General features: G+C 46.3%; 4 protein-coding genes across 4 annotated transcripts; 3 read left to right on the top strand and 1 right to left on the bottom strand.

Moving 5' to 3' along the window:
• Positions 1-25,565: 25,565 nt before the first annotated feature.
• On the bottom strand, positions 25,566-35,033 carry LOC115904478 (potassium channel subfamily K member 16-like). The gene is made up of 5 exons (XM_030949905.1): positions 34,814-35,033; positions 32,600-32,720; positions 30,727-30,893; positions 29,009-29,177; positions 25,566-25,964 (listed from the first exon to the last, which is right to left on the bottom strand). The coding sequence occupies exons 1-5, from the start codon at positions 35,006-35,008 to the stop codon at positions 25,621-25,623; spliced, it is 996 nt and encodes a 331-aa protein (XP_030805765.1). The 5' UTR covers positions 35,009-35,033; the 3' UTR covers positions 25,566-25,620.
• A 6,209-nt stretch (positions 35,034-41,242) lies between these two features.
• LOC115904568 (inositol 1,4,5-trisphosphate receptor-interacting protein-like 1) lies at positions 41,243-42,610 on the top strand. Its single transcript, XM_030950062.1, has one exon. It carries the CDS (start codon positions 41,243-41,245, stop codon positions 42,608-42,610), a length of 1,368 nt encoding a protein of 455 aa, XP_030805922.1.
• A 4,597-nt stretch (positions 42,611-47,207) lies between these two features.
• Positions 47,208-48,581, top strand: LOC115904567 (inositol 1,4,5-trisphosphate receptor-interacting protein-like 1). Its single transcript, XM_030950061.1, has one exon. The coding sequence runs from the start codon at positions 47,208-47,210 to the stop codon at positions 48,579-48,581; it is 1,374 nt and encodes a 457-aa protein (XP_030805921.1).
• A 3,013-nt stretch (positions 48,582-51,594) lies between these two features.
• Positions 51,595-53,142, top strand: LOC115904566 (inositol 1,4,5-trisphosphate receptor-interacting protein-like 1). The gene has a single exon (XM_030950060.1). It carries the CDS (start codon positions 51,595-51,597, stop codon positions 53,140-53,142), a length of 1,548 nt encoding a protein of 515 aa, XP_030805920.1.
• The last annotated feature ends 17,587 nt before the right edge of the window (positions 53,143-70,729 follow it).

The following is a 70,729-nucleotide window of genomic DNA, read 5'->3' as shown; positions in this document are numbered from 1 at the left end:
AGTCCCAGCCCCTTTTTGCTGCTGGAAGTGCTGGGCTTGGTGTAACAGCCTGTGACCAGTGCTGGGGCTTACCTGGTCATATAGTTGCAGTTCACAGGGTTGCAACTTCTCCCTGGAAGATTTTAAAAATCCAGTGTAAAATATAATGAAAATACAAAGAGGCTTGCTTGGCACATAGCATCAATTTCTGTCCCCACAGCTGGCTTCATGCAATAGTCTGAAATATGACTTGTAATATTATGAGATCCAGAGTGATCTTCAAATTGATGATGTCCCTTTAAAATGACTTTCAAAAAATCCTTTTAAAGTAGATGACAGATTTTTAATACCACCCGCAGAGTTCAGCATGTATCAGTGTCACTGTTCTTACACAGCTGTAGCAAACCCTCTCCATCTGGACTTTAAAAGATTTGACTTTAAAAAGGAAAAAACAGCAAACGCCCAATCATTAACCAGGACCTATTTGCCAGAGATCGATGAAATTAAAGAGCACTCATGTTAAATTACTTCCATCCAGCATGTATGACACATTGAATTTGTTACACTTGGGAAATCGTGATATTCCTTCTGCTATTACGAGGCAGAAATACAAAAATTCCTAATAAAAGGACACACACACTCACACATGAAAAATCAGCTTCTTATGGCATTTCTCTTTGAAGTTGCTGTGGCTCAGTGCCAGTGAGAAGTCCCAGACACATCTGCAGCTGCTTTGCTGGACCCTTTGTGCTAACAGAGACACTGGACTTGCTGCCAAAATTTGAATCTGTGCCCTCCTTTGTCTCAGACTGCTATGACCAGCATAGTGCTTTGCAGACCCAAAAGGGATCCTCCTTTTATTTCTTTTTAAAATTCTGTTTCTTGATTTTCAGAAGATGCAAACTGTTGCTGTCTCAAGTGCAACAGGCGACCGCATGGAGAGATCTGTCACAGACATCTTTTATGAAAAATCCTTTCCTTAGGATTGTTCCTCCTGAGAAGCTGAGAGGCCTCAGGAACAAAATGTAAACAATGGTTATCTGCTGCTGTGGAATGCAACAGGTGGGTCTGTGATTGGTCTCATGTGGTTGTTTCTAATTAATGGCCAATCACAGCCCAGCTGGTTTGGACTCTCTGTCGGAACCACAAGCTTTTGTTTTTCATTCTTTCCTTTGCTATTCTTAGCTAGCCCTCTGATGAAATCCTTTCTTCTATGCTTTTAGTATAGTTTTAATATAATATATATCATAAAATAATAAATCAAGCCTTCTGAAACATGAAGTCAGATCCTCATCTCTTCCCTCATCCTGAGACCCCTGTGAACACTGTCACAGAGATCTGCACTTCAGCACCCAGGGACGTTGTCTGTGAGGGGAATTCACCTTCAGGCAGCATCAAATTCACCTTCTACAGCAGCATCTTATCCTCAGAGTCTGCCCTCTTTAGCTGATTGTTTGTCCTGGTTCTGATGGCCATCTGTCCCTTATTTTGTGCAGGTTATCCAAGGATACAGAGCTGGAGGATCATCCAAAGTGCTGGTGGCACCAGGATGTGTGGGCTACCTGAGGTGTGAGCTGTGAGCATCAGAAATGAACCATCTCAATCCAACGTGCAGAGCTGTTGGGAAGCAGGACAAGCCCCTGTGAAGCTTTGCCTCCTCCTCATCCTCCCACATCCCAGCATGGGCAGACCCTGCTTCCATTGGGAAATGTACAAAGAGCCAGGAATCCAGCTGGTGTGAGGGAGGGGAGAGGGTGAGGCTGCAAGAACATGGAGAAGAAAATGAGGAGGAGGAGGAGTTGATTTTTCTTGACGTCTTCCACAGGCTGACCTTTGTCATTGTCTTCCATGGAGAAATTATCTTTCTTATCAACTCCTTGCAAATTCCTTGTGAGATGCACACAAAGATGATTGCCCAAGACTCTGATGGATGGAGGGATGGACACGGATGGATGTAAGCACACAAGCAGAAACACAACTTCTCCTCTCCTGCTCCTCCACTTTTCCTACACAAATATGCCTGTCCCATCAGTTATCACTTCCTTCACTCTTGACAACTGATGAGAAAGTGTTTAGGACTCAAGGTCTTTATTTAGTTTTCTAATCAAATAATTTAAATGTATGAGTTGACACAATAGGCAAAGAGCCATAAGTCCCACTGCTTGCTATTATGTGTGATTCTTCTTTGAGCAAATATATAATCACAGCCCTAAGTTATAATAATTATGTAATATTTCTTGATAGAAGCAATTGGAATCCATTGTGTAGGGAAGTAATTACAGCCTACTTTGGTGCCTTTGTTTCTGAGTGGGTGGCATTTATGGGCAAAAAAAATTATGCATGCTCAAAAATCTTTATAAAATGTTGGGTTCTCAGAAAATCTTGGACCTCCTCAGATGCACGGGATTTTTTAAGGGATAATAAATTTTATTTTTTATTTTCTGCAGAGCAAAAATGTATATTAAGTTAACCAAGAAACATCTAGTTCCAAGGATGAAAGAACATCAAGGCAAATGTTTTCCTTACAAACAAAAGAGGAGTTTATAAATTTACACATTCCAATAAGCTTGATGGGTGTGTGCACATGTTCCCTCTCTCTCTCACACACACAGAAGGTATGAGCTGCTTTTAAGATGACACCTTAAATATGGATTTTTATCCTGTAGCAGTTTCATGTTGTAGGATTCTTATTTGTAATTAAATTTCTGAGAAAACCTTCACAGTAGTGACAGAGCAAAAATTGGCTAAAAGGAATAAATTAACAGTAATAGCACAAAAGAAGAAATGTCAGGCAGACTGCTACAACACTCTCTAATTTGCTTTTTTGATCACATCAGCGGAGGTCTGGAAATAACCAGATGCATTAACATTTATCTAGGAATGATAAAAGTTGCCATCCTGCCAGATATTCAGTTGGTTTATTAATTACCAGCAGAAACCTGAGATGAGATGTGTGTTGGTTTAACTTCTTAACTGCTCACTGGAGAATGTTTTTAAAGGGATTTCCTGCAGAGAAATAAGAGATGTTTGGGAAATATTTTTGAAGCTTGAAAACAAAAATGTTAAGTTTCAGTTCCTGCCATGATCTCGGCAAGTCTTTCATCAAGTGTATGGGGAACTGGTAAAGGATGCAGGAAGTGGGCTGAAGAGGAGAAAAGATCATAGGAACACAAATATTTATCCTGGAGGTATGGGGTGGCCTTTTCTACAGAGCAAGTGAAGGGGCTCTTCCAATAACATCTCAATGTTCTCAGTCAGTCCTGCACCCATTGCTGTCGTGCTGGGTGCCAAATTTGCTGCTGAAGAAGCTGAAATTGGTGTTTTCCATGTCAGAGCCCTCTGCAGTCCTGCCAGTGCCTTTTCTCACTGAAACTCATTGCTGACTGGAGATTAGATGAGACATCTCCCAGTCTGGGGAGGGATGTCTGCTGCACTAAGCATTTCTCCACTCAGATCTGCCTATTTTATCTGCCTGCTTCCCATGGAAAGCTCTGCAAGTGGCTTCCTCAGATGAAAAGAAAATGTGTTATTTTCCACACTCTGCACAAAAGCCCAGATATTTTTGTTCCTTTTGACTGCTTCCTGATCAATAGGCCAATTTTAGCTAGTGACCCTTTTCAGAATGTTCTCTTGGCCACTAGAGATTCTCTAATTTGCTGAAAAAATTGCCCTGGTGAGAGCAGAAATATGCAGCATGACCCCAGCCCTGTGCAGTGCATATGCATGGGCTATATATATAATTCCCTGTTTCTTCTGGCTATAGATCTACATTCAGTCCCCCATTGGAAGCCTTTTCTCTGTGGCTGAGTAGCACTTAGGATGAATTTTTTTTATGTGCATTTTCAAGATACACTTCTTCATGTGTCAATTTTTATTCTGGATGCCTGCTGCCTAAAAAAGTGATGGCAAGATAGCAAAGCCCACCCTCTTCCACATATTTTGACTAATTGCCTCAAAACATCCTGTGTTAGATCCAGGCTGTGTTCTCCACCCACGTCACCACCATTTTTTCATACATTTTATTTTTTTTTTCCCCCACTGGTTTTCTGAAGCAAGGCTGCCAAAGCTGTCCAAATCCTCAGAGATACATCAGAGGTCAGAGCTGGCTGCTCCTGAGTGGAGGAAGCCACAACTGTTCCCTGTCCTACAGGGCAGCTCCTATAGCTGTGAAAAACTTCATTTTTCAAGAGGATAAAGGATAAATTCATATTGAATTAGGTGGGAAGCATGGACAGGGTTTGAGGAGGTGGATGGCTGCTGCCCTGCTCATCCCTGGCCATGGAGCCTGGTTTTCCTCCAGACCTGAAGGGAGACTTCCAGGAACACACACTTCAGGGATGTGCCAACTCCAGAGCTGCTGCTCACCCTATTGATGCTTGGCATTGAGATTCAAATTCTTTTCTGAAAGATTGCAATTTACACATCAGTGTTATTGTAGCAGCAGAGATTTCTTAATGACTTCCTGTCAAGTACAAAATGCAAGCTAATTTCTGATCCTAGAGAAGTGCTGTGACAAAAGACATTTTCAATGGCAGTGTTTGGTACAACCAAGCCACTGTGCTTCTCCAGGTCAGTATGTGCAGCTCATCCTCCTGATGTCCTTCACCCCCTAAAAGTAGCCCACCTCGACTGGGAAAAGTCAAGCCAAATTAAAAAATAATTTGTTTTCACGTGAATTCTTAGAGTGATTAATTTATCCTATTGGTTTCAGAACATGAAAATGTGACCCACCCCAGATAAAAGCTTTTTTTTTGGAATATGCCTGATAACTCCATAGTATTACTTCCTTCAGCACCCAGTAGTAATAAATAGCACCTCTTATTAATAAAATATAACAAGAGAAAAAGACATCCCAGAAGCCAAACATCTCTTATAATTCATGAAAGAGTTAACAGGCAATCCTACACCTCGCAGGGAGACCTTTGCTACACATTTTTAATGGCCTGGGCTCTTGGTAGGTGAAAGGAAAGTTCCAAGCAATAATTCAGGTTTAAAACACTGTCTCGGTGCCAAGTAATCAAACTAGTTTTAAGTGAAGCAATTAGCAAGCATTAGAAAGGCAGCTATTTCCTGCTTGAAGGTGGTAAACTCTGTGTCTCTTATTATGATTTCTCTGGGGATGTGAGTAATGGGCTACAGAGCTTTTTTGGGGGGGTAGAGGGTTTTTTTTTTTGCATATGTGGAAATACTGGCAATGTCCTAAATCCCTGCCAATTTACTGGATACGGACGACGATGAGGGTGGAACAAAGTCCTTGCTCTTTTCTGGTGGTTTGAGCAATATGTGTGCCAAAATCTGTAAGGTGGTTTTCTCATTAGGTCCTTAAAAACAGGTTTTTCTTCCCGGTTCTGCCTCACCAGATCCTCATTTCTGGGACCAGGCTGGTGCTGGAATGAGCAGATGAAGCAAAAACTGGTCATTCTACTGCTTTTGCTGGATTTTGTTGAGGGGGTTGATGAAACACAGGTGGGGACCACATCTCCCTGAAGGGGAGTTTTCTCCTTGAAACCACTTGGTTTTTTGCCAAGGGGAGCTCTCAGAGCAGCATTTCCAAGGGGAGGTGGTTCCTGATGGGTGCAGCTGCATCAACAGTCTGTTTTGACCTAAATGGGTGCTTTTGGAGCCAATCTGTCACTTGTCCTAATTTCCTACACTTTGTGAGCACAGTTTACCTGAACTTAACCCTGGAGTGCCAGAGCAGATTTCTCCCTCTGTGCCCCTCTCCTCTACCACAGCTTTATAAACTGGCATCCACACCTGAGGCTCCTTGGATTCTTGAGAAGTCCCTCTGTTGGCTCTGCTGGGCTTTGAGAAAGGTTGTAGGGGCTCAAAGTGAATGGACATGCAGCCAAATGAAGGTGAGATGAAAGGCTGACACCCTGCCAAAATTCAGGATATGTCCCTGAAGTCTCAGCAGCACACAGGGCAAACCCCTGCCCAAAAGGGGAACCTCTATATAAGGCCCAGAAACAGAAATTTCATTAGTTTTTCACTGCATTTTATTCTTTTTGTTTTGAACATTTGGGAACCCCCCCCCCCCATTATCTAAATTAAAAGGGTGAATCTTAGAGAGTATTAGAACTAATTTGCTTTCTATCACTTTTATTCCTTCCCTGGCAAATTCAGAAATAGGTTGGACAGCACAAAAACCAAATTCTTCAACAGCATTTCACATTTTGGCCAGTACATGCCCTTGTCTTGTACTGAGCCTGATGAAACTAGTTTTATTTTAAAAAAACCTGGCTCATAAATGTGATCAGGTGGAATTTCATGTAAGCACCAGCTGAAACCTGTGCTGGTACAGTTATTGCTGTGCATAAACAAAAAAGGAAAGCACACACAAAAAGCCATGGAATCTTACCTCAGGTTAAAGAAACAATGGGAAGTTTGGCAGAAAATGGGGAATTACATACTTTTATTAAAAGACTTGAATTTGTGTAACCACAGGAGGCACAGGGAGAAGGTCCCCCTCCCAATCCCTTGGATTTTCAACCCATTTGTTCTTTTTTTCTGAACATGTAGGACAGCCTGGGTTTTTCTGACAGGTAACCACAATGGTGCTTAAATTATCAGATTTTGTGGCTCTACTGGGAAAAAAAAAAAAAGGCAAAAAGGAAGAAGCAGCATCCCCAACATGATGGATCTCAACCCAAACAGGTACAGGCAAAAGAACCTCCTGTTCTGTAAAAAAGGGAATACCTGTTTTCCAGCTGACAACTCAGCTGATGAGTCTACCAGCTCATTGAAAAGCCTCTTGCCTGCTCTTTATTTCTTATCATCGTGGCATCTGTGCAAAATTTGGTGGTTTTCACAGCTTTGATTTTCACACCCAGGTTTTTCCAGTGGAGGCATGAATGCCTTCACAGCAATCTAAGCACCTTCCCGGCAGGCTTGAATTCACAGAGAAACAAGCCACAAGTTGGAACCTATGCAGCCACAGCTGAGAGATGTCATATTTTCCATCAGAAGATGCAGTGTTTGTTTTTTAAGAGCTTTGCCAGCCCAGCCTGCTTCAGATGGGAATTTTGCTGTGTGTCTCTGGTTGGGTCAGACCCCTCAGAGATGGGCACTAATTACAAGCTGCTGCTGCTGGTGGCTTTGGTCCCCAGCTTGTGACCCCACTGTGCCAGACACCAGGGTGAAGCTCTCACTATTGCAGACACAGTCAAAGGCCACCTGTGCTGTGACCAAGTAAAGTGCTGTGGAAAAAAAGCACTCTGAAAAATCCTGCCTTGTGCTTTCTCAAATTAGCAGATGCTTTTAATGCTGTTGACCTTCCTATCTCTGCAGCTCTGCTCCCCATCTCCAAGAACGGGGATAATGGTATCATTTGGTGGCACGGGGCTCTGCTGAAGGCGCACCCATTAGTGCTGGTGGGGTTTTCAGTCTCAAAGAGAGAGCACTTCACAGGAATGCTGAGCCCAGGGTCAGAAAGGTGTGCAGAGGGAACGAGGATAGAGGCTGTGTGATGAACAGGGAGAGAAAAACCCAGCAAGCACCCAGTGTGGGCATCTGGATCATTATGGATGGAGCAAAGCAAGGGCTGATGGAGGGCAGACAAACAGGTCTGTGGTCACATCTTTCAAGACTGTGCTCTAATAATGTATGCAGAGGAGACTAAACCAAAGTGGATGGCACTCTGTGTGTGTGTGTGTGCATATATAGGCACAGGATCTAATTTTAAATTAACAGCTAGGGTGAAGCAGTCATTTTGAATGCTGAGATTCACAGGCATTGCGTGTGTGAAGTTGAGGGTGGCTGTGAAATGCATACTTATCAAAATAAAATAAAAAATATGAAATAATAAAATAAAATAAAATATATAAAGATAAAAATAAAATAATAAAATAAAAATATAAAATAATATAAAATAGAATATATAAAAATAAAAAATAAAATAATAAAATAAAAATATAAAATAATAAAATAAAATAAAATATATAAAGATAAAAATAAAATAATAAAATAAAAATATAAAATACTGAAATAATATAAAATAAAAATAAAATAAAGTAAAATAAAATTAAAATACAAAATAATAAAATAAAATAAAATAAAATAAAATAAAATAAAATAAAATAAAATAGTACAAATAAAATAAAATAAAATAAAATAAAATAAAATAAAATAAAATAAAACCAGAGACATTTCCAGTCCTGCTATGGATTGATATCTGCTGACATCAAAATCAACAGAACGGTAAACCTGTGGTAGCAAAGACATTTCAGGGCATCCTCCCAGGAATTTCAGGATGACAATAACCAGGGCTGCTAAGGCTGACCTCAGAGGCTCAGGACTTCACCAGAAACCAGGATCCCTCCAGGGTGCCCACCCACCCAGATATGGGCCAGGAGACTCCCCCGCTGTCTGGGGTCCCCACTGCTTCCTGCCTCATCTGCCCCTACCTCATCCATCTCCTCCTGGCTGCCTTTAGCTGAGACCTGCTCCATGTTAGGGTGATATTTGTTGGTCCTGCAGCCCCATTTCTTCAGGGCTGGGGTTGGAAAGGCAGAGAAATGGCTGTGCTGCACATCTGGTGGGGTGGTAACCTCTGGTCAGCTGGGGCTGCCTGAGGGTTGTAAACCTCTGATCCAGGGGGATGGTCCCTGTAGGAGTTGGGATGTGAAACGTGGCCACTCCTGAAATCTTTAATTGCTTCTGCATCGGCATTTGGAAGCAGAACAGCAAGATTTGCATCTTACAGCTTACACTTGCTAGCAACATTCTCCAAACTCTCCTTACCACCTCTCCCCCACCCCAAATGTAAATGTCTTTTTTTAGGTATTTTATTTCCAATCTGAGTGTCTAAACTTCGTTTACTGAGCTGCTCAAGTCTGAAGATTGAATCCTCTATATCCTCTACTCACTCCATTTTCTTTCAGGCAGGTCTGATCACTGCTTGAAATATTCCCATTCCATGCAGCTGCTGGAGATTTTTCACAGTGGAGCACAGAGCATCTCCACCTGAGCACAGCAGTGCTGCATTATTAGCTTGGGAAGCTATGACCTTGAAGGCTTTATATTTAATTTATTTCAGCATTCCAGCCATAGAGATGTTTGCTCTGATTAGACCCAGTAAATTACCCTCCACAGATGAATTATCAGGGGATTTTCTTCTATTTTTTTTTCCTGCCCATTCTCAAACAACCCAGAATGAGTCTGGATATTTAGGTCTGTGTGTCTGGAAATCTTAAATGACTTCTTTTCCACAGCACAGGTCTCCAAGCAGTTTATAGTGAGTCCTGAACAATTTCCCATCATGTATGTGCCATTTATGCTGTCACCCACTGGTTAATCTGATCATCAAAACTTTTCAACAATGAAATAAATCACAAATTATCTGCAGTTTTGACCAGTGATTAGCAAATAGGTAGTGGATCCATGGGGATATCCATTTCTGCACCCCCAATAAGGCTTCATCCCTGGAGGTGTTCCAAGCCAGCTTGGATGGGGCTCTGAGTAACCTGAACTAGTGGAAGGTGTCCCTGCCCATGGCAGGGGTTGGAATGAGAAGATCTTTGAGGTCCCTTCCAACCCAAACCATTCCATGATTCTGTGACTCCCTGATAAGTCATTCTCTTGGCATTCTGGGAAGGAGGTGATAACAATTTAGGATAGGAGACAGAAACAATGGAAAAAAACCAAAACCAAGCAGAAAGTCTTAATGAAACTCAACAAATTGTCATTTTGTGGAGTTAAGTACCTTAATTCATATAATCTGCTATGGCAGTGACCATGCCTTCTCTAGATGAAAAATGTCCTTGCAGAAATATTTCTTATTCTGGTAATAGAAAAGTGGGAATTTCTTCTTGGTGTGTGAACTTCATGCACACCAAGCAGAGAGGAGGAGAGCTGAACCAAATCTTTAACATTTTCTGGTTGCATATGAGGAAAAGTCATGTTTTTTTCTGCAACATTTTTTCCACCAGAGATATAGCAAATACTTGCAAGCAGCTGAGTAATAGGAGCTTAATTCTTTATCACTTTTGCCCCAGCAAGAAGCCTCTGTGTGACTCTGAGCCAAATGCAAATGTAAAGCAAAGCACATTAGCTCCAGTCACCCTGCAGGGACATTTTGTTTTGCATTTGCAGGAGCTCTAAAATCTGCACATGGGCAGTCCCTGTGGCTTATTTTGTTAACAGGAACTTTTTCTGAGCTTCCCTAATTCAGTCACCTGCAGCTACACGAATATTTCCCTAGGGAACAGAGGGTTATGTCAGCATTTAGAAAAGGGCTTTTCCCAGAATGACTCAAGGAGTGAAAATAAAGATAGATGCACACTTCTGGAGGCGCTTTTCTCCTTGGGGGATATCTTTTCTCCGAGCAGAATCTGTGGAGGTTTAAGCCAGTGTGCTCATGGCTCCCAGCAAAGCACTCAAAAAGCCTGTCAGGACAAGAGCTCACCCTGTGAGACCCAGGGCTGTGCTACCTCCCCTCTCACCTGCTGGGTTTCCTGCAGGCTCCTCAGCTCCACCTCACTTGTGGAGCAGTGATGAATTTTGCCTGCTCTCTCCTCTCTCTGTCCTGGCATGCTTCCAGCCCTGGGCTTGGGGACTCCATCAGGAATTTATTGCATTTGCAGAACAAGCTATCATTCCAAAAAGCATTATTTGCTAATTCCTCTGCAGCTCCCTGAGAAAGTTTTCCCCCACAAAGTCATTTTCTAGCTTAGGTGAGGATGGAAATGGTGGAAGGTGGTGGCTCCAGGTACCCTGACGTTTATTTCCTAGCAGTGATTTGGATAATGTTTCCCAATTCTGGGGGGAAGGAAGGCTGGATTTGTTTGTTTGTTTGTTTGTTTGTTTGTTCTTATACCAAATGCTGGGAATTGTGATTTAATCCTTGAACTGTGTAAATTAAATCCTAAATGCAGAATGACTGGAAAAGTCACGGCGGTCACTTCAGCCAGGAAATAACCCCATCAAATGGGTTTTTTGGATCAAAACTGCTCCAAGTGTATTTTGCAATTTTCATACCCAAAGAAGAAGTGTTGCAATAAATGAGGACACTGGTTTAAAGTCTAGCATAAAATACTGACATAAAATTCTCTTGCACATTAGCCGTGTTTCTTTGGGGTCTGTATAGCTACAGGCAAGCCAGAGCCTTGGCAGGTCAGGGGAACATGTTTAAGCCTGGGCTCCAGTGACCTCACTAACCAAACAGATGAAGCTAAAAATAAATGCAAGATGTTGTAGACATACAGGAGCCCCTGTTCCCTGAACTGTTTGCAAAAGGAAGAGACTGATTCTCCTGCTTTCAGTTTGTTGTTGGAGATAAGAGCTCACATCAGACAGTTTGGGTGGGGGGGTCCTTGGGGCTCATTTTCCCAGACAGCAAATACTGCATAGAGATCCTCCAGAAATCCCTCCTGCTCTCTGCATTCCTATTCCCTAAATACTTCAGGCACTTACATTTTTATGGCTAGATAATGAGGCCAGACCAAATCTGTCATCTGATCTCTCTGCTAATGTAGCAGACACAGCTTTCCAATCCCAGCTTAAGCCGATTTTACTTAACTGTGACCTCTGTAGCTGATGGGAGCTGAAACAAAACTCCTTCAGTTTGGGTCCTGGGGTTTGGACAATGTGTGATTAAAGCTCTCTACAAGTCCATTTGAAAATCCATAAATGACTACCTAGCCAACATGCTGAGTTTAGAGTAACCATAAATTATCTTAAGCAAGTAATTCGCCTCGATCACAGAAGTGGAATTTCATATTCACAAACAATTTGAGAATCAAAGGGGACTGGCACAGAAAGATTACAATAGACAGCAGACCATTTTCAGCTTTCCCATGTAACAAGGACTCAAAATGATTTCAGCAAAGGCTGGATGTGCGGGGCTATGGGACTTGAAGATGGACCTCCATGGGTCCTGAGGAATCTGATTTTTCAGAGTCTACAAAAGCAGAATTGAGTGATGGCAACAGGTCATGAAGGTGAGAAACCTTTGTGTTGACATGGCTGTGATTGCCAGAGTAGACTCCGTGTGTCTTCACCCCAAGATGAGTGTGGAAAGCACATTTCTGTGGGTGACTGGAGCACTGGGAGAATTTACACTGATTGGGGCAGGCAGAGCCAGGCACCAGAGGTGTAACTGGGACAACCAAGCAGGCTGAATTTCCCCTAAGAAAGTATCACATCAAACAGCCCCACTGTGACAGCTGATGCTGGCAGGGTCTCCACAGATGTGGCAATCTCTGCACCATGCCCTGTGGAAGGAATAGGATGTTCCCATTGTTCCTTCCCCTCCTAATTAGCCATGGTCTGTTAATAGCAAAGCTGTCAGGTGCAAAGGGAACTCCCATGGGCTGGACAGGGAGATTTGCCATCCCCACCACAGCATTGCTCCCCACACTGAGGCAATTTCCTCCTTTGTGTATTTGGAAGGGAGTACAGAGGAACAGGGCTCTTTAGGTGATATTTTAGAATATTTTTCCTGCTGGCAGAAGGAAAAAAGTCTTCCAGAAGGAGAGCTGACCTTTTGCATGCTGTGGTGCTGATTCCCAGAGAGGCCCATTGAATTCCTCCCTAATGAGAAAGGACTTTGTTTCTGCACCACAGAGGAGTTCTCTGAGAATAACCCCATTTTCCTGCCCATCAGTTGGAAAACTTCCTCTCTTGGGGCTGGGCTGATGGCCCATCCTGTCCCCCTTTGCATGGGGAGGCCACCACATACCCCCAGAGAGGAACCTTCTGCCCAGGAGCAGTATGGTCTTCAGCAGGTGATCTCAAGGTGCTCCTTCTTCCCCAGGTGATCTCAAGGTGCTCCACAGATGATCTTCAATTTGGGGAGGTCCAGGAGCTCTGACTAAACCCCAAAGGCCCTGGGTAAATCTGATCTGCCTCTGATCTTAAAAGAGCCTCACAGTCCCTCTCCAATGGAGGGAGAATTTGGGATGTGCAGACAGGTCCTTTCCTCCAGGAAAGGCAGAGATGTCCCCTCCAATGCTTGTTTCTGCCCTGTGCCCCAATCTCTCCTGTATGCAGCCAATTCCCTTTGCTCTCCACTGTAACAAACCTCATCTCGTCCCTCCATCCCTCCATCCTTGCCCTGGGGCATGCTGCACTGGAAGGGATAAACACAGTTTCCCTTCCTTGCTCCAGGCTGTAATGCAACTTTCCTTATTTTCCCTCCCTGGTCTCCTAGGATCATCTCTAATTGACTTTACAGGTTAACCCCAGTGTCAGCTCAGCTCTGTGCAAATTTGTAATAGAGAAAACCCCAGAACACATCCTTCTTCTTTTTTTTTTTTTTTTGGTGAGAATAGACAAGGAATGTGGTAGGAATGTGTCAGCTGTAACAGCTGAAGCACGGGAAGGGGGAGCAGTAGGACCTGGGGTGAGAGTTAAAAAGAGTTTCCACCAGGGGCACCCTTGGGATGCAGGAGGTGAAAAGGGAGAGAAAAGGACTGAAAATACTTGACAGAAGGGAGATGAAAGAGGGGGTTCAGTCTTCCATTCCTCCCTGCTGGTGGGGCTCAGCAAGGATGTACTCGCTTGAGATTCACACTTTGCTGCCTTGGCCTTGAGTCCCATTTCTGCTTTTGGCCACATCACTGGGCCTCATCTGCGAGGTATTCTCTGTGTAGATTACACAGAAACTGCTGCATTCAGATCCCTGAAGGGCTTGAGCTTGATCTCCAGTGACTGTGCAGAGCCAGGATGCAGCACACACCCTTCTCCTGGTGAATAACAAGGGCTGAAGCTCGTTTGCTGTGTCACAGCACCTCTGAAGGGGCTGACACGTTTCACCAAGCAGGTACAAATAATTGCTTTACACTGCACAAAGGCACTCAAGGACCAGGGACTGGCTGTTAGAATGTTTGCAGTGACACCGTGCCAGGCTCTGTGACGGGAATTCACCTTCTTGTAATTAATTCTGAGGCTCTGTCACTGGATCTAGTTCTCCTCAGATAAAGCTGGTGTTAAATAGGCTCAAAAACTTGCCGTGCCAGTCCACTTTGTACTTGAGAGGAGATGTACCTCGGGGTAGGGGGAAGGGAGGGGAGGGAAATATGCTGATGGCTGAGAGACACTGAGATATGCTGGTAATGGGGCCAGCCAAGAGGCAGAGGGAGAATAAATAAACATAATTTGGAAGTGACAGTCTGTCTGGCATTGTACTGCGGTCTGCTAAGATTTCTGTTTTTAAAGGATGCAGTAATTTAGTGAAAGCAATATGGTGAAAGGGCTCTGGTATTATCGATTAGCTTTGATCCATAAATTTCTGCTGAGCTCCTTGAAAACACATGAGATAAGGATGCAGGACAGATGGAGGACAGATCCAGATTGATGTGCAGGTCTTGATGGTGCTAACACCACAAAATGTGACCTTAAGGACAGCTAGAGTGGGAATGAAGGGGCTTTCACTAGTCTGTGGCAGGTCTGATTGGGTGTGAAACTAGTGAAATCATAGTAACCATAGAAAGCACTGAATAGTTTGGGTTGGGAGGGACCTTACAGATCACCCTGTTCCATCCCCTGCCAGTTCCATGGGCAGGGACACCTTCCACGACACCAGGCTGCTCCAAGCCCCATCCAACCCTTCCAAGGATGCTTTTTTCTGGGCAACCAGTGAAACTCATCTTACTCATGCCCTTTAGATCCTTCTATACTTTAGGGAAGTGTTGGGGTTGTGAACCTGTACTTTAGGGAAGTGTTGGGCTGCAGTGACAGTGAAGCCTGTTTGAAGGTGTCTCGGGATATGTGTGGATCCCTGTGGAGATGTCTTGATGAGCTGGAAGATGGAGGGGAAGCAGGAAAAACCCCGTCCAGTGCAGAGTTGATGGATCATTCATGAACCATCATGGATGCTGAGCTACTCCCAGTATCCCAATGCATCCTTTCTGTCACACATTTGCTCTCGGTTTTGGTGAGTGGGTTGCAACCCCTTGGGGCATGGGAATTTTGTGAGACAAACCTTTATTCCTTGTGAGGCTCTCTCTATTTGAGGTTTCTTTGCAAGCTTAGGTTGGGCAGCGTTATCAGAAATGCTTTTCCCCACTGGCAAATTTGAGCATCTGAGCCCAGTTTGGAGGAAATTTGAGAGGTCAGGTTTCCACAGAGCCTGGAACTGGCAAATGCATTGCAAGTTGCCAGCAAGTCTTTGCTGATTTTTCTCGGTGACCCTCCAGACAATCACATTCTCAGATTCTGGTGATTCAACATTTTATTGCATCAGGGACCAGCTGTGGTCAGATCTGGCAAAGCCAATGGCACCTTGCCAGCTGTCAGTTCTGTGCTCAAGGCTGGAGTTTCTTCAGAGAAGCTGAGTGAGGAACAGACCATCCCTGTCTCATGGCTCAGAGGTAGCAGGGAAACATTTCAAGTGCTTGGTCTTGCAATGATCTCCAGAATGCTCCAAGGACAACCAGGGGAATTGTGGGCTTTTCTTTGGACCATCACTGCTTCCTCATGGGTTTTTACACTTGCTGAGCTCTCTCCCACAGCATCAGGTCCTTTTGCAGATGGTGCCAGAGCTCTCTTGACTCATCCTCCCACGGAAGTCTGCACCCACCTGGCTCCAGCTCAGTGACACATTTCCCATCCAAACATTGACTGTTTTTATGGGATTAGGCCTCACATGCTGGTCTTCAATGGCTTGGATCCAAACCCTAGAAATGTCCATGAAGAAATTCCTGTTTGTTTCAGCTTTGGACCTGGTGCCAAGTTCTCAGCACTGTGCTGAGCACAAGCCAGCATCCTGCTGAAGGCAATATCTGATGCAGTACTATGTCACCCCTTTGGATTCCCTGTCTTCAGCTTTTAAACCCCAGAAAACGTGTTTTACTCAGCTCCCTAATGGTTATTCAAGAACACAAGATTGGAAGATGATTCCTTGAATCATCAAGGCTAATCCCCTGTTTCTCTGGCAACCATGCCGCTCGAATCTTTGCATAAATCTCAGTTTTGACTGTAATTAATCTGTTTGACCCTTTAAACCATGGCTACCCTCTCATGCATGTTGCATCCTTTTTCTGCCCAGCATGCAAGTGTGTTGTAGAGTCTTTTCTAGCAGAACTTGGCTGCTGTCATTATCAGCTCACACCTTCTACTCCCACCCCATCTGTGCCTGGCACTATTTTCATGCATAATACATCGATCATCTGCAGCCTGGTAGGGGGGGAAATCATCACTTCAAGTCACTTGTCTGAATTCAAGCCACATCTGAGCTGTATCCTTTGCTGAATTCCATATCCATGGTTTGATAAAAGGGAGGGAAACCAGCGAGAAGACTTCAGGCTCCTCCTGTCTGCAAGGACTCCAAATCAAATATTGTGTCTATAAGCCTTTGAGAGCCTTTTGGGCCACAGTCAAAGCTGGTGGAAATCCTTGCAGGTCTGATGGACTCTTGCAGCAATGCCAGCTGATACCAGGCAAAGGATAACAGCTCTGTTGTGTTTGCTTATCTTGGTTTTCTGCAGTGCAAAGCCTCTCCTCTTTAGCAGGTTGGATGGGCCCTTGTGAATATTTGACTGATTTTCTACCCTGCTGCTCTTCATTTACACCAGCATGGCTGGGAAGAGCCCTGGTGTTTCATTCTGGAAGAAAGATCACGTAACAAACTTGATTTTGAAGTCTCTCAGGAAGGCTTTGAAAACAAAGGCTCAAATTCCAGAGTAAGTAGAAAGACCTTGGTTCCTAGTGGTGAAAGCTTCCTACCAGAATTATTCCCAGAGGCAGTACAGACTTTACGTTTTGCCTCATCTAAATGCATTAGGAGGAGTATTAAATTTCACATGTGCTGCATATTGATGTAATTCTCCTGACATGTCTGTTTGCACCATTATGAAATAAGGGATTTCCTTTCCCTTTCTTTCCACATTTGCCTGGCTCCCTAGGGATCTCGAGGATATGATCCATTGGCATACAAGGATTATGCCTTTTACACAGAGGACTTAAAAAAGCTTTGTCATTGGGCTAACAGAGGTCTCAGGACAGCATCCTGCATTAGCACTGCTTGACTTTACTGACAATCCATGGCTGGGAGAGATCCATTAATCTTCCATGTCACCATCCCTCCAGGCCCTGCTCAAACTTTCTGGGGATGAAAACTTCGATGCAGGAGAACCCTGAGGGTCTTTTCATGTAAAAACAACACCTCTATACCCCACAAGCATTCCCCAACCCAATCTGGCATTTCCTTTTGTGATATTTTTTTTAAATGTCACGTTCAGGGGGAAGGGTGTGTTTAATATGCCCGAATATCCCCCCAGTTTTCTGCAGATACAAGGTTAGGTTGGAGGGTGCTCTGCCAACCTGCACACCCCTCTGCAGCCCTGCAAGGGTGACCAGCAGTGCCCCTTGGGTCCCACACCTCTGCTGCCTCAATGCTTGGCTCTGCTTGAGACTTTATTCTGCATCAGAGCTCCACGCTGTGACAGGGACAATGTAAATGCCAGCCTTGAGCAGAGCTGAGGGCCTTTTCCTTCCCCATAAATGCTGAATGCACTTAATCGTGTGGGCAGTAAGGAGAGGGCAGGGTTCAAGGGAAGAAGAGGCAGAGATGGGATTTTTAAGCCTTTTTTTTTTCTTAACAGGCAAATTTAGATTGCTGAAAGAGAGCCATAAAACGAACTTAACAACCCGAGGGAAATAGAGGAGACAACCAATCCTTGAAAAGTCAACACTGACCTTACTACACAGATTTGAGGGCACATTGTCTTCTTTCTCTGGGAACACCTGTGCCTATGCTCTCAGATCCTTTATACAGGGCTGATTGCTCCATTTCTCAGCTCATCAGCTGGATGGGACACAGGAATGTGTACTGCAAGAGATGAATATATATATGGTTAGAAAAGGCACCGGAGAACACGCCTTGCTTTTACCTTCAGGTAAAGCTGTCGGCAAAGAACCTGTGATTCTTCAGACCGAAAGTTATGAAGTTATATATATATAACTTTATATACATATATATACATATATATATATACACACACATATAGGTGACTTTATATATATCTGTAAAAGTAATGAGCACTTACACACAGGGAAGCACCCATGTGATCTACATCAGCATAATGTGCTCACAAAATGCTCGCATGCACAGCACTAAACCACATTCGTTGATTTTGTCTGTGATTCAAGCACTTCATCCAGGTGGACTGGGAAGCCTCCTGTCTGTCTGTCCCAGGCAGGGGAGCAGGGACTGAAGGAGAAGTCTGTGAGTGGGGTTTTTCTGCTCGGTTTGTGCTGTGCCTCTTTCTTGCTTGGGTTGATGGTGACATCTGGAGGCTCTGTCGTGTGTGTGCACAGTGACTTTACAGAATCCTAGAAACAGAATGATTTGGATTGGGAAGGATCTAAAAGACCATCTTGTTCCAAACCCCTGCCATGGACAGGGACACCCCCTAGGTCAGGTTGCTCCAAGCCCCATCCATCCAGCTTGGCCTGGAAAAGGGCTGCGATGGGGCACTCACAGCTCCTCTGGTCATCAGTGCCAGGACCTCAAACCCTATCAGGGAAGAATTTCTTTCTAATATCTAACCTAACCCTGCCCTCTGTCAGTTTGAAGACCATTCCCCTTGTCCTGTCCCTCCCTGTCCTTGTAAAAAGTCCCTCTACAACCACAACACACTTTTTTGTCTCAGCTGATGGACACCTGAGCAAAAGGGGGTTTACCTATTGTGTAGGCTGATCCCAAAAATCAGCCACTATCCATAATCCCACAGGGGAGAGTGCTCTGCCTGTCCTTCTTTACTCCACCTCTCCTCACCCTGCTGTCACCACCTAAACCAGATGGCCTTGGTGGGGGAATGAACACATTTCTGATTTCTATACCTCACTGCTCTGCTTTTTGGCATGTGTGAAGTAAGTGTGGGCTTTGGGGCTTTGAGCATGAGTTTGCCATTCTCTGGTTTTGTCCTTGAACCATAGTAACATAATCACTTGTGCCAAAGCAGGGATCTCTGTAGAAATTTCCTGTCATGTTTTAACTTCCCAGAACAGTAGCTGGAAGGCACCCTGGCTGCCACACCAAACTCCAGTATGGTTGAGCACTGTTCACTACTACAAATGCCAGAATTGCAAATTTCATGCACCAAAAGTTGTGCTTCTCCCTCAACACCCCTACAGGATGTTTTCCACCTTCACTGGATGGTTTGCCAAGGCAGGCTGAGCCCCTAAAGAGACCTGTGAGATGATCACTGGGAATTGTTGTCACCAAACCCCAGCCCAGAAAATGACCCATGTTTGAGCAAAAAATAACCCATATTTGAGGAAAAAGTGTGGGCAGCTTGTGTTCAGGCTTTTGTTCAGATACCTGCTGCAAGCAAGGAATAGACTTTTACAACCACTGCAGGAAATTCCTCTTTTTTGCTTCCCCCTGGCAATTTTTGGCTATTTGGGCATCACCCAACTGTGCTACCACTGTTGTCATTACATTCAGCCTTTAAGCACTTTGGAGGCCTTGTTGCTGGGCCATGTTGTCCAGGAGCTGCCCATGCATTTCTGGGACTCTGCTGCACCCATCCTTCATCCCATCACCAACCTGAAGGCTGTAAGGAAGAAAGAAATCAGGAAATAAAGGAAAAAAGGAAAAAAATATATTAAAAAATTTATGTGTTGGACTTTTATACTGTCAGTTGGGAAACTGGCTGAAGTTCTGCAGAGATTGGCATTGACCTCTAATTGATTTATATCTAATTTGGGGCAATATACAGGCCCCAACCCCAGCATTGATTTGTGACAGACTTGCACAACAGAGACACTGAACAGCTCCTGCATGCTTTGTGAAGATGCAGACTGCTTGGATAGGGAGAATTGGTTTCCAGCAACTGGAAGGTGCCCATACCGGGCCTCTTGCATCTTTCCAATTCTCAGACAGTGCATATTTTATTTTGAGATTAATGCCTGGACTTTTGAAGCTGAGAATAGACAGATGAAACCTGCTTATGTTTCATCCTTAGTTTCCAGTAAATCTCGAAAACCATTTAAAATTTAAGACCTTGTCCTTGATCTTAAAGTATTCAATGAGTCATTTAAATGAAGGGAACAGTGATTACTGGGGGACTTTCAGCACAAATTCTGACTCATGCTCTTTTCTGGTCTTGATGCATGATTTTCTCCACGCCAAAAGATGAACAGTCATCTTTTACTTTGAGAAGCTGGATTCACCTCAAACCACATTTGTTGTTTGAGAACATCAGCATCTTTCTGGCTAATCCCTCTCAAGGAAGCCATCGGTTTAAATTGTAAATTTTACCTCCTTCATTTTTCAATGACTCATGCTTGTTATTATTATTGTTCTGCTTATCAGGGTATCTCTCTTTCTGGGGATGTATTATTTCATGCTTCAGCATCTCACCACAAAGTACATATGTAGTTTCCAACCACAAATGTAAGAGTAATTGAAAGAGAAATTTGGAAAGTGTTTATTCAAGAGACACATCTCCTAAATCATGTCTAGTAATCAAATGGATTCAATAATTGCCCTAATTTTAACTCAGCATAACGAGCCTTTCCAAACCCCTGGTTGAGAATTATCCTAATTGAGTCCAGAACCACTTGTGATAGTAAATGCTGAATTTTCTAAGCAGATTTGGGTTCCCATTCTGGGTTGGAGGTGGGACTGGCTGCAGGGATGCAGGAGCATGGACAAGGCTCTCTGGAGGCAGCATTTTCACTTCCCCCCAAGTTTTTAGCCCCAGAAGGCCTAAATGTTGACTTTACCTGTGATGGAGTAAAGTCAGTGTTACCCAGGCTGGTCCTCAGACATCCCATCAGACATTCCCCCAGACATCCATGTGAGGGATCCCAAAGGATTCCCTTTCCTCACAGTGTGAGATCTGGTGTCAAATCTATGTTCAACACCACTTTGAATCCTACTGGAATGATATGAGAGACTTGGCTGGCACCAAAACCTGGGGGTTTTTGTTTCTTTGGGTGTGATCATGAGGGATGGATTACAAGCAAGCCTTTGTAGAGTGATTAGTTCTGTTTGTTAAACCAGTTCTGAGCTGGATCCAGCCTTTTGGTCACGAGGCAGGCAAGAAAGCACAAGTCCAAGTGTGACAGAGTGGAAAACAGCATGTGTGTGGCCCATGCTTAGTAATTGCTGTAAAAAAAAATCCCACTGGCTGTGTGATGTTACATTAGCCAAGGTGTTCCACTGTTTTCAGTAGTGCCTCTGCTTCCAGAAAAAAAAAATAATCTCTCCAAATGAACTGGCTATTAATTGAGGGAGACCTCAAACGATCCCTAACAGCCCATCTACTAATTAAAGACAGATCAAAGTGAAGTTTCTCCTGTTCTCTCTGGAGGCAATTGAATTTCTGCGGGGAAAAATAATTCCTCATGGCTTTTCCTTGGTTTCAAGTGCAGAAGTGCACAGTGTTTCCTAGCTGGCAGCAAAGATGGGGGTGATGTATGAGGAGCAGCACGGACTGAATGCAGGAACATGCTGCTGCCATTTAATCCCAGATAATATATTTCACAATCCTACTCCTGGAGTTTTTCAGCAACTGGTTTCATGTATTGGAAAGTATTTGGCTTGCCTTGGAAATGTTTCCCATTTGAAAACAAGCTGCAGTGGGAGAGCTGGCAGTGGCACAGGAGGCTGCTCTGTGAAAATTGGATTCCCCTGTGTGGTACAGTGGGAATGGGTCACAGGGAGAGCTTTGAGCACCTCCCAGAAAAGGCTGCAGGCTGTACAGATCTGCCAGTGGAGAACCCTTCTGCTTGGTCTCCAGAGGATTTCTGTCACTCTGTCACTTGGCAGAACAGGGATTTTGGAACAGATTTATTCCTGGTTTCTGTCCCTTGGGCAAGGAGAACGTGCAGAAGAACAGCAAAGCCTGGCTTATATTCATGAATTAAAAATCTTGGGATTATTTTAAATCTCCAGATGTGGAGTAGAATTTCTGCTCTAATTCTGCTCTCAGTTCAAGTCTGGTTTTTTTTTTTTTAACCTCAACAAGTACAGAACCACTGTCTGGGTCTAGTTTATCAGTAAACAATTCCAGGACACCTGGTCCTGGCTGAGAGAGCCAGAGGTCTGACGCATGAGTTTGGGATACACTGAATTTTCTCTGGGGCCCTGTTACCTGCACAGGAATCAACAATTCCCCTTTCCAGGGGTGATGTGAGGACATTTTTTCCTGCTGTTGTGCAATGCTCTGAGGATGATAATGCTGGAAAAGGCTGCTTGCTCCAGCCCTGGAGAGATTTGTCACTATGCCTAAGCTCTTTTGGATACAGATTTATCATTCAGCTCAAGAACAAGGAACAACATCACATCCAAAAAAGTTCTTCTCCCACCCTGGCTTGCAGCTTTCCCAGGCTTTCCCCTTGCCTTTCCCAGCAGAGAGGACCACACACCCTTTGGTGCTGGTTCTTCCTTCCACATATCTGCAGCTCCTATCTCCAGCCCTGGTGTGCAGGAGGCACTGCCTGCCCTCCAGGCTGCTGCAGAGGGAGCCAGCCCCTCCAGGCCCCAGATCCTGCACCCAAACTTGCCTTTTTGCACATTTTTTTTCCAGATCAATCCCTTTCCTTTGTGGGACAGGGGGCAGGAATATGTGCCTTGACCCTGGAACACATTTTGTGCATGGGAAGCTGCTGCATGGGGGGTGTGATGGGAGTGCTCCTCACCATCAGCACCGCGTGTGCTGCCAGTGAGGATCCTTCTTGTGATGGAAGATGTCACAACCTTCTTGTGATGACTTGCTGGCAGAGAGCCACCACATGCTCATCTGGCCTCCACAGAGCTGTCTCAGTGTGGGCATAAGGCAGGGACCTTGGCTGCACCAGGCTGAGGTGCTCATCCTCATCTCTTCCTGGAGAATGGGGCATTTTTTAGCTCATGTGAACTGGATAAAAATACAGGGCAGTGTCCTCTGGTTCCCACTGACAAAACAGAGCTGCAACACGGGGAGGTGGAGAAAGGCTCCCCAAAGCTGGCAGGGATGTGAAGGGAAAGGGTCTGCAGCACACAGCCACTGGAGGGCACAAGGAGCAAAGCTAAGAGCCTTCTCCAAGTAAGGAGTAAGGATTTCTGAATGGGCAGCCTTCTTTCTCAGAACAGCTGAGCTTCTCCTGAGAGGTTTTATTTTTATATATTTTTAATTTTAATTTTTTTTTTAATTTTTTCATGAATGTGTTTTCTGTGCTCCCAGGCTGGCATCTCCAGCTGAAGGGACACCTCAGTTCTGGACAGCCCCACCACGGCCATTCCTGGCTAATGTTCCCTGGATCCTCTGGCCTTGGGTGGCTTTTTCAGTCCCTCTGGGCCACATCCTTACCCTGGAGCATGGCAGGAGGGATGAGTTAAAAAGCCTGCACCCTGTAGCAATGACTACACAGGAGAGAGGGACTCCTGGAAGTGGGAAGTGCTTGGGTTTCAAGGCTCATTGTTAAATCCCCACCAGGGCAAAGGAATGAGAATTTGCCCTATTTTGCTCCAAGAGGCTCTGCCCAGCTCTGTGCTTGCTGTTTACAGTCAGAGGCCATGGGATGTCTCTCTTGCCCTTCCTGAATGTCTAAAAACCCTTCTTTGGTCACTCTGTGCTACAATGGGACATCTGCAGCCTGTTCCAGGGCTGAGTTGTGTTATTTGTCACAACAGGGAGTAGTGGGAAGAAGCTGAAGAAACTCTCCATTCCAGGCACCAGGAACTGGCATGGAAGGAACAATGGGAGGCTGTGCAAAATGACTACTGCACCCCAAGGCAGGACCATCACACCCCCTAAACCAGCCCTGACAGTCCCTACATTAGACTGGGAGTGGGGTTAATGATCCTTCTAGAAAGGGCTGGGGAATAAAGAAAAAGAAAAAAAAAGAGAATAAATGATGCCTGGAAAATAATAATGTGGGTTAATGCTCAGTGAGAGGGGAAAACAGAGAGGTGAAGAGATCCCTGCCTGGGAGCATCCAGCTGCTTTCTCTGCCTGGCTCTGGTGCCTGCTGCTCTTCTTTGATTTCAGTCAGGTCTTGCTCCTGCTGCCTCAAAAACATTTACTGACAGTGAGACATATGAGGTGAGAAGTCAGCCTTGAGAGTAACACTGGAAAATAATTTCTGGAGGGAAACAAAGTACATGTTTGGCCAGGTCTACATGCCAGGTCTTGAACCAGCAGAATTGCTTTGGCAAGAAGCATGACTGAGATAGTTGTGAATCCAGCTTCAAGGCTGACTGCATCTTTATGACCTGAAATTGCTTTATAGCTGTAATTTATTTTACCTTTTATACAGGAATAACTCTGGCATGGGCTGGTCATGCTGTAAGTAACACACAGAGGGTGAGAAAAAACAATTATGCAGTCTGACAAAAGAGGAGCTTGAGGGGCTCACAGCAACCTGTCAAGTGACAGCTTCAGCACTGTCAGAGTGAGAACTTGGTCCACTAAAGCCATGGACTGCCTTGGGGGGTCCTGTGGGTGCTGATGTGAGCTCAGCATTTGGGCAAGTTCATGGATTTTGATGTACAGAGCCCAGGTCCTGCATGGGCAGCCTTGTGCCAGGCTGGCAGAGGGCTTGGCCCCTGTGCTGGGGCATGGCAGAGCTGCCTGATCCTGTCCCCCTGTCACTGCTGGGGGCCACATTAGGCATGGTCAGAGATGGTGTTGGGCTGGACTGACTTTTGGTGTGACCACAAACACACATGGGAGGTTTCACCTCTGTGGCTGTGTCTACCCCAGCTGCTTTGCCAGCTCTTCAGGGTTGGGTTCCCATGCATTTTTGGCACATAGAAGGCCTGTGACACATGGATCAACCCTTTGAAGGTCAGAGTCTTCACCCAGAAGTGGCCTGCAGGCCAGACAGCACGTCTGAAAAACCATGCCCAGATCTGACATCCTTTTTTTTTTTCACCTGGTTGAAGGTTTAGACACCACTCACCCTTGGAAAGCAACAGCACCACAGAATCATTGCTAAATGGCTTCACAGTTCCTATGGAATCAAAACACAGCAGCAAGGACTCGTCCCTTCAAACTGGTCTCTGTTCTTATGAAAAATTTGCAGAGTAAAATTATTATAAAAATTGAGTTAAAGACATGGGTGGATGCGTTTTTTATAAACACCATCAGAAAGTTTTTTTCTGAGTCACAGGGATAAAAGCTGAAATCGCCTTTATTCAAGTTAGAATAAAAGAGGAAGAGGTAGAATCAGTCATTTCTAACATGCTAACCTTTTCATAACCCTGTCCATTAGATGCTTCAAGTGTCTCTGAACTGAGCTCAGGTTTTGTCATTTAAACATGTTTTCAGACCATAACACCTCATCCAATATGATGGCTCAGGTCAGGCACCTGTGAAGTTATATACCCTTATTTCTTCTTCCAAAAGTGCTATGCAATGCCAGAAAAGCTTCTGCATGTCAGTTGCTGGAAGAGACATGATTTCTTGCAAGCTGCAAAATCCAAACAGAACCAGCAAGCTCTTCCATGCCCCTCCTCTGCATTTTTGTGAAAGCACCTTAAAAACACCTTGCAAAGCAAGTGCACTTCTCAGGCTGTTAGCACAACCTAGCTGCAAACTGAGGAGCAAATTTCTTACCATTAATATCCAGGCTTTGTGTAACTGTAGTTCTTGAGTTCTAAAAGGTCATATCTCAGCAAAAGGCAGGAGAAATTTTATTTCTATGGGAATTTCTTTAGAATAATTAACTAGCAATTCTCCAATGAAGAATTCAATTCTCAACACATTATGGCAATAGTTTTGCTATTAGAAAACACTTTTTTTCTTTTTTTGTGTGTTCAGAATCTGCTGTTAATGACTCCATTTTCATGGCATCCCCTCCAGCACGTGGTGGTAGTGGTTCTTCTTCTGGAATAAACTGAACAGGCCAGCATCTTCTTTGCTGGCTTCCTACATTGTCCTTACTCACCTTTCCAATTTGCTGGAGATCCTTGACAATTATTTTTTCAGTATCTTCTAGTACTGTTGTCAATAAATTAAACAGCAGAGCAATCCAGGCAAGGCCAAAAAGAATCCAAATGGCCACAAGCACTCGATAGTAGGAAAAGTATTTCCTGTCAGACTGTTTGCCTGAAGATAAGGGGGAGAAAGAAGGAGAAAATGAAAAAGTTAAAATTGCCTTGCCAGCGTAAAGTAGAACAGCCTAATGAATTCATCAGTATGTTTTATACTGAGTACTTTAAAGTGACTTTTTTGCTGTAATGGAGACTCTCAGCTCCAGAGCATTAGGTTAAGGCTGGGCAATTCTCTTATTGTTGCAATGAACTGATATATGCAATAAACATGATACAAATATGCTGGCCTGCCTAATGACACACTGGAATTGAAGTGAATCATTCTCTGGTTCTATGATCCTGTGATTGAGGTGAATTACCACCAGAGCAGGTTATTTTTTTCCCCTTACTACATAGCAATCCCAGTTCAATTGCTGCACGTACAGGTAAATGAAATAATGTGGGAAGTAGTGTTAAATTGTATTGTATTATCTTGGAATTGCACCCAAACTCCCAAAGCACAAAAAGCAGAGCACAATGGGCCACTAAAACCACACAACCATTATTATCTGGGTAATTGTAATTCCCAGTATTTCTATAGAGTGTGATTACAACCTAATAAATAGTTCCCTTAAATTACAGGTACCTGTGAGCACACAAAGAGAGTAGCTGCAATTCCCACCTCACTTTTGAATGGCTTCAGGAGCTTCCCCCATTTAAGAAACTACATGACTGATGAGAATTTACTGACACATGCCAAGAACAGAACTTTCTATGCTGGAAACCAGTGGACCAAAGCTTATTTCATGCAGTCTGATGCTCTTAGCATCAGCCAGGACCTCACACCTGCTGTTCTGCATGGGTCATTTTGTTTGACCCCAACACACAGAGAGTGTTTGCTTGGTTCCACACAATATTATCATCATGGTACAGGTGGTGTGGCCCTGGCAGCTGCATGGAGTGCTCCAAGTCACTGCCAGAGGTGATCTGACATAGTGGATAACACAGCAATGTGCATGGACAGGGGGACCACCACAAACCTCGTGGTGAACCTGCCCAGAAGGAGCCCAGGTGCTGGCAACTCTTTTCAAGTCCTGCAGTGCTCTGTACTGCATAGATTAATGGGCAAGGTTTTTGTTCTTTGTTGTCCAAGAGCTCTGGAAATGGGGCAGCAGTGGGCAGGTTTGTCCTCATGCACAGCCATCCAACAGCTGTTTCTTTTTCTTCTGCTGGCATTGAGTTGGCAAAGGGATTCTCAGCTTTGGGCAAAGCATCTCCTTGTTGTGCTCTTATCTGGAGTTCATGATGTGGGGTTAGCAAAGCCACAAGTAACATCTTCATGTTGTTAACCCAAAACTGGGCCCGAGCAGGGAATATTCAGTTAACAACCCCCAGGGAGCTTCACCCTAGAGGTATCACCTGTATGTACAGTTATTCCCAACAGTTAAACCCAGGCTGAGCCATCTTCCCAGCATGTCTGCCTTCCCCAAAAAGGGTCAGCTACAAACCAGTTTTGAATTACTAAAATGCAAATCAACTCAAACCTGTTCTGTTCCACTTGGCCAGTGCAAAACCATTTATCATCTGTAAGCAATTCTCAGCGCATAATTCTCAGAGCAGTCATTGATTCTGCTTGTTTCATTGTGAAGATGTGAAGCATTAAACTTACCGACATTTTATTACTGTTGTAAAAACCAATTAAGATAAATACTGGCACAGAAAAATATTTTAGATCGAGTTGAGTCATCCAAATGAAGATGAAATCATAGAGCCACGAGACCTATCTAATTGTTATTTTTAAATAACCATCAGAAAGTAAAAATACAATTAATTGTTTTTGTAAAGCAATATGGCTGCAGAGTGCTATAGAAGTCATGGTTTTCAGGCTGTGACTTGCTATCATTATAGTAAAACACCCCTGTGATTTGGGCAAGGAAAGACAATGCAACATTTTGATGCTCAGTTTTTCTCCTGCATGGCACCAGCCCCTCCCCACCATTCTGTACAGCAGACTATTTCAAGGAATAGATTTAGAGAAATAAACCTCAGCAGTGACACATCAGTCCCTGGAAAAGTTTGTGGTCTCCCTCTACCAAAGTCATCAGCCTGATGTAAGAAATCCTTCCAACTCAGAGAGGCTCCAAGGCCTGTCTAGAACTTCTGCAAGGCTTGAGAGCCTGGGGCTTGTTTTGTGGTGGATGTCTGTCCCTCAGAAAGGTGTGTGAGGCTTCCAGACCCTCTGTGGGGACAGCACTGGTGCAAGTATTAGCTGCAGTTTTCTTTGCATATCCCTGCTGAGGAGAAGTTCAGGCTGGCAAGATGATGGCAGGACAGGTTGTTGTATAGAGATCTTGGATTCTCCATGGAGCTCAGTTTCCTGCTTCTTCTGTAGACACTGATTTTGCTCCTGGTAATTATTTTGCAGTTCCTTTGGAAACTTATTCCACGGAGAGTGTATTTTGTCCAGCAGGTCCACAGAAATGTTTTGAGAAGCATTCCAGCATGCTTGAGTGCAGCTTAAACAGTGTTTCTTCAGGGGAAATCCTAAGCTCTGGCTTGTGAGGATAGAAAACCACCAGAGATACTCAGGAGACTAAAGAAGGCCACTTTTGCACTTTTATATTGAAGCCCCACTTCTAATATTGTGAGTAGATTTCCCTAATTTCCCATGACTGGGATTTCCACCTCTTAGTCTGTTGTGTGAAGTCATATACTCTGAAACATGATCACTTCTTTCTTCACTTTACACTGTGAAACCTAAATCTGAGATGGCTAAAGCAGTGATACACACCTTGTTTTGTACAGCTGTCATAAACTGTTCCCTCTTGGTAATAAAAATTCCCTCACTCTTCCCTAATAAAAATACTTGTCTTCTTTGCACCCCAAAGCACATAATTTCCTTATATTTTGATGAATTTGTGCTTTTATCAGCACATACATCCCCAAATAAGTGAGTATTTCCCCCCAGAACTGTCCAAGGCAAAGACTAGGCAAAGACTAGGCAAAGACTAGGCAAAGACTTTTGACAGATTTGTCTCTACAGTACATTCAGTCAACCCATGGGGATTACAGTCATCATCCTGGTGTTTGGATGTGTTTCCTCTCTGGAATCAACCTTACCTACAACATAATCTCCAAAGCCAATGGTGCTGAGGGTGATGAATGCAAAGTAAATTCCTTCACTGTAGGACCAGCCCTCTGTTATCTGGAAGAAGACTGATGGCAGGCACAGAAAAACCAGGATCCCCGTTGTCAGGAAGAACAAAAGGGTCAGAAATTTGATCTTCTTCTGAAAAATAAACCAGTTCAATTATAATCATGATTTGAGACACAAATAAGCTATATATAATGCTGGTTATTCAAAGTGGGTGGCTATCTGGGATCAGGAGGATCTGAAGGATTTCTACTGAGTGCTTTTCCTCTGGAAATACCTTAGTCCTGCTTAGAAGCATGGGGAAGTCAGGTGTTATGGGTGTTGCAGTGCACAGTGGCCCTGGAAGATGTAGCCTTTTACCTGATTGTATCAATGACTGTGACTATTGGAGGAATTCCTATCTAATGACATTTAACAGAGTCAAACCATTTCCACTTTTTACCATACAACTTCATTTTTAATTTTTAGGTGTTTAGGGTTGGCACTTAAATTCAGATTTGCCTGGGAAAAAGAGCATTTTTAAATAAAAAATAATTGCACCATTTCTGACAAGACTATCTTCAAGAGTCTTGGTTATTGACTTTATTTCTCATTGCATCAATGTCACAACTTGGCTCCTAACCAGTGGATATCTCACTACAAAAAAACCCAAAAAATAATGAGCTCTTGATAAAGAAGAGCCTGGACAGTGACTTTTAAACCATTCTACTTCCCAGCAGTCATGAAGGAGCTTTGACTAGAGAAGAAGACTTGTTATATGTAGAGATTTATCAGCCAGACACACATAGTTTGTATGTATAGAATTTTCCAAATCCAGATTGCCTGGAAATTAATGGCAACTGCTGGATAACTTCTCATGTCTTCGTGTATTGTGTACATGCCTTGAGTCTGTATCTGATTGAGCCTTATCTTCTGTTTAAGTTTGCCGTATATGACAAGAAATTCAGCAATCTGAACCGGGTTATCTGTAGCAATCATACCTTGTCCTGAAAGAGAATTACAGTAGGAGACACAGAAAAGCTATTCTCACTTCCTCAGCTGAAAAAAGGGGAGGAGCTGAAAATAAACTGGGGCATAAACCAGACAAAAACCAATCTGTCTGTAGCTTGTTACAGCTGTCTCCTCATCTTTCAGCAACCAGGCTCAAATGGACAAATTCAGCCTGATGCTTCCTTTCTGTCAAAGTTAAGGGTGGAGAGAGACTAAAGGACTGGGTAATCAGTTAGGAGGGGTAGCACACTATGCATTGAGTTAAAATCCATTGAAACCTCTACACCTCACCTAATTTTTACAGCTTTGCACAGCTCACCTGCTTTTTGCAGCCTCAAGGTGATGTTTAATCACCCTTACTGGTTTTAAAGGGATGCATGCACTTCCCTAGGGTGTTGGCTCCTGAGATAAGTGTCTCAAGAAATGAGGTGGGATGCCCCATCTCTCCACTGATTGCTGAAGGGGGCTGGATTTCTGCCATCTAGATGGGAAGACAAAATGCATGCCTTTGTCTGAATATCTCCTCTATGGCTGACATGTGTGCTTAGCTCTGCAAGCGAATTCCTCTTTTCCTGCCCTAGAACAACATCTAACCCAGCACAAAAGTAAATACAATCGAGGATAAGGCAGCATAAAACTTGAGAAAAACACTAGAAATGAGAATAACTGTGCCTGAGTAAGTCAAACCAATTACCTTTCTCATTCCTTTCTCGTACAGGAATTTCCCCAGCTTTTTACAGAGCAGTGAGAGCATCTTACCAACACGGTGCAGAAAAACAATGTTCAGAGGGATTCCAAAAAGAGCAAAAAATACACAAAAGAGCTGTCCCCCAGCAGTTTTAGGATGTAATGTGCCATAGCCTACAAAAAAAAAAGAGATGGGTCAGAGGAGATATTCCAAGGAACTGCAGCAATTCAGAGTCATATTCACCCTTATTCCAGTCCAGCCTGCCTTTGACCCTAAAAGATGTGGCTAGTGCTCCTCACCCCAAATGCACTTTTTTTTCCTCTGAAAAAGGCAGTAAGCAGATGAAGTGGTTCACCCTGCATGTCTGGGGGAATGCAGAAGCACTGTGTGTTCCCAACACAGCCTTAGTGGGAACAAAAACACAATCAAGATGTAATTAAGGGAAACATGCTCTGTCCTGTGACAAATACATGGAAAGTCAGAAAATAGAACTCTGAGGATCTGGAAGACATCAGAGCTGGAGTCCCAGACTGTCAGGATCACATCTCCAGCTTCTTGTTGATGTGCCTGTGTGTTAGTGACCTCCCTGGCTCCATCCCAGTGAGCTGCTGTGTCCAGATACTGACTCCAGTCCAAGGCAGTGCACTGTGCACTAGAATAGATGGTGCTAATTAGCCCAGACCTTGCTGGTGGCTGATTTATTCATGCCAGAGAGACATTTGCCTTAAGGTCCTACTAAGAGAGGGCTTATCTAAGTAGTGGAACAACCCCAAACATGTCCTTTAGTCTCAAGACTCTTGGACCCCATGAGGTACATGTCTGAGTGCAAGAATACTGAACTTTGTGTATGTCCTTATGCTATCAGTGACCCTGGGAAACTGCATTTCCCATGCACAGTTCATGTCAAGGCATCCATTACTTGGAAAATGCAATGTTTTCTTTGGGGGAAAAGACAAAACAACTGAGTGATTTTTGGGCTACTGGATTTCCAAATGCATGAGCTGTCTTGTGCTCCCTGTTGCAGAAATATTCCAATTTCAGTGATGGGTCAGAATCCTCCCCTTCTACAGCAGGAGACCTCCCTGTGGGCTCAGGCAGCACTTACACAGCTCCCATGGTGCTGGGACACTGCTGGGGCCCTTGGGACGTGTCACACTCACAGATCAGATGTGCTTAGGGTCTGGTGGGAGAGAGGCCTCAGCATCACTCTGTAAAAACACAGATTTGACTTCCACTGCATGACTGTGAAGCAGGTGCCAACAGTATGGATTTTATCCCTAAGTTTGGCAGGCCTGCCCTTTTTGGGATGTACATTTGAAAGAAAGGATGAAGCAGGTAGGGGCAGGCAGGCCCTGTAAAGGTCAGAACAGTTTGAAGCAGCAGTGTAAAATTATCAGCATTTGCCTTTACCCCTTCCCATTTTTTTTCCTCCTGGTATGTTACTAATTGAATATGTGAATTAACAGCTCAAAACAGGTTATGGAGACAGTGCCCAGGCCCCAGCAGGATTCACTTCTTTCCTTACATTTTTTATGTTTTACAGCACTCTCAGATTTAAAGCCTGGAATAAACACCTGAAACTGAAGTTTATCTCCCACCTACAAACATCAGCAGAGTGAACATTATAACAGATGATTTGAAAAGAAGAAACAAGTGGGAAATAATAGGAAAGGCCACTGATATCTGACAAGCCAAAATAAAGCATGAAGAGCTGTGCACTGGGAAGGTCTTAGGACTAAGTCCATGCCTGCTTGCCACCCATGACAACAAAGGGCTGGAGTTTTTATCCTGGAAAGCATATCCATTCATGTCCTAATAACCAGCTATAATAAGCATCACTCACACACAAGCACACATAAATGGAAAGCATTAGACCTACCTATTGTGGAGACAACTGTGCCTGCAAAGAAGAAGGAGTTGCTGAAATCCCAGTTGCTCTCCTCAAATTGTGACTCATTTCCAACAGGGTATACTCCATTTTGAATGGCTTCAATCAGGTTCTGGGAGAGAAAGCAAAGTTTGGTCTCATCATGACTGCTTTTCTCAAGTGCTTGCTGCAAAAATACTTCAGGTTTAGCCAACTGCTGCTCTTCTCCTGTTAGTACCACTCACCTCCCTTCAGAGATTGTCTGACACTATTCACACCTTCACCTCCAAGGTTGGGAAGCCATTATCCAGTGTGTTTGGGTGTTCAACTTCTGCTCTGTTTGTGCTGACTGCTCTAGTGGGTGTTTGGAGAGAAATTGTTTCTTTCAGTGTGACCAAGGACCTTGTTTCTTTCAGACCGAGTAGTTTGGAAAATCACAATCCTGTGAGTGACTGGGATGTGGCAGAGCACTGGTTTAAGAGATGGGGGTGGCTGATTGTTGGATTTGGACTTGCAGTTGAGATGGCAGTGGTGGATCCAAGCTCTGACCACCCACCTGTATGAGCAGTGGCTCTGATCCCTCCCAGTGGCGCATCAGTGAGCTGTGCCAGGGCTCACATGAGATACACTGAGCATTTCATTTCAAGTCTGTATTCTGATTAGTGTCACAGAATTAAATTCAGAGAAAGTCCATTGATTTGCAAAGCCTGACATACACATTCTTCTCCAAACTGTATGCATGAATACACATAGATAAATTTACACATTTACACACATGTTTGCAAAGTTGCCTTTGAGAGAAGGTTAGAGGAACATCTGTCAGAGATGGTTTGGGTTGAGTTGAGTTGAGACTGCCCTGACACACAAGGCTTGCCTAATAATTTCTTCCACACCTCTCCAGTGCTATATTTATCACTTTATGCATTTTTAGACTCTTCCTTCGTTTTAATTCTAAGTGCTGTTATTTTTTAATGTCCTTTTTTTTTAAGTTAAAAGGAAATTTTAAAATCAAACAGTATCCAGCTGTCCCTGTCTTTACAAACAGAGAACAGTGGACTGGACATCTGGAAGGCAGGCTGGTTTGTACAGAAACAACTGAGATAAAATCCAGGACAGAGCCCTGCCAGAAGCAGGACATGTGCTGGAATAAACTGCACCAGCAAAATCTTCCTACCTGCTTCTCCCTTCACCATGTTTTTTGCTGGTGTCTCAGAAAATTGAGGTTAACAAAAATAATTTCCATAGCCCTTGCACAAAGATTTCTTTGTCTTAAAAGCTCACCCTTTTTTTTATTCCCTTCTTGAAAAGCTCTCTATTATTATTTTTTTTTACCTTCTTCCCTACCCATAAAAAAACAAGGTGAAGAGGATGCATGCATGGGTAAAACAGGGGCTGAATTTCTGGCTCTGCTGTTAGAAGCACCAGTTCTTCCCCATGTTTCTTTATTCTGTAAAGTGGCCCATTTCCATGTGGAAACGCTTCCAGTAAGGCTTTAACTCCTCATTGTCTCCTGCATTATAGCAGACAGAGCTCTAAAATACCCAAGTTGAAGAGACAGTCATATTCATCTTCATCTTCCTGTGCCATGACCAGAAAAATCTTCCCCTGGCCAGGCTACCTGTTTCTCTTCTGCAGCATCCTCAAAAACAAAACTCTGATCATGCCATCCTCCTCAAAAACCAAACTCTGATCAGGCCACCCTCCTCAAAAACTAAACTCTGATCATGCCATCCTCCTCAAAAACCAAACTCTGACCATGCCACCCTCCTCAACAACCAAACTCTGATCATGCCACCCTCCTTGTAGCTATTTGGAGTTTTTTTGGTTTTTTTTTTCCCATCCAGACCTTTCCTTATTGCTCCTTTGCGCTATCTGTGGTGCTGTTCCAAGTGGCAGCCACACCTATTCATTTCATTTTTCTTGCCATGCCACCCATTGTGTAAGAGCACAGCCCCACTAAAAGCAGAATCAACAAGAGGCAAGACCCCAAAAAACCCAGGCTATGGTGGGATGGGGATATTAATAGCTAGCACACACAAGGTTTTGTCCAGCTACATAAGCTGTATTTACCATCAGACTGAGCTGCCTGCTCACACCAGAGGGGTTTTCTGGAAGCATCCAAGTGACCACAATCAGAAGGAAAGCAGAGAGTTATCAGTGCAGCAAGGATGAGTAGGAAACAAAATCTGATGGGGAAAACAGGAGGGAGAAAGGACTTCCACTCACCTTCATGAACTGCTCCATCTCTGCCACCGAGAGCTGCGTGAAGTTCTGCAGAAAAGCCTCCTTCATCTGGGCAGCTGCCATTTTCTCCTGCTTCTCAGCAGTCCTCTCCAGGGCCTGGAACACGGCAGCACCCACCAGCAGGTAGACAAAGTAGCCAGCCACCAGCAGAGCTGTCTGCAGCCTGCCACTGCACATGGCCTTCAGGGCGACTCTGCCGGGGATGGGGAGCCAGAGGAGGTGACTGTAAATCCCTCACACTCCTGGGAAGCCTCCCCCGGGCAGGAAGAGCCCTCCCAGCTCTGGTTTCCGCTGGGATCCCGCACTGGCAGGGACAGTGAGCTGCCAGATGCATTCATTGGGAAGCTGGAAGCAGGGGGGGGGGAACCACAATAAACCCAACCCCCCCCAAGAAAAAACTTTCCATTCTCTGAGCTGCATGCTGTTTAGGGATTTCCTCTTGTCTGTGAAACTCTCCCTTGCTGGGTTCTCAGGAAAAGTGGGTCAGGATTGGAGCAGCTGGCAGGTGGCCATCTCCTGCTCAGAAGGCTCTGGGGACAGGTGAGGATAGTCTGGAAGGGATTCACAGGGGAGTTTGCTTGGAAAACCATTGTTTGCCCTGCTGAGTCCAAGAACAGGACTCCAGGGCAAGCCTTTGATCCCAGGAGCTCCTTCTTGACCCATGTTTAGGGGCAGCCCCAGGGAAATGCAGCTGCACTGATCTTTTGGGCTTCACTTGTCTGCTTGCAGCACAGGGCAGGGTCATGCAGAGCCACAACAGCCCAGAGCAAAACCTTGGACACACAGGCAAATGGCTGTGGGTTGCACATGTGCCAAATCCAAACAGGTTTTCTGCCAGCAATTCCTCTGCAGTGTATCCAAGGGAATACATTACACTGGTACTGGGTGCGCAGTTAGATGGATGAAAAAGTAGCTGTGCCATCAGATCCATGGAGTCATAAAATCATCGAATTGTTTAGGTTGGAAAAGACCTCTAAGGTCATCAGACATGGTGCTCAGGGACACAGGTTAGTGGTGGGTAGTGCTGGGTTAATGGTTGGACTCGATGACCTTAAGGATTTTTTCCAACCAAAGTGGCTTTGATTTTCTGCTACCTACAGCAATGTAGCCTCTGCTGATTTCAGAAGGATGGTTCTCATGCATTGAGAAGTCATTCATATAATTGTCAGAGCTTGTTCCCTTTAGCTTCAAGAAGAATTTGGGTGCCACAGGGAAGAATTTGTGAGAGAGGGAAGCCCTTGAATGAAGATGTTGATTTTGGAACAGACGCAGACAGGTCTGAGCTTGGCTGCACCATGGACACTGTTAACACTCATTAATTTTCTTGACTTTGTATTTCCCAGCATTTTCATTTGCTTTGTGCACAATTTCTTTTTTATTTCACCAGATGCCCTACTTTAATAATGAGAACACACTGGAGCAAATCACCCTTTGAAAAAACATTAAAAATGTACCACCTATTCTGCTCTTTGAGTCTTTGTGGTTTTATTGAGTTTGAAAATATCAAGAAAAGGCAGAGACTCTGGGATTAGCTTTGCAGAACTGGTGTAAACAAGAAGCAGCACGTGCCTTCACTCTGTCAACTGCAGGTTGTCCTTTCACATATAAATCTGTTTGACCTTAGAGGAAAACAGGAAGACTATGAATGAAGGTAAGCAGCTTCCGAAACTCTTACACGTTTGAAGATCTTCCTTAGGGTTACTGGAAAAGGGTTTGTTGAAACAGGATGTGCCGTGTTTCCTTGAACTTCTTTTGAAGCTACACGTCAAAGGTGTGCTTCTTCCTCAGATTTAAATTATTGCTCTAAAATAAGGACAATTCTTTTGTGTCTCTCAGTCTCCCAGCCCCGTGAGATAAGATAAAGCCCTTTTCATGTACAAATGCAACATGTGTTCAGCATTCTCAACAGCCATGAAGATAATACAACTGGATTATTTCCTCAGTTCTTCTGAGGGGAAAATGGATGACAAAAACATGAAACTCATGGAAGATCATGAGAATTTCAATATTCATGGCAGCTACAGTGGTTTGATTATGTGGGTAAGATGCCAGGAAACCTCATCTTTTTTATGCTGTCTCCTCCAGCCTGTATATATAGACTAAGTTGGGTTTCCCTCTAAGCCCCTCTCCAAAGGGGCTATTTGTGTCTGCATCTCCAGAAACCTTTGATTGCAAGGAATTTTCGTGACTTTGTTTTTTCTCTAGCTCTGGAACAGGGAATTCACATCAACTTTTCTCAGTCTGTTTCTTCATACAAAGAATCTTTAATAGCCTGCCTGTGTATCTTTAATAACTACTACAAATTGTTTGGATGTGAGAGGTGTCCCATCAAACAGCATCTTGTTCATACTTGGGTTGACACCTCCATGGGGAACAAGGAAGGGAAAACATAGTTCACTGCTAGGATGTTTGCAGGTAAGTTGCTTTGAGGAAGAAAGGAAGGGGAATTCACTCAGTGGAATGATTTACTTGAAGCCATTCCTCGTAAAGGTAAGAGTATTTTCCATTAGTGTTGACTGTTCTCCTCTCCTTGTTTTGCCTAGATTAAAAACTGCAAAACATGCTCTTGCTGGAGGCTGCCAGAGCTGTACTGCTTGTTATAGCTCCTGAGTGTCAGGGGCTTGAGACAAAGCACCATCACTGACTCAGTTTCCCCACAAGGGTCTGAGTACTGGGTTAGCTTGACACCATTCACCCCAGTCAGGAAAACCAAGCACTTCCCAAGGGCTGGGAGCTGCTGTAGGTACAACACCCTCATCCAAAGGTTGCTGCTGACATCTCATACCTGCTTCATAACCACACTGATAACCTAGATAGCTGGGAAAGTAAACGGGAACACTGTACCTGGTGAACCAGCCACCATTACCTTTGCCCTTTGGGAGATCATGAATACATCCCACCTAGGTGCAAGTTATCATAGAATGGTTTGAGTTGGAAAGGACCTTAAAAATCATCTACTTCCAACCCCCCTGTTGTGGGCAAGGAAGCCACCCACTATGTCAGGAAGGGCCATGCTCAGGGCCTCATCCAACCTGGCCTTGAACACTGCCAGACAAGTTAATAGAACTCTTTTTGTGAATCAAAACAAATTTCTGCTGGCAGCATCTCTTCTCTTAAGTCCCCAATCCCTTATGGTGCCATAAGTTCTGACAGACCTATTCAATGGCATTTGTTTCTCAAGAAGGAGCTGAAGAAACGGAAGTGAGGCCTCATCTCTGTGGCTTTTAGTTGTGGGAAACCAACAGATCCCAGCTACCAAGAACTTCTCCACAACCCATAAACTGACAGGACTTCTGCTGGTCCAGTTCCCTCGGGACTGCCCCACTGCCACCAACCTGTGGCTTGTAGTTACAGCAACAAGACCCACTGGCCTGCCCGAGGCTGTGGTGGGTTGGGGTGCAGTTCCCTGGCAAGGGGTGGTGGCAGAACGTGGCTGTCATGGCACTGCCAACCTCGTGCTCAGGTGCTGTGAGGGCTGGCAGCTGCCTCAGGGCCCTGGAGCTGGGAGCTGAGTGTGCCAACACCGTGGTCTCCCTGTCCCACTGCCCCCAGCCAGGGAGCAGGGCAGACCTGGAGGTTCTCAGCAGGTTCAGCCAGCCCTGCTGTGTTCATAGAGCAAGTTCATGGTCATGAGACAGGATGAGTTCAAATCACAGAATCACACACAGCATAATGAGGTTGGCAGAGACCTCTAAGATCATTGAGTCCAACCTATGCCCTAACACCTCAATTAGACTACAGCACCAACTGCCATGTCCAGTCTTTTTACAAACACATCCAGAGATGGTGATTCCACCACCTCCCTGGGAAGAGCATTCCAGTACTTTATTATTCTTTCGGTGAAAAATTTCTTCCTAATCGACAAACTATACCTTTCCTGTCAGACAAAATCTTTATTTTCTGTCAGAAAAAAGTCAGAAAATCATCCTGCAGCTCAGCCAAGCAGGGCTGTGGGGACTGGGCCAGGCAGGGTCTCCTGGTGGGCTTAGCTTTTTGGGACCCATGGCTGGGCTGGGCAAGCTGGAATGGGCAACCTGCAATGCCACTGGAACACAGACTGACAACCCTGGTTTGGGCTGGAGGTGGATCCTGGGCCATGGAGGACAGAAAGGAAGTTTGACGGGCTGGTCATAGCCTTGGCAGACATGGAGGCACTGAGTCTGGTAAGGCAGTTAATTAACTGGAGGCAGTGTGTCTGGTAAGGCAGTTAATTAATACTTTTTGTTCCTGAGCTAGGAGAGATCCATGACGCAGTTAAGGGACCAGGGAAGGAGGAGCCATGCTGACTTTTTCCACCTGCATTATTTACCCACTCCACTGCAGGGAAACCCAGGCAGTGAGATCCAGTGGTAACAAAGGGCAGGGAACACTTCCTGCTTGTAACATGATGTGCTAGGACAGGATTTTCTTACACTGAGTCCTCTGTCCTCAGTGTGTCCTTTGCTCCTCCACACTCTAGTCATGCCCACAGTTTAGCCATTTTATTTTTCTACATATGGCATCTTGCTGCAGCATTATGCATTCTGTGTCCTTTAGCAGATTATAGCCTAAAATAAATTCCAGTTTAATGGAAAATATTATCAGTTTCCATGGGAATTACTTACCATGTGATTGTGGTTGTACTTCCTGTTGTGCTTAGGGCTAAGACCATTAAATGATCAGTATTTTTTACACTTTCTTACAGTTCTCCTATAAATATCTATTCCTCATAATGGGTCAGAACATTCAGTCTTCAAACATGGGTCATTTTGGCTTTTATGCTGTGATCTGATGCCAGATTATCAAATACTTAGGCTAAAACTGGATTCCACAGAGATCCTCCTATTTCCTAGTTTGTTATTTCAGGTCTGCAAAGCCAAATTCCTGCGGATAGCTATCAGCTGTCAAGGAAATGGGCTGATATTCATGTGTGAAGAAAATGCTGAAGCTGGTCACTTGCCTTTGGTAGCTGGCTAAGACCTCTGGTGTTCAGGAGGTAAGGGCTGCTGTGTCAGGGAACCCAGCATGGAGAACTGCCTAAGTGTTGTGTGAGTCCTGGCTCACAGCATTGGACACAGTGATCAGCTGGGCCCAGGAAGAAGGGAGAGGTGTGGTAAAGATATTTTAAGAAAATTGGTTTTATTTTTCATCATCCCACTCTAATTCGATTGGTAGCAAATGAAACATGCTTCCACCAGATGAGCTTGAGCAATCTCTCTGATCTTGTATCAGCCCACAGGTCTTTGATCCTTATTTTCTCTCTCTGTCCAGCCGACCACAAGCAGTGAGTACTGGTGCCTGCATTCCCCACCAAAGTGAGGCACAGACACTCGACAGACGAAGCATTTGCTCAAGATGCCATTTATTGGCATCTTTGCACAGGGTGAAACTTCCAGAGGGATTGGACTCTCTCACAAAGAGAGAGCATTCAGTGTCCATGTGGTAACAGGAGTCTCTAGTTCCAGGCTCCTTGCCATGGCCTCTTCATCTTTGGATCGGACTCCCGGAGTGAGCTTTTGGTGTCGAGGAACAGTGCAGCAAAAATTACAAACACTGACAAAGCAGTGTCTTCTCCGTGTCCTGTGTGCTCAGGAATGTGGCACCTCCTCCCCAGGGAGTCAAGGATGGGTGGGCACTCCTCCTAAACAACAGTGAGGGTACAGAGGCCCTTTGGTGGTACCACATACTTGGACCCACCACAGTCAGATCTTCCACTCCACTGTGAATTGTGTCCGCATGAGAGCTGCTCAAGCTGCTGCTATAACATTCTAGAAGGTTCTCACAGAAGCCACACCTCTAGTCCTTCCACAACTTAACCTGCAGTCTGGTGTGCACTTTGTGTGTATCCAGCCTTTGATTGCTTCAGGCTACACTGAGTGCCTGAGTGGGGGTGGGGACGAAAGGCAGGGCTGGCTTGGCTGAGTTGTGACATGCTGTGACACATGTGACATCACAGCAAACGTGTCACAATGGGGGCAGCTGTAAAAGGCCCCAGCAGGTAATGCTGGCCCTGCATTGCTTTGGCAAGCGGTGAGTGCACACGTGGTGGGGAGGCTGGGCTGGGAACAAGGGCTGGGGCAGAAATGCTGCACCTGGGGCTGGGTTCTCCTTCTGCATGCAGGGACAGCCCCTCATGGGAGAGCCTTGGGCAGGCCACAGGGCTGCTGCTGCTGCTGCTGCTGCTGGGGCAGTGAGACAGGCCCAGCTGCCTGCATGCTGTCTGTGGTTCTATCCTTCCTGCGCCCAGATCCCTATTATTCCCATCGCTGCTGCCCTCATTGTCATCTCCCTCCCTGCTGGCCCCATTTAAGCCTGCTCTTCATCCTCCTGCAGACCATGGATGCCATAGCATTCTTTTTCATGCTCCTGGAAAGCCTCATCCAGTATGTGCAGCCCGTGGGTGATGTTTTGGATGAGGAGAAACATCTGCGCATGGAGCTGCGTGGAAAGCGCTTGGAGCGGAAGAGAATTCGGCTGGAGCAGCAGGTGGAGCAGCTCACCCTGAAACAGAGTGGAGGGGCCTGGGGAGACCTGCTCTGCTTTGCTTTGCAGCCCTGGCAGGTCTGGACTGTTGCTGGGCTCCTCATCCTTCTCTTGGGACTGTATTTTTCCTGGAAAAAAAGGAGTGATGAGGCAGAGAACAGCAGCGATAGAGACAAAGACCATTTTTCTGACAACGATCTGAAATGGCTTCTAGATGAGCGCATCCAGTGGCCTGTACAGGATCTGCAGAGAGGCTGCGAGCGGACAATAGACCTGATGGACAATTATACGGTTTATTTTGGACACATCTTGTCAAACAGTTTCTACCCAGTGCTGCAACGAGCCATCGGGGTGGGCAGTGCCTTTGAAGGCTGGAGTCCGCGTGAGCAGGATGTGGTGTACCGTGTGCTCATCCCCATGACTCCTCCCCGAGGCCACAGCTTCCACCTGGAGCTGGACAGTGCAGGGCAGAGGCACGTGAGGAACTTCCGTGTCCGCGTGCAGCTGGAGTGCACCTGCACCAGGGAGCAGCAGGCTGAGAACATGCTGTGCTTCCTGCACCACCCCAAGGAGGAGCTGAGGAGGAATCAGGGTCCCAGCCTCCTGCACACCCTGTGTACCTGCTCCTACCTGGATGTGCAGAAAACTGCTCGCTGGTTCTACCAGCTGGTGAGAGCAATCTGGCCAGCTTTGCCTCAGTCACACAACTGGCACTTAGTGCTGCTTCCCTCCACACGTTCCTGCCAATTCAAGGTGACCAACGGCAGGGAAAGCTTCAGGATTGAGATGGTCTTTGGGGTGCGGAGAGGTGACTCTGACATCTTTGTGAGCAGCCAGCCAGGATATGCTGGAACGCCAAGCACTCTGTGGCTGGAGTCCTATGATGTGGCAGAGATGAAGTTCTTCAAGCACATTGCCAGGCAGGCCCCTCCTGACAGCTTGCACCTGAGATGCCTGCAGTTCTTTACCCGTCTTCAGCTGGGTATAGGCTTTTCCACCTATACAATGAAGACCATTGTCATGCACCTGCTGAACACCATTCCTGTGTCACGATGGCGCAGGAAGTATTTTTTGCGGCGCCTGGGAGATATCAATGTGAACCTGCGCCGCTGCCTGGAGGAGAAATGCCTTAAGCACTTTATCATAGGCAACAAGAGATTGCCTCAGGAGATAAGCTTGCCTCTGGACATTGCATCAGCTCAGCCACCCAATCTCTTCCATCATCTGGCATGGTATCCAGTTGCCCACTCCCAGGCGATGAGTGAGTACCGGGATCTTCGGCGTCGGCTCGCAAGTGTGCTGCTCAATGGTTACTGAAAGAGGTGCTCATTAACAAGAGTATTTGTGGGCCTGGCAGGTAGTAGCAGAAAACCAACTCATAGTGTCTAGAAAAAGAGAAGAGACTGTTCGATACAGAGAGAGAGAGAGAAGCTAAAATGCCATGCAGCAGCCCTCTGCCATCAGCAGCAGCAGCTGTGTCATCTTGACAGTCTCCCACAGCATCCACAGTGATGACTACCATGTGGAGGCCCAGAGAAGCTACTTCCATTGCAGGGTAGACTGTGGTGATGCATTCCCCCTGCCTCTGGCTGCACTACAATCTGAGAAACACTCATTAGCCCTTGGCCTTGACAAACTCCATTTGTACTAAGCCCCTTTGAATGTATCAGAAACATTATTTGTTCCCAGGAACTAACAAGTATCTAATTAACACAATTTTTTTTAAGGAACAGCCTCGGAAACTTATTTTTCTTTCCTGACTTATTTTTCTTTCCTGACTTTTTCTGACTATGAACCCAAGTGGAATAATATTTTTGTTGACAAACTTTCAAATAAAGTTACAGAGAAAAGACCTGAATGATGGAAAACTACTATGACTAAAGCCCACTGTGTTGCGAGTGTAAAGCAGTCTAAAGTCAGACATTTGAGCTCTTGATTCCCAGAATATAAGGGACCATTGTGTGTGTCTCTAACACTGATAACTGGCTGGCAGTGGAGCCAATGAGGGACTGTTGGTAATAGCCAAGGACTGTTGGTATTAACATGCTGTGAGGAAGACCAATATTTGTCTGGAAAAGGGGGACCAAGAGGAAATATGTCAGCACTTTTCTGTGAGAAAGAGCCACAGCACAGTACAGCATAAGCACAAGAATAAGGCCAAGAAGAGGGCATGGACTATAGAGTAGGATTAAGCCCCTCAAAAACCATCAAAGCCATTTGACCCCTGTCCAGGAAACCCTGAAAGAAAGGACTGTACATGCTAATTAATTGACATAGAAAGTGTGAAACCTGCCTTTAGGGCAGAGAAACCTGTGAATAAAAAGGTAACCCCCAAGCCTGGGAAGTGCCCTCAGGACCCTGGACATCTCATACACCAGACCGGCACAGCTGGATTGATGCTGGACCAGGATTATCCCCTGGATTGGCACTGCAGCCAGGATTGACATTCCACTAACTGGATCAACACTGTAACCAGTCTCTTTTCTTCTTTGTCTTTTTCTTTCTCTCTTTCTTTAATTCATCTCTCCCTCTTTAATTCCTCTCTTCCCTACCCCTTTATCCAAAACCCACTGCCTTGTGCTTATATAGTAGGTCAGGGACTAACATATCGATTTCCAAGCCCAGTGTGTAGTTAGTTAATAAAGTTTTCTGATTGTTTGTGGACTCCCTGACTTTTGTTATTCCTTTCAATCACAAGCATTTACAAATCTTTGGTGCTTCCTTCCCCTTAAGGATGGATGGGTCATCACACTACGGAGGCTACAAAGAAGACTTTCATCTGCCTTTCCTCTCATACTGTCACAGCCAGGGTGACCACTTTAGATGGACCCAGAAATTCTTGCTGGCAGCTCAGGGACCATGCAGGAGACATCGCTAATATTCCTCCTTGTGTTCACTGTGGTCTGCATGGAGAAGCTACCCACCCTTAGACCTCCCAGGGGAAAAGCTGACACAGATCTTAGAATGTAGAACATGGAGAAGGCACTGCTCAGCTGGCAGGGGGAATTGCTGCCACATCTTTCCTCTAGAGTAAAAACATACTCATGGAGTCAAACCTGATGCAGCTGAAGAGATCCTGGCCAGGGGCCTTGTGAGAGACTTGGACACTAACTGCCATCCCTTTTCTGAGAGAATCTATTCCCTCTGTGAGCTTCACCCAGTCTCTAATGGATCACTGAGCCAGGATGATGACACTGGTGGATGATGCTATAAGGAATGAAAGGAAATCTCTTATCAGTCACACAAAGTCATACTCATGGTGCACCTCAACTTCTTAGCTGCAAATGGAGACATCATAGAGAAGAGCTGAACAAGTCCAAAAAATTCCTGAAGTCCACATTGAAAATAGTTTTTTGACATGGGTACTGCGGGAGCCAACTAGGAAAAGTGCCCTCCTAGACCAGTTGTTTGCCCATAGAAATGCTGTTGTGGGTGAAGTGGTGATTGGTGCTGTCTTGGCCACAGTAATCAAGAAATGCTTGAGTAAAAAATCTTAGGCATTATGGAAAAAACTGGTCCATGGAGCAACTCCCAAGGGTTGTGGGAGAGCAAGCTCAAGGAACTAATTAGTAAAGGCCCCATAGCATGTAGTTTCAAGGGTACTGATGTCCACAAATGCTAGTCCTTTTTATGAGAAACGTTTCTATGAGAGCACAAGTCTGATGAAGAAGGGCTGAGGGAGGTGGGGCGCGGAGGCTGGTGAGCCCACAAAGAAAGAATCCACTGTGCTCCCCTGGAGGGAAAGCCCCTCAAGCCATAACCACCTGCTAGGGTGAGGAAAAAGGCTTCTCCCAGCATGCCTTGTTGTGACATGCAGATTCAATGTATCCCATTGGCCCTTCCCCCTCGCTCCACCCCTGTGCCCTCATGCCATTGGCCCTCGTGATCTGTCCCACCCCTCAAGATCCCTGTATAAATCCCTGCTTTCCCCACCGGACTGGCTCTTAGTCCCTGAAGAACCATTTCAAGGAAGAAGCTCAATAGAGGCGCTCCTTGGAACTCCACACAAAGACCTCATCTCTTCTTGTGCATTGCAAGGATAATAAAAGAGCTGAAATCCCCCGGCGTGAGCACAGACAGCAAGGTGTCTTTTTAAAGAGGCTTCTTTGAGAAGGTCATAGCACTCTGAACACCGCCCACTGCAATATTGGGGGTGTCTAGCAGAGAGAAAAAGTGCCTCAGAGGGGACCTCATGGTTCTCTACAGCTCCTTGAATAGAAGTTGTAGCCAGGTGGGGGTTGATTTATTCTCCCAGGTGTGGCAGGGCATCTCATTCTGCTCAAGAGCTGATCTGTGGTTTGTTAGCTGCTCAGGTAATTCAAACAGGACCAACAGTCTTGCAGTGAGTTCTTTTGGAGCCATGGAGAAAACAGTGGGCTGGCATCTCACAACTGCCCATAAACATCTTAGTGTTGAAGCGAGATCTGGAAAGAGAAGCTGGATTTCTGACTCACAGGCACCTCACTTTATAACTATAAAAGCCATACCAAACTTTAGCGAAGCAGAAGTTTTCTATACATTTCCCTGGAAATGTGTGGTGTTTCTCTTGTGGACAAGGACACTTGTTTTGCAATTACTGTCATGGAGGTTAAGTGAAAGAAATCTGCATTATTATTATCACTGTGGTGTGTAACATTTGACTCCTGCTCAATGCTGTTTCTTTGACATGCTTTAATACAGATACCTTCATGTTGTACATTGTTTATTAGGCTGTAATCTACTTCTAGTTCCTTTTAGTTTTATACTGAGTAGTAAGTAACTCTGACAGAGATGGTTTGTCTGTTATCTCCTGTCTGTTTAATAAATAATTCATTTTATATATGAATTTGATCTTTGGAACTTGCAGGCCAGAAAGATTTCTTAAATATGAGCTGTTGACAAAATCTTAGGCTAAGAAGGGGTTTGTCTAAAGATTCCACTTGTCCAGTGACTCAAGGAAACAAGCAATAAGACCAAGGAAAATGACCTCAAGTTGTCTCACATGTAGATATTTAGATTGGATCTTAGAAAAAAATGCTTTCACGAAAATTAATATCAAGTGTGGGAACAGGCTGCCTAGGGAAATAGCTGAGTCACCCCCCTTGGAGAGATTGAAAAGGCATGGAATAGTTGGGGACTCGATTTATTAATGGAGTAGGCAGTGTTAAGTTTGCAGTTGCACTGTGTGATCTTCAGGTACTTTTCGGTCTCGCTGACTCTGAGATATAAGTGTAGCTCAGCCACTGAGGAGTCAAAGCTTAGACTCAGTGATCCTCAAGGGTGCCTTCCCACACAGATATCTATGAGATTGCCAATGAAGGACAGATGAAAATAAATCCAAAAGAAAAAACAATGGGAGTTCTTTGAAGAAGCTTCACTCAAAGGCAGCCCTAGGTAGTGCACCAGGGCCCCTCTGAGTGCCTGAGCAAGGGTGGGGATAAAGGGTGGGGTTGGCTGTGTTGTGACATGCTGTGACACATGTGACATCACGGAGGACATGTCACAATGGGGGCAGCTGTAAAAGGCCCCAGCAGGTAACGCTGGCCCTGCATTGCTTTGGCAAGCAGTGAGTGCACACGTGGTGGGGAGGCTGGGCTGGGAACAAGGGCTGGGGCAGAAACGCTGCACCTGGGGCTGGGTTCTCCTTCTGCATGCAGGGACAGCCCCTCATGGGAGAGCCTTGGGCAGGCCACAGGGCTGCTACTGCTGCCTGCCAGCTGTGTGGGGCCCTGTCCTTCCAGCCCTCAGAACCCTGAGGCTTCCCATCCCTGCTTCACCCACTGCTAGCTGCCTCCCTCACAGCACCACTCAAGACGTTCTCTCTATCCTCCTGCAGACTATGAATTCCATAGTATTCCTTTTCGTGCTCTTGCAAAGCCTCACCCAGTACCCACAGCCCATGGGTGATGTTTGGGATGAGGAAACATCTCTGCACATGAAGGTGCATGCAGAGCAGCAGGAACTGGAAAGGTTTTGGCTGGAGTGGGAGATGGAGCAGTTGGCCCTGGAGCAAAGTGGAGTGGGGAAGTATTTGCAGCTCTTAGCTGTTGCTCTGCTGCTGGTCCTTCTCTTGGCCCTATGGTTTATGGGGTGCAAAAGGAGCATGAGGAGGGAGGAGCCTGAAGAAGAAAGTGTGAATGCAAGTGAAGATGAGGGTGGAAATGAAGTAGATGATCATGTTCAAGAGAACATAGGAAGGATGTTAGTGGAGCGCATCCAGTGGCCTGTGCAGGACCTACAGGCAGGCTGTGAGTGGACAACTGACCTGATGGACAATTATATGGTTTATTTTGGACACATCTTGTCAAACAGTTTCTACCCAGTGCTGCAACGAGCCATCGGGGTGGGCAGTGCCTTTGAAGGCTGGAGTCCACGTGAGCAGGATGTGGTGTACCGCGTGCTCATCCCCATGACTCCTCCCCGAGGCCACAGCTTCCACCTGGAGCTGGACAGTGCAGGGCAGAGGCACGTGAGGAACTTCCGTGTCCGCGTGCAGCTGGAGTGCACCTGCACCAGGGAGCAGCAGGCTGAGAACATGCTGTGCTTCCTGCACCACCCCGAGGAGGAGCTGAGGAGGAATCAGGGTCCCAGCCTCCTGCACACCCTGTGCACCGGCTCCTACCTGGATGTGCAGAAAACTGCTCGCTGGTTCTACCAGCTGGTGAGAGCAATCTGGCCAGCTTTGCCTCAGTCACACAACTGGCACTTAGTGCTGCTTCCCTCCACACGTTCCTGCCAATTCAAGGTGACCAACGGCAGGGAAAGCTTCAGGATTGAGATGCTCTTCGGGGTGCGGAGAGGTGACTCTGACATCTTTGTGAGCAGCCAGCCAGGATATGCTGGAACGCCAAGCACTCTGTGGCTGGAGTCCTATGATGTGGCAGAGATGAAGTTCTTCAAGCACATTGCCAGGCAGGCCCCCCCTGACAGCTTGCACCTGAGATGCCTGCAGTTCTTCTCCCATCTTCAGCTGGGTATAGGCTTTTCCACCTACACCATGAAGACCATTGTCATGCACCTCCTGAACATCATTCCTGTGTCACAGTGGTGCAGGAGACATTTCCTGAGGCGATTGATGGATATCAGCGAGAGACTGCTCTTATCCTTGGAAGCGAAATGCCTCAACCACTTTATTGTGGGTAACCAGAGGCTTCCTGAGGAGATCACTTTGCCCCCAGATGTTCAAACAGCTGAGCCACCCAACCTTTTCCTTCGCCTGGTGATGGATCCAGTTGCCTGTTCCCAGGGGATAGGCGAGTACTTGGATCTGCAACGTCGGCTTGTAGCAATCCTTAAACCTGACAATTGAGAGAGATTCTCCTGCAGAGAGCTGTGCTTGTGCTGCTTGCAGCTGGCAGCAGAGAGCCACCTCCTAGTAAAAATTTGGTGCTTTAAGGAGAAGAGAATTTGTGCAAAGGCTCTGGTGAAGGTCCCACAGCCTCTCCTGCCGCGTCAGCAGGTGGAGGGCCATGGGAGGGTGTATAAGATGATACCTGCTTGTATCATCTAATTTTCCAAAAGAAATCAACCAGATTCACATAAATCCCTGCAAGAATTTCCCCCATCCTAAGAATGCACATGAAGAGAGCATGTGCTGTATATGAAGGGCCAAAGTCACCAGAACCCACCTGTAGGATGCAGTTGTTCCCTGCCTTTGAGAAGGGCCAAAAATTGGAGTAAGAAAGAAAAGGGAATGTGAGAATGAAAAAGAAAACAAGAAACAGGGCACAAAGGACCAAGAGGAAAAATTCGCACTGCTTGCCTGGGATGAGTCAATGGATGGAGTCTCTCCTTGGCCCCGGAAGGAAAACCTTTATGGGAACCATTGGACAACTGTGTTGTAGATCACCGAAATTTTGTATATATAAGAATCTAGATTTTTATTTCATAGATATTGATGTCATGTGTAGAAATTATATACTCATAAGTTTATAAATTATCATATATTCTCACAGAAATAATATAAAAATACAAAAATGTAAATATTATATCATGGTAAGAAAGAATTCTAAAGAGTTGAATATGTGATTGTGTTAAAGTAATAACTGTAGAGCACATTTTACTGTCACTATCTGTTCTGAAATATATTAATACTGTTAGTGCATTTATGATTGGAAGGTTTCTCATAAAATAGATGTAATTATTACAAATAAAACATACATATGTATATACTATATACATTCTATATTATTATAGCTATATAATATATATTCTATGCCATATATATATATATGATATATTACGTATATAACACAATTTTTATGTACAAGTAAAGCCTTATTTAGTGTTGCTATCTACTGTATCCCATATTAATGCTCTATAGTTAGCGCATTTCTGAGTGGAAAGCTGGAAACTGCTTTACACTGATTTCAATAAAATGCAATTTTGCAGAATCTGTAGTGTGCTAGACTTTATTGATCTCAGCCAGGCCTGTAGTGGTGGTAAATATCACACACTGTGAATCTAGGCTTGTGAACAGACTCCTTGAACTCAACCAAACTGAGAGTGCTGAATTGGCTCTAAACAGAAATTAAGCTGAGCTGCCCCCAGCTGCTCACATCACAGAATCCCAGAATGGCTTGGCTTGGAAGGGTCCTTAAAAATTGTCTTGTTCCAGCCCTGCTGCCAAGGGCAGGGACACCTTCCGCTAGGCCAGGTTGTCCCAATGCCCATCCAAGCTGCCCTGGAACATGGCCAGGGATGGGGCAGCCACATCTCCTCTGGGCAGCGTGGGCCAGGCCTCAGCAGCCTCCGAGGCCAGAATTCCTTGCCCATCTCCAGCCTAAGGCCGCCCTGTGTCACTGGGAAGCCACTGTCCCTGCAGGCCCTTGCCAACAGCCCCTGTGCAGGTCTCTGCTGGCTCCTGGGCAGGGACCGAAAGGCCGCAGGAAGGTGCCCCTGGAGAAGGCCTTGGAAAGAGCTGGGGCCAGCAGTGCTGCCATGAGGGCAGCAAGCAGGGCCTGGGCTGTCTGTGTGTGTGGGAGGGCACAGGGCGGGCGCTGAGGCCCGGCCAGCTGGAGCTGGGAGCTCTGCAGGGCGGCCAGCACAGAGCCCTGGGCTCCCGCAGCTCTGCAGCCCTCACGGCTGAGGCAGCTGCCCGAGCACAGCCGGCTGGGGACACGCGGCCAGCCCGGGGCCACCCGCAGGGGGAGCCGGCTCTGGGGCTGGCCCAGGCCGCAGCAGGGAGCAGCCCATGGGGCTGTGCCCGGCCAGGGAACGGCTCTGCCCGGGGACAGGGCTCCGGGAGCAGGGCAGCAGGGCCGGCAGTGCCGGGCACAGACACACGTGGCTGCAGCCACAGTCAGAATCACACAGGAACCTTCTCACTCTCTGCAGTTCCCACACCGCAGCGGGGGGCTGGTGCCGGTCAGCCTCTGCTCCCAGGAACCAAGGGAGAGGACAAGAGGAAAATTACCTCAAGTTGCGAAGGGGAGGTTTTGATTGGATCTCTAGGAAATATTCCCTCAACCAAAAGGTGTCAAGCTTCCGAGCAGGCTGCCTAGGAAAATGGCTCTGAGTGAACATCCTCAGAGAGGTCAAAAAGTCTTGTGGATGTTGCATTTGGGCACCTGGCTGATTGGAGCAGTAGGCAGTGTTAAGTTTGCAGCTGCGCTGTGGGATCTTCAGGGAATTTTTCAACTGCACTGATGCCAAGATTTCAGTGTAGCTCAACCAGTGAGGAGTCAAAGCTTAGAGTCAATGATCCTCAAGGGTGCCTTCCAACAGGGATATCTGTGAGATTGCCAATGAAGGGCAGATGAAAATAAATCCAAAAGAAAGAACAATGTGAGACCTATGGAAAAGCTTCACTCAAGGGCAGCCCTAAGCAGTACACCAGGGCCACTCTGAGTGCCTGAGCCAGGAGTTGGCTCAGGGGATAAAGGGTGGGGTTGGCTGTGTTGTGACATGCTGTGACACATGTGACATCACGGGGAACGTGTCACAATGGGGGCAGCTGTAAAAGGCCCCAGCAGGTAACGCTGGCCCTGCATTGCTTTGGCAAGCGGTGAGTGCACACGTGGTGGGGAGGCTGGGCTGGGAACAAGGGCCGGGGCAGAAATGCTGCACCTGGGGCTGGGTTCTCCTTCTGCATGCAGGGACAGCCCCTCATGGGAGAGCCTTGGGTAGGCCACAGGGCTGCTACTGCTGCTGCTGCTGCTGCTGCTGCTGGGGCAGTGAGACAGGCCTTGCTGCCTGCATGCTGTCTGTGGTCCTGTGCTTCCTGTGCCCAGATCCCTGAGGATCCTGTTCTCTATCCAGCAACCAGCAGTTCCCTCCCTCCCCACCCCACTCACAGCCTTCTCTCCCTCCTCCTGCAGACCATGGGTCCCCTGGTATTCCTTTTAATGCTCTTGAAAAGCCTCACCCAGTACCCACAGCCCGTGGCTGAGGGATTGGATGAGGAAACACGTCTGCGCATGGAAGTGCGTGAAAAACACCTGGAATGGGAGAGGCTTCAGCTGGAGCAGGAGGTGGAGCAGCATAGCCAAAAGCAGGTGCAGCTCTTGCAGCTCTTAGCTGTTGCTGTGCTTCTGGTCTACATCGTGGTCCTGGGGTTTATTGGGTGGCAAAGCTTCCTGAGGAGAGAGGAGGATGAAGAAGAAAACCGTGGTGCAAATGAAGAGGAAGCGGGCAATGTTGCTGCAAATGAAGAAGACAATGTTGGAAATGAAGCTGTCAATGAGGCTGAAATTGCAGCAAACAATGCTGTTGCAATTGCAGTCCAAGAAGAAGATGATTTTGACGATCGTGTTGGACGAGTTATAATGCAACGCATCCAGTGGCCTGTACAGGACCTGCAGAGAGGCTGTCAGTGGACAATGAACCTGATGGACAATTACAGCCTTTACTTTTGCCACGTCTTGTCAAACAGTTTCTACCCAGTGCTGCAACGAGCCATCGGGGTGGGCAGTGCCTTTGAAGGCTGGAGTCCACGTGAGCAGGATGTGGTGTACCGCATGCTCATCCCCATGACTCCTCCCCGAGGCCACAGCTTCCACCTGGAGCTGGACAGTGCAGGGCAGAGGCACGTGAGGAACTTCCGTGTCCGCGTGCAGCTGGAGTGCACCTGCACCAGGGAGCAGCAGGCTGAGAACATGCTGTGCTTCCTGCACCACCCCGAGGAGGAGCTGAGGAGGAATCAGGGTCTCAGCCTCCTGCACACCCTGTGCACCGGCTCCTACCTGGACGTGCAGAAAACTGCTCGCTGGTTCTACCAGCTGGTGAGAGCAATCTGGCCAGCTTTGCCTCAGTCACACAACTGGCACTTAGTGCTGCTTCCCTCCACACGTTCCTGCCAATTCAAGGTGACCAACGGCAGGGAAAGCTTCAGGATTGAGATGCTCTTTGGGGTGCGGAGAGATGACTCAGCCGTCTTTGTCAGCAGCCAGACCAGAGAGGCCCACACAGCAAACACAATCTGGCCTGAGTCTTACGCTGTGGCAGAGGTTGAGTTCTTCAAGCACATTGCCAGGCAGGCCCCTCCTGACAGCTTGCACCTCAAATGCCTGCAGTTCTTCACCCGACTTCCGCTGGGCTTCGGCTTTTCCACCTACACCATGAAGACCATCGTCATGCACCTGCTCAATGTCATGCCCGTCTCATTGTGGCGCAGGAGAGATCTCCTGGAACGACTGCAGGATATCATCGACAGCCTGCGCTTATGTGTGCAAGCAAAACGCCTCAACCACTTCATTGTGGGCAACCAGAGGCTCCCTCAGGACATCCATTTACCTGCAGATGTTCAAACGGGTGGGACATACAATCTCCTCCTTCGCCTGGCGCAGGAGCCGGATGCCCACGCCCAGGCCATACATGAGTACCAGGTCCTGAAAAAGTGGTACAAAAGAATCCTTCTTGCTGAAGATTGACCCAATGAAGGGGAGGAGTCATGGCTATGAGCACAGAGCTGTGCTTGTGCTGTTCACGGCTGGCAGCAGAGAACCACCTTGCAGTCCAAATTTGGTGCTTAAAGGAGAAGAGGATGCGTGCAAAGGCTCTGGCGAAGGTCCCACCATCTGTCCTGCAGCTTCAGCAGGTGGAGGGCCACGGGAGGTTTTATTCTACGTCTTTGTATCATTTCATTTTCCAAAAAAGCACCCAGACCGCTTCAGCCCTGCTTACCAACACTCCCACTCCTGAAAAAGCAGATGAACACGTGTTGTACATGCAGGGCCAAAGTCTCCAAAGTCCACTTGCAACATGCAGTTTTTCAGGCCTTTGAGAAGGACCAAAGTTTTGGGCATGAAAGAAGTGGGACTGTGGGACAGAAGAAATGAAAAGAAACTGGGAAAAAGGACCAAGAAGAAAAATCAGTGCTGCTGGATCGGGATGAGTCAATGGATGGAGTCTCTCCTTGTTCCTGGAAGGGAAACCTTGACGTCAGCATTGGAACACCGGTGTTGGAGCTGACCTGAAATTTTGTATATAGAGGAATCTAGATTTCTATTTCATGGATATATATATTGTGTATTTCTATTATAGACTATAATATTTATAAATGATATATACTAGTAAACTACATAAAACAAAACAAAATACTAATATGAATATTATAAAATTTACAAAATATGTAGTTATGATGTCATGATAGAAAGTAATTTTACAGAATTGAATATTTAATTACGTGTGAATGCTAACAATAGAGTGCATATTTAGTTCAACTATCTGTTGTGACACATATTGTTGCTGTTTCTGGAAGGTGTTCCATAAAAGAGATATATTCATAACATATATAGGATACATATGATATAAACATGATGTATAAATTATTTTTGAATATAACTGTATAATATAGTATACACAGCATGCCTATAATATGTTACATTATCGATATAATTTTATATACATGTAAAGCCATATCTAGTGTCTCTATCTGTTGTGACCCATATTCATGCTTTATAGTCAGTGCATTTATGAGTTGCGAGCTGGAAAACGCTTTGCTCTTGTTTCAATAAAATGCAATTTTGCAGAATCTGGAGTGTGCTAGACTTTATTGATCTCAGCCAGGCCTGTAGTGGTGGTAAATATGACACACTGTGAATCTAGGCTTGTGAACAGACTCCTTGAACTCAACCAAACTGAGAGTGCTGAATTGGCTCTAAACAGAAATTAAGCCAAGCTGCCCCCAGCTGCTCACATCACAGAATCCCAGAATGGCTTGGCTTGGAAAGGTCCTTACAAATTGTCTTGTTCCAGCCCTGCTGCCAAGGGCAGGGACACCTTCCGCTAGGCCAGGTTGTCCCAATGCCCATCCAAGCTGCCCTGGAACATGGCCAGGGATGGGGCAGCCATATCTCCTCTGGCAGCGTGGGCCCGGCCTCAGCAGCCTCCGAGGCCAGAATTCCTTGCCCATCTCCAGCCTAAGGCCAACCTGTGTCACTGGGAAGCCACTGTCCCTGCAGGCCCTTGCCAACAGCCCCTGTGCAGGTCTCTGCTGGCTCCTGGGCAGGGACCGAAATGCCGCAGGAAGGTGCCCCTGGAGAAGGCCTTGGAAAGAGCTGGGGCCAGCAGTGCTGCCATGAGGGCAGCAAGCGGGGCCTGGGCTGTCTGTGTGTGTCGGGAGGGCACAGGGCGGGCGCTGAGGCCCGGCCAGCTGGAGCTGGGAGCTCTGCAGGGCGGCCGGCACAGAGCCCTGGGCTCCCGCAGCTCTGCAGCCCTCACGGCTGAGGCTGCCCGGGCACAGCCGGCTGGGGACACGCGGCCAGCCCGGGGCCACCCGCAGGGGGAGCCGGCTCTGGGGCCGGCCCAGGCCGCAGCAGGGAGCAGCCCATGGGGCTGTGCCCGGCCAGGGAACGGCTCTGCCCGGGGACAGGGCTCCGGGAGCAGGGCAGCAGGGCCGGCAGTGCCGGGCACAGACACACGTGGCTGCAGCCACAGCCTGACTGCCCTGAGGCAGACCCAACAGGCAGACCTAACATGGACAGGCAGGAGCTCCTTCCATCCTCTTTGTGCCCATGGGCCAGACTCTGCCTTGATGTATCCTGGAGCCTACCCTTAACCAGGTGCAGGACCTTTTACTTGGTCTTTTTAAAACCACATGAGATTTCCATGGTTTCACTCCTTGAGCATGTCCACATCTCTCTAGTTGGTGTTCTGTCCTTCAGGTGTGGCAACTGCTCCTCTCTGCTTGGTGACATCAACAAATCTTCTGAGGATGCCCTCGCTCCCTTCGTGTACAGCATTAATGAAGATACTAAGAATCACTTCTCTCAGAATAGACCCTGGAGGGACACCACTGGTCATCCATGTCCTTCCTGACTCTGAGCTGTTGACCTCTGAAAGCACTGTGCATGCAATTTCTTAGCCATCCAGCAGTCCAGGCATCAAGTCCATCTCTCTAATATAGAGAAGATGTCGTGGGGATCATGTCAAAGGCTTTACAGAAGTCCAGATAAATGACACCTGTAGCCCTTCCCTTGTCCCTTCATGTTCTCACTCTGTCACAGAAGGCCACTGGTTAGGTCAGGCAGGACTTACCCTTGACTGTCCTGAATCACCTGCCTATTCTCCGTGTGCCTTAGCACAGCTTCAAGGAGGATTTGCTCTGTGATCTTGCCAGGAACAGAGGTGAGGCTGACACGTCAGTCATTTCCAGAATGTTCCTTTCCTTTTTTTAAGATGGCTGTAGTGGGTTCACCTTGGCTGAATGCCAGGTGTTCACTGAGCCACTCAATCACTTCCCTTCCTAGTGGGACAGGGGAGAGAAAATAAGATGGAAAACAAGTAGTCAGTTGAGATAAAGGTGTTGTCTAAAGTGAAAAAACAGAGTTTATGCACGCAGAAGTAAAGGAGAAAAAAACATTTAGTCTCTACTTCTCACAGACGAGCGATGTTCAGCCACTTCCTGGGAAGCAAGCAATTTCTCTGTTCTCTGGTCTTCTTGTTTCCTCTGAGATATTGGGCCTATTGTACCACACACCTTAACAGAGCAGAGTGATACTTCCTAAGGAGAGCTCTGTTCAGCTTAGAAACCCAGCCGTGAGTGGCCTCTAGCTGGAGCCAGAGGTTTATGTATTCCACTCTGGTCCTGGAGAAGCCTAACAAGTGAATGGCTGCAGACGTGCTTGCCCTCTCCAGAACGTCAATCTTCCCTTGTTTCTAGTTGGTTCCTTGTCTTGTTAAAGCACTCTGAGCAGGGGAAGAGGGAAACAGCCATTTCCAATCGTTTGGCTAGCCCAAATCACACCCACCGATGAATAAAGGACAGAATTGCCCACAAAGTACTTGCTGACTTTCTCTACTCCCCTCTAGCAGCGGTTTCTTTTGTATGGTGATTTTTTCTTTTGTGGGGGTGATGCAAAATGCAAGGAAACAAGCAGAGCCAGCAATCAGACTGCAAGTTAGGTCACTGCAAAGAAAAGGGGTTAATCTCCCACTCAGAGATAGCAAGGGTTAGATAAAAACATGCCTGTGTGGAGTGTGGAATGCTGCAACAGGTCCCAAAGGGCTGAGCACAGGGAAGGGAAGAGAACTGGGAAAGGGTCTGGAGATCAGGTCTGATGAAGAGCAGCTGAGGGAGCTGGAGGGCCTGAGATTGGAGGAGGCTCAGGGGGGGACTTTCTCGCTCTCTACAACTCCCTGAAGGGTGGAGTAGCCAGGTGGGGGCCAGGCTCTGCTCCCAGGGAACAAGGGACAGAACAAGAGGAAATGGCCTCAAGTTGTGCCAGGGGAGGCTTAGATTGGGTATTAGGGAAAAATTTCTCCCATGGAATTAATGGTATTGTCATGTCTGGAGGTTCTTAAGGAATGTGTGAATGTCACACCTGGGGACATGGTTTCAAGGTGGACTTGTCAGTGTCAAGTTTGTGGTTGGACACCCTACAATCTTAGAGATCTTTTTCAGCCTAAACAATTCCATACTACTGCAATGTGGAGCCGGTTTTATTCCAGAGTATTTTGTAATATCATCAATAGCAACTTCACTCTAGCGCTCAACCTTATGCGGCTGCTTTTCCCTGTGCTCTCCTCATCTTCACCTTCAGCCTTGGGAAAGGAGAATTGGCTTTGGTGGGATCAGTGGTAGTGGGAAAGCCTCATGCCAGGCGGTCGTAGGTTGTTTTACTTCTGCCAAGGTTGGAGCTGCCTCCAGAAAAGGCTGTGATGTCTCTAGTCCTTATTCACATTCTTTGACCACTCTGAGGTGAGTTCTAGGCTGCAAGAGATGTTGGTCAGGCTGAAGGCAGATCACAGGAAGCACTGATATGAAACACAGCTGAACCAAGCAACAGAGAAAATCTCTTAGCCACATGATCCCAGGCTGTGTTTGCCAAGCAGATGAAAATGACATGACCACAAAACATGTGGGAAATCGTGGGAAGGTCGCTCATTTCCAAACAGCGTGCTTCTAGAATCAGGTGTGTTTCATGTAACAATGAATGGAAGAAGCTGGTGTGCCAGTGTTATGACCCTGTGTTGTTTCAAAGTCATTGATCATACAATGGAGTTATTACAGTATTATTATAATGCAAATTATACCTATTCAAAACTATTGCAATATTTTTCAGGGCTTTGTTATGTTCAGGAAAGGCTTTGCCCAGCTGCCTATGGGAGACGACAGAAAAAACCCATGTGTGAAGAGGACTTGATTTGCTGAAGTCGCTTTGGCTTCCCCTCCTGCCATCCTGCTGCAGCCTCTGACTTGGTGGCAGGAAGAACGTGGGGCAGGACAAAGCCCAGATGCTGGCAGCTGTGAGCTGACTCATTCCATACAGATGAGCCTTCCACATTGGCTGGCACCAATGCTGGCAGCTGAGCCACTGGCAACATGCCACCTTACCCTACTGCAGAACCCTCCCAGGGTCAAGCTAGAGCAGGGAAGGGGGTTGGGTGGCTCTCCCAGCTCCTGAGCACAAGGTGAGAGGAGAGAAACCCTGTTACCCATCAATTCCTTGAACTGACACATCATAATAGGGGAAATAGATGTGCAAAGGCACAATTTTGAGCTCCATGTAGGCAGCACTGAGAGTGGACCACTCAAATCCAGGCATACAATATGGCAAATGCCACAGGTTTTCCTGTGGAGGAAAAAGCTCTGAACAAAACACAACAAAAACCCCAAACCCAAACAGTAATGTTTGAGTTTTCTGTGATTGATGGCTTAGAGAAGCAGCTGTGCAGTGCTGATTGTGTCTTCTCTGCACACTCCTCATCCTCACTTGTCTCAGGGGTCTCCAAAGCCAGGTGATCATTTCTTCCTGCTCCAGCCTGTGCTGAGACCAAGCAGCCCTGGGGTGCGCAGGGCTGTTAGCAGGAGAGCTGGTGAAAGTCACTGCCACCCATGCAGCCTTCCCCTCCAAGGCTCCAGAGACACAAGGGCAGAAAGCTGCAACCTAAGCTGGATTGCACTTGCACCTTTGTTGGGCTTGTCTGTCCTCTGGCATCCCTCAGGCAGGGCAGTGTAAATCTGAGCTGCTTTCACAGGGAATTCAGGGTTTGCCCAAACTGGGGCCTTGCTGAAGGCAAAGGCCATGCAAGGCTCTCCCTTGTGCTGCCTGTGCCATGGAAGGCCCCAGAGCAAGAGGGCATTTCTTGGCTGCTGAGATCCCCTCTTGACACTCTGTCCTTGCAGCTTAGCAAAATCCACACGGACATGTGGGGACATTCCAGCACTGACTTTCACTCCAAACCTTCCAATTCTCTACAAGGAAAATTCTGATTTTTCCTTCTGCTTGGAAGGGCATGGATTCCCTTGGCTGATGTATTTATCACAAATGTTCTCCTCACATGGAAACCTTTCTGGACAACCTGAAACTCTTCTGTCCATCGAGGACCCATTTTGTCCCACTGGATCACGGGAAGTGCAGTGCAAAAGCACCATCTTTCTCTCCTCTGCCAGGAGCTGGTTTCACAGCCCAAACCTTTCCCTCAATTCTGCTAATATCAGGCAGTTCCCACGTGGCCAAATGGTGTTCCCACCCAAGTTTTGCAGTGGGACACTTCAGGACATGTAGTCTTCCAGTGTCCTGCCCCTAGGAAGGGAGTTGGACTTTGTGAGATGGCTGTGGGAGGTCAGTTGAGGAAATACTGTCAAATGATCTTAAGCTCCTTAAAAAGGAAATATGTAATGTTCAGTGGTATTTTCTGGTTTAGAGCTAAGTGACTGAAGTGCAACAGCTAAATGGGACTCTCCCTAACAGAAATGTGAAATGCTTTAGCAAAAGAAAGATTGTTGGTTTTGAGAACTATGTCTTCCAGAGAGGGCCTCTTTTGTGACATATCCCTTGCTCAATTCCAGCTTGCTTCAATCTTTTTCTCCCTTCTCCCCCCTGATGACAACACAGCTGCTGGCTTGGGATGGAAATTGCTTTGTAGCACCAGTGCTCCTGGTGAAATCCTTCTCTGAGGGTGGAAGAACCTTTGCACTACTGCAGTGGTCCAGAGCATCAGCACCTGAGTTTAGCATTCTGCTCTGACTGTGGTTTTTACAAAGTAAAAATCTCACTCCTGAGCACTTGAGGCTCATCCTCAGTCAGCCTGAGCCAGTGGCTTCCAGGGGTGGCTGCCCAGTTCTGCCAGCTGGCAATTTGCTCCTCCGAGCCTACGTCTCTCCATGTCTCAGAGGCACGAGTGTTTCTAGACACACTCCAAAAGCAGCTCTGAGCTGGACACAGACCCTGATACAGCATTCACCACGAAGCAAACTCTGAGTGTAGGCTGTAAGGCACTTAACTTTCAGCCAGACAGACATTAGGTTTATGAAATCTGGGCTGTGAAAGCACTAGTGGTTTTCTAACCAAATGTAATGTTCATTGCCCAAGACTCCACCCTCTAAACCAGGATCTCTGCAGACCCAGTCCCAACTTTCCCATTGCCTCCACACGCAGCAGTTTTGGCTGAACAAATGCAGAACTTTTCCCCAGAGTGGTAAGACAGCAGCTCCTCTCCTTTCAGCTAAATTCCCACTGCCAGACAGGTTTTCAGCCCCCTCCTTTGGCCCAAAGCATCCACGTGTATTTGTGTTTTGTGACTTTGAAGAAAATGTAAAAGGACTTATTTTATTAACAGCCAGCAGACACTTCAAAGCAAAAATGTAGTTGAGAAATTAATCATTCTGCACTTTCAAAGTGAGATTTATTATGATTCCTAAAATAAGTTTAAAATGAACCAAGAGCTAAATGAATGAATCACTCTTTTGAAATAAAGTCAGAACTTCAATGGAAGGTATATGTACTGGTAAAATTAAATGCAAGGACATCTAATTTTCTTCATTTAAGATAATATTAAAGTAATGTGTTGTCCCTTAGCATTTCAATGGCTTGGGGAAAATGTTTCCCTTTAGCAGAAAAAGTTTTGTGTGATAATGCTTTCCCAGATTATTGACAAGGTTTTGTTTCCACCTTTTTTTTTTTTTTTGGTATGTGTGGAGGGGTTTTCTAAACAGCCAAATTAATTTCCTCTGAGAAAATACCCACTTTCTGTGTTTACCAGGGCAAAAATGCCATTGTCTGGGGAAAATGGCTCTGATGGGAATTTGAATTCAGGAGCAGGGCATTAACATTTGCTGAGCTGGATAACAAGTGGGACAGAGTTTCACCTAAGAGGTTATATTCAGATTCTTGATGGATTTTTTCCATAGTTCTTCCAAGTGCACAATTTGCTAGAAATTGGCAAGACAATGTGGCCAGCTTTAGGTGCAGCTTCAAGAATGTTTTTTTTTAATAACCATCACTGCCAGTTGTTGCTTTGGGAGCTGGTTCCCAGAAGCTCATGGGAAGATGGTGAGATACACCCTGCTTGCTGCTGTGATCACAGGCTGTGAGCAGACAGAACCCATTTCACAGGTAGGACTGTGACCAGAGGAGAACCCTTAATAACCCTACCATGTTTTCTCAGCCTATTTTCTTGCTTGTGTGCCTGGCTGAGCAAGGATGCTGCTTTCCCAGCTGTGGCCATGCATTCTGCATTGGCCTTGGACCCCATCAGCTCCTTTAAAGTTATTCTCACTGTGTTATAACTCTGTTTCCACTGATGAGTACATTCTGTGTTTTCCTCAAACCGTATAGAATCAAAAATCTCACTAAGCAGAACGGCTTTGCCTTTTTCTGAATTATTTGTACTCAAGATATGCTTCACCCCAAGGGCTGGAAAGCCTCAGCTTCCCCTAATTAACATTTGTCTAATGCACTAAAGTGGCTTGGAATACTTTTATTTTATGTCTGCCTTGGCTTTCATTTCAAAAGCACAAAATCTCTGACTACAAATAAATGACAGCTTTGCGCTGCAGGGATAAAGCGCCTGGACAAAAATGCTGCAGCAATATGAAAGGGAAATTCAAATGTCAACATCAAGTCCTTAGACACCTTTGAAAGAGTTTCCTGTTTTGCCAATCCTTTAGGGCCAGGCAGTGAGTTCATGCAGAGCTTGCTCAGAGCTCACTGACACCAGCAGGCCAGCTCACGGTGGGGACAGCACGTATGCCAGTGGCACCTCACTGCTGCAGCCAGCCAGCTGAATTTACAGCAGAAACCCCCCCAAAACAGACTTCTTGCTAGGAATCTCTTGCCAAAATTGGGCAAGAGCTTCAATCACCTCAGCTTCCAGAAGATGGGGCTGTCCTTCCTCTCAGTATCGTCCTGCCTGGTGGGATACTCATCTGACTCATTTTCACTCCTAGTGCTCAGCAAAAAACCTAGAATCACATTATTCTTTACATTGGAAAATATGTCTGAGATCATTGAGTCCAACTGTTACCCCAGCACTGCTAAGCCCACCACTAAACCATGTCCCAAAATGCCACACCCAAACACCTTATGAGCACCTCCAGGGATAGTAACTCAATCATGCCCTGGACAGCACGTTTCAATGCCTGACTATCCTTTCAGTGAAGAAATTTCACCTAATATCCCATCTAAACCTCCTGCCATACCACTCGAGGCCATTTCCTCTGTTACTTGTGATCTGGGAGAAGATGCTCATCCCACCTGTCTCAACCCTCCTGTCAGGGAGTTGTGGAGAGTGAGAAGGTCCCCCCTGAGCTCCTTTTCTTCAGGCTGAATCCCTCCAGCTCCCTCAGCTGCTCCTCATCAGACTTGTTCTCCAGACCCTTCCCCAGCTCCATTGCCCTTCCCCTTAATGTCTTTCTTGCAGTGAGAGGTTCAAAATTGAGCACAAGACTTGAGGGGTACTTTGGTACAGAGATTGTTTGCGCATGACTGTCCTTCCCTAGCCCACAAATCACTGTGTGGTGTTTGCATGTGTTGCTGCTCTGGAGCTGGGCTGAGCAAAGATGGTGGTGTCAGCCCAAAGAGAGATTAAATGATTGTGGAGGAATTTCTTTATCACCATCCTGTGTAAATAGAGATTAGAGACAGAACATTTTCCTCACAGCTGTGCCTCTCCAAACAGGAGGGAATACAGGGCCAGGCAGTATTACAGAGACAGCTTCAGTGTGTTGTTGTAAATCCAAGAGGACATGGATTCATTGTAGTATCCAGGTAAAGTGAGAGTGGCAGTGCCACTCTGCCTGTAGTGCATTCCTCCATTGGCAGTGCCTTGGGAACAGCAAAGCACCAAGTTCACATTGCCAGGTTTGTGTTAGTCCCAGTGGAACCTCAGTGACCTGCTCCCTGAAGGCAGGTCCCTGGTGTTTGTCCTCCAGGGAAAGGTCTCTGTAGGCAGTGGAGTTGCAGGATCCCTGAGGAGGCCCCTGTAACACTTCTATCCCTGGCAGGGTCCCAGGCCAGGCTGGATGGGGCTCTGTGAGCCTCTGGTATCATGGAAGGTGTCCCTGCTCATGACAGGGGGGGTTTCAACAAAATGGTCTTGAAGGACCCTTCCAACCCAAACAATTCTATAACATACAGATGAGAGCAAGCAGGAGCTCGAGTTGGCAGTTCAGTATTTGAAGTGTTAGTTCTGATTGCTTTCTCAGATAAATTGCTTTCCTTTGGGGTGGGTGGCTAATTCTGTGCACCGAGCACTAAATTCTGCTTGGAAGAGGTGAGCTGTGTTTGATATAGGAGAGTATATAATGTAGCATTCCATGTTTCAATGGCTGCCTCCTTTTTTGCAAGCTGGCCTTGGAAAGCGTACAGAGCAAAGTAAAAATAAAGCAGTATTCATTACTGGTAATGAAAAGTACTCCTACCCCAAAAGAGAGAGGAGTAACGTTTTTTACACTTTGAAATGTGGGCATTTACCAGAGCAGGTCCTGCTGTGTGCTTGGATGGCACCCAGCCCATGTCTCATTGCTGTTTACTCTGTAAATATTGATTTCCCAATGGGAACAACTGTTGCACAGTGCAGCCAGAGTTAAACAACAGCTCTGAAAAAAAGAAGCCAGCCACCCGCATGCCTCACTTCTGCAGCATTCCTGAGACAAGGCTGTATTTTTATCATCTGCAAAACCAGCTACATCTGCTGTGCTGAGCTATAACTGGAATCCCAACTCCCTCATTATGACCTCTGTCAGAGAAGTGAGCTAGCTTCTCTGGGGTATAATTTAAATTCTACCCAGTTCCATGGCTTTCCCGAGAAAAAAGATAACACCCTGGTGCATGAAATCGGACGAGAGACTAGCACAGCTCGGCTGCTGTAAGAGGACATGCTGTATGCACGGCTTTATCTTTCCTAAAAGTCCTTCTAGGCCACAGGTGTCCATTGCTGCTATGGATGAACCTTTTTGAAAACCATCTCCCACATTTTAGCCTTCTCCTGCACACAGCAGCTTTGGAGTATGGAGCTTTCTGTCCCTCCACCTGCCTCCAGTGGCCTTGGGTTTGCTGCTCTCTTGGGTGCTGAGCAAACGCTGCCGCTTTGCAGCACTGCAACCACCCAGGCAGAGTGGGATGTCCTGCAGCACTCCCAGCTGCCTGCAGGAATGCCTGCATTCCTGCCTTGCATCTGCTGCAGCTCTTGTGTTGCAGAGCTGTTCCCAGAACACCTCGCTGGATGCCCTGGCTGTCACAGTTATCTGAGGTTTTCTCAACTGGTCTGAAAGGCTTCTAAACCCCCAAGAGGAGGGCAAGGCTCCAAGTTGGACCTAAGCCCAAGTTCTCTGCATTGCTGAATGAGGGATGCCTCACTCCACAGGGGAAAACTGCAGCAGCTCTCCAAGGGTCCCTTCTTACCACCCATCATGGGAGGTTGTTCCCCTGCCAATGTGTCCTAAAATCAAATATGAAGACAACATACTACTTTGGTGGCATTTTCTTTTTAGGAAGATAATTTCTGCACCCTCTGACTTCAAAGAAGAATTCCTGAAAACAGGGAAGCAATGCCAACATCATCTTTGCTTTGCTCTGATGAGGACTCCTAGAAGGAGAATTGGTTCTCATTTCTCTCAGTTTTGTTGCATCTGTTAACAGGATTCAATTAAGCTGCCAGAAATGATAAGCATTTAAAGGGACATCAGCCATCACTCCTCACTACCAGACAAAATCTTTGTCATGTCAGCGGTCATAAATCATTGTGATTGTACTTGGGAAGTGTTAGACACTGTAACTCATCACCAGGGCCTATTCAGCTTCCCTCAGGGCACTGTTTTACGTGGTCTGCCAAGGTAAATGCCTTGTGTTGTTGGTACACAAGAAAGGAGTAATTGGGTGGTGTAGAAATTATGTCTGTTTGCATAGAAAAAGAAAAAAAAGAGGTTAAGAAAAGGTTCCTTCTAAAACGGATTTAAAATTGCAAGAGTTAGGTTGGTCAAAAATCAAATGTTCCATCCCTGGAAAAAAGTCAAGCTTTTTAAACTCTTAGTTTGATACCAAATCAGGGCAATAAAACTAGAAAATATTCCTATTTTTCACAGGACAGTATTTGTTGCAAAGTTCTGGGACACTCAAGCCTTCCATCCCTGCTCAGTTTGCAGCACACAGATCACTGTGATGCTGGTGCCAAGGGGCTTTGGGCCCTGTTTTTCACCCAGGCTTAGGCAATATCTCTCATATTGCACCCAGAACAGCATCATAAGCGATAGATAAATACAGACAAAGGGGCATCTCTCTGCACCCAGAGTGCCAGAAGATTTAAGAGCAGAGGCAACAGTGGATGGAGATGAATAGAGAGAAAAACACAAGAATAAAGGAGTCTACTCCCCATGAGGGTACAGCCTCAAAGCCTTGGGTGCCAGTCCCAGCTTTAACCTCTGCAACCATCACCAGGCAGGAGTCAAAGAAGGTGATGAGGTATGAATGGGAAGAGTAAAAGGCAGCACAGGAGGAAGCATGAAAGGTGTTGGGATTGAAAGTGGAGCAGGATGGTTATGACTGAGCAAATCCAAGCTTGGCCAGGACAGCATCTACCAGGCCATGGAGAGGAAGCTGTGGAGAGGCAGAAGACAGCTGCAGAGAGATAAGATGGGTGGGTAAATTGGTGGGGTGGGAAACATCATCTCTCCATGCCACTTTTGAGAATTGGTGCTCATGATGAGGACAACACAGGCTGAGGCGTTGGCTTTGCTGCATGGATGAGTTGGAAACAGATGCTCAGAGGAGGGCAGACAGTGACTTGGGCCAAGATGGGAAGCCTCACCAAGAGCTCTCTGCTGTGGCAAGCCTCAGGTTTCCTCAGCATCATCCTGGTGGGACTTGTCCACCACCTCTTGAATTTCCCAAATTGCCATGGACTTTTCAAACTTCTGTCAGGAGAGGCCAAGCTATGACCAACTCACAGGTGCTTTTTTTTCCCCCCTTAGTCTCCTGAGGGGCTGGTTGCAAATTGCTTCCTGCAATCAGGCTCCTTCCTTGCACCCTGGCAGGCCAAAACAGCCCCCTGAGCTGATGGAGGCTCTGGAAAATGTTGTTTCACGCTTGGCTCTTTCAGCGCCCTGCATCAGGCACAGGAGGCAGTTCGGTCCTTGTGCTTCATTTCAACACCACCAATATTGACCTTTTCTTTCCTTAATGAGAAGGGATTCAGGGAGGCAGGAGGGACAGGAAAGGAGGTTTGTTCTTTGCTCATGCTTTGTGAGCCAAGCAGAGGAAAGAGACATCCAGGGTTTGCTTAGCAGGGCTTTTCACCTTGACATTGCTTGAAAATAGAAGTGCTGGGCAGAAGGGTTTTACTGCTTTCCACACTCTGGGAAGGGGTTTTGCAACAAGGCAGAGGAGAGGCCACATTGCAAATCAGCTGCTTTTTGGGGCTTTTTCCTCCTCAGTCTGCAGATCAAATAATGAGGGCTCAGCAATGGCAGGTTCAGAGTCCACTGCTCAGAGATCAGGGTAGAAAGAATTTGGTCCCTGTGAACTGAAATGTCTGCCCCTACCTATGCTGCCCATGTCCAAAGGTCTCAGTTGGATCTTTAAGAAGGGGATGTTTTTCTAAATTCCTGTTTCTGGAGTCAGGAGCTTGTGATAGAGGTTTTAATTTTTGGGCTTGTTTCTGCTGCTGCATGTGGGAGGAAAAAAAAAACACTTCATGTCCTGAAAGCACAAAATCTCAGTAAAAAGAGACAACTTCTTCTACTTAAAAATAAACAAATATGAATCTCATAATTTTGGGAATCTTAATTTACAATTTATGAAGTCTGTGATTAACAGCACTGCATATCCATGAGACTTGAGCAGCAGTAAGTGATTTCCCTGGCTTCATTCAGTACCCAAAAATGTAACAAGACCTAAAAAAAAAGTTAAGTAACTACCTGGCCTCCTGCTCACATAAGTTCAGCCTAAGGTGGAATTCCCAGCGAGGATTTCTAAAGGAATTCCCAGTGAGGCAGGTAGGAAAGCCAAAGCAGACATCCAGCCTCGAGCCAGTGATTTCCAGTTTGCCTCACCACTCATGTGTGCCACAGGCAGTGCAGGATCAGGCTCTCAGCAGGTTCTGGCCCCTGCCCCGTGGCAGCCAGTGGCTCTGGTGCCATCCTTCCCTCCTGCTCCTAATGGAAGTGATGACTCAGGGTTAATTAAGGAGCACACCTTCCTCAGTGTGCGAGCAAGCTCCATGTCATCTTTGCTTTACCGTGGCTGGCGATGCATCAGCCTCCAGGCTCAACCAAAAATCTCAATTCTCTTATTTTGTAAACAGAATACAGAAAATAATTTGCTTGGAAATCACCAACAGATTAACAACCTCCAGCTGTAACTTTGATGACTAACTCGGCCTGATCCAACTCAGCTGTGCCAAAGTTCTCATTTGTTTAATTTGACATTTTCCTACGGGTTCTCCACGAGGAGGATGGAGAGGAGATGGGTTTTCAGATGGAGCTGAGGTTTGTTTGAGGTTTATTTTCAAGCTGTGCACTCGATGGGGTTTAAAGATTGTGCAGATCATGTTAGGATAACCTGCTGCAGACCTGTCTGAAAGGAGAAGTAGAAAGGGCTGATCTAGAAATCAGAGACATTTTTGCAAAGCTGGAGGCCTGCTTTTGAAAAGCACTGAATTCAGTTCCACACTCACAAAAAGAAGTCTCCAAGTTAAACACTTTCAATATCTATGTCAATTCCAGCCTGTTTTCAGCATGAAGGCATGTATAAGCTTTTGTATCAGAAAAAAAGCAGGATAAAAAATTGAAATGCAGATCTGTATTTCTCATGGCCTTCAGATTCTTTGTTTCTCTTCCAGGCTGATTTACTGTGTTACTCTGGATTTATTCAAACTAAGAGGGTCAGCACTTCAAGAAGAACAGATAGATAAGCCAAATATGCCCAATCCAATGCCATCCATTTTCAGCATTAATTTGGAGCAGCTTGCAGGTTGGGCATGGGTGAGTAGATCCTGGATAAAATTAAAAGCAGCTAATTCTCTGAGTGAGTTCAGGGTACATTTCACCTCTGATCACAAAAAGGTGTAATATTCAGGAAAATATGCCCTCTGCCTTTCTTAGAGCTGACTTAATATCTAAGATCAAGTTGTAAAGATACTTTTTGACCATGCAGAGTGTGTCTCTTTGCAGGAAGGGAGAGAGGAGGCTGAGGAACAGCCCAGATCCATGAACAAAGGGAACAATAGGAACTATTCTGCAGGCAGAGGCTGCTGCATTCTTGAACACATTCACATGGATAAAGGAGATCAAATAAGAGCTTCCAAAGCTGCACGATGATAAGGGAAGAATATTACAGCACTGTTCTGCAGGCTGGACTGTGCAGTGATTATACAGCAGTTTGTCCAACACAGCTCCCCAGGGCCAAAATGCAATCAGTAACCCTTCCCTTAGAATCCTGGCTTCTCTGCAGAGCCACAAGAGCATCTGATAATTCCCTGGCCTTGTGCAAAGGCTGGGTGAGTTGAATGTCCGGTTTGTGCGCTTTTCTCACACCCAGTGGGGCTGGCAGGGAGGCACAGCACAGGCAGGGATGTCCACATCCCTCCTCTGACACCCATCCACTCCTTGGGCTTGGGCAAGACATCTGCTTCCCGTCCAAGTTCCAGGAGCTGCTGGAGGCATAGAGGGCACCAGGGCTTGGTGCTGGACATCTGCAGCCAGGGAAGGTATGTCTCAAAGGAAAGGGATGGGATGGGAGAGACGTGGAGCAGATGGAGCTGGGCTGGTTGTGGCAGTGGGTAGCTGTTCAGTAGAAGAGCCCAAGGTGGGATGCAGGTGGGGAGAGGGATGGAGACCCCCCTTCTGTGGTTCAAAAGAAGGGACAAATTCATCCCTTCTTGGCTGACAAGAGCTTCAGTTAGAGGCAGTGCCAGGGCAGTACATCCCTAGCAGCTCCAGAAGGCTGGAGCTGGGATTTTGAAGAGGAGCCCACAAGCAAATATTATCCAGAGCTTCTTCCAGACAGCTCTGGTTGATGTGGAGTACAAACAGCAAGCAAACGAGCAGTTCGTGTTGTAGCTCCATTAGGGCTTCGTGCCTGTGCTCTGGGGCTGGCAGGCTGCCCCTGGGCTGGGCTGGGAAGGGAGAGGTGAGTCTCCCAGATCCCCTGCTTCTCTGCCAGGGCGTTTCCAAGCAGCCACAGATTGCACCACGTCTGACACAGGACATCTCGTAACTGCCCTGCTCTGTCTCACTGACTCTGAACTCGAGTGTTTATAGCAAACCCCAGAGATGTGGCAGTGCTCTGAGAGGCTTGAAAGATGGATGATGTTAAACATCTCTAAAAGGAGTCCTGGACATGGAGATGATTTCTGAGCACATCCAAAGGAGCCTCTTCACCTCTGCTTCCCACCAGCAGAATCACTCTGGGCATCTGTGTTATAAACACATGGATGGTAGCCCAATAAAAACAATGGCAGCTTTTATACAGAGCCTTCAGTTCAAGCCCTTCCAGGAGAGACTGCGTCAAATAGCAAAGAAATACACATCAAAGGTGGCCCTCAGCATGTGCCAGGTTTGTTGGGGAGCCACAGCATCTGTGTGGTGGGTACATCACAAGCAGTCACTCCCCAGGTGGGAATCCTTCTTCCAGGAGTGAACTGGGGACAGCAGGGCCCTTTGGGGCTATCAACAATGTGCATGTTCACCTCTGCTGGACTCAGGTGGGTGATGTGACATTCCTGGAGCATCCTCCCCAGGGAATGTGTCAGGTGTCATGTGGGGCTATGCTCAGCTCTGGAAGCAATTGGTACAGAGCTCATAGTGATAATGTGGGCCAAAAAAACCCCAGCATCATGTGGGTCCCTTTAATCCAGACTGGGCAGTGTGCTAAAAGGATGGTCAGCAGCTCTGATTGCAAAGAGAGTCACTTGGAAAGAAATGGAGAAAGTGGAGTACCCTGTGCCAGAAAAGGTCCTTTGCATCCCAGGGAGGAGCTGGTTGTCTGGAGGGTCAGGCTGTCAGCTCCTGTTTTCCATGACAAGGTCATTAAGGATAGGGCAAAGGTGAATGGATTCTCAGCTGCTGTCATCCCCCACAGTCATCCTCTGCAGCCACACCAAGTCAGAGGAAAATCTGGTCATGGTTACATCTCCAGCACATAGTGCAGGACCTCCCAGGCAGCCCTTCCTGGGGCCAACTCCTTGTACCCAGGACTGGCTCTCTGGGCTACCCAGAGAGTGGCCCAGGTGCTGTCTTGGCTGATGAGCAAGGCCAAAGCCAAGAGCCCATGCATTTATCATTAAATCAGTCTAATTCCTTTGTCAGAGGAGAGGGAGGGAGAATGCAATCTTGTTCCAGCCAAAAGAGGGTTGGTGCCAGCCTGTGCAGGGACAGGATGGATGGCTGGAGGCAGACAGGTCATGGGACCTCAAGAAAAACACCCTGGTGAGTCGTGCCATGAGTGTCAGCTGTCCCTGGGCCAGGAGCAGCCCTGGCAGAGCCAGCACAGCAGGTAACAGGACACAACAGTCCATTGCCTGGGCTGAAATTCTAGAAAATTACCTTTCCACACTATTAGCATCTTGTGGGGCACCCATAACACCTACAGCTTCCTTAAGCCAAAAAGACCTCACTGGCAAAGGTACTTTTGTCCTGGAGTAGCTCCTTCTACACAGGATCTTTGCTTCTGTGAAAAGCACAGGGTAAAATGTCTTCTGACAAACTGGTGTTACTGTTTCAGTGAAAGCTTTGAGTGTTCTTAACTCAGTGTAAATAAATAATGTTGAAAGAATAATACAGAGCTAATAAAGCTA

Source organism: Camarhynchus parvulus, chromosome 5 (genome assembly GCF_901933205.1).
Source record: "Camarhynchus parvulus chromosome 5, STF_HiC, whole genome shotgun sequence".
NCBI lineage: Eukaryota > Metazoa > Chordata > Aves > Passeriformes > Thraupidae > Camarhynchus > Camarhynchus parvulus.
The sequence above is the reverse complement of the archived record's forward strand: the minus strand, read 5'-3'. Positions and strand labels throughout refer to the sequence as shown.

Excerpts from the sequence above, each read along its gene's own strand:
- LOC115904478 (XM_030949905.1), bottom strand. The coding sequence starts at position 35,008 with ATGTGCAGTGGCAGGCTGCAGACAGCTCTGCTGGTGGCTGGCTACTTT. Across the intron at positions 32,721-34,813 it reads AGATGGAGCAGTTCATGAAG|AACCTGATTGAAGCCATTCA; the intron begins GTGAGTGGAAGT and ends TTTCTCTCCCAG. Across the intron at positions 30,894-32,599 it reads CACAGTTGTCTCCACAATAG|GCTATGGCACATTACATCCT; the intron begins GTAGGTCTAATG and ends TTTTTTTTGTAG.
- LOC115904568 (XM_030950062.1), top strand. The coding sequence starts at position 41,243 with ATGGAGCTGCGTGGAAAGCGCTTGGAGCGGAAGAGAATTCGGCTGGAG.
- LOC115904567 (XM_030950061.1), top strand. The coding sequence starts at position 47,208 with ATGAAGGTGCATGCAGAGCAGCAGGAACTGGAAAGGTTTTGGCTGGAG.
- LOC115904566 (XM_030950060.1), top strand. The coding sequence starts at position 51,595 with ATGGGTCCCCTGGTATTCCTTTTAATGCTCTTGAAAAGCCTCACCCAG.